Here is a 72,089-nt window from a genome sequence, read left to right as displayed (position 1 = left end):
TAGTTACAGCTGAGATGGAATTACTTCCTTCAGAGTGAGTGCTAAGATTCGGTGTTTTTGATTCTAGGAGAAAAACAATGTTGATAACACACCAATGTTTATAGTTGCTGCTATGCAGTGTTATAAGAGCCATGTGCAGCAAAGGGCCCAAGGAGCTGGGAGGGAGCAAATTAGGGCAGCTGTCTTAAACTGACCAAAGGGATATTCCATACCATATGACATCATGTGGAAGGAGTTCTGAAGGAGGTGGGAGTTCGTCTGTTCCACTGCTCAGGGGTCTAGCTGGGCATCAGCTGGGGGATGGTGAGCAATTATTGCTTGTCCATCACATGTTACATACATTCACACACACACACACATATATAGCCGTAACTATTACCCTTTTCCTTTTCACCACCTTAGTAAATAGTTTTATCTCAACCTACAAGTTCTGCTCTTTTTTTTTCCTGATTCCTTCCCCCATTCTGCTGGGAAGAGGGGCAGGAACAAATGATTGTGTGGTGATGAGCCACCTGCCAGGTTAAACCACAACAAATACCTTTGAATATTTTACAAACTTTCTGGACTGGGGTACTGAGAAATCAAGGAAACAGTCAATGGAGATCAGCAATCAGCTGGTGCTTGACAACAAATGTGAGCAGGAATTCCTGAGAGCAGTGGAAAGAAAAAGTGCAAATATTTTTTTCTGAATTTTTTGGAGGGCACAAATTCAGGTTGTGCCATGTTAATTTGACAGCTGGTTTGCTTTGTCTGAAGACAAAACAAACAAACAAACAAAACACAAAAAACATGTTTTTTCTTGTGTCATTTTTAACTTCTGGGAAGTAGCATCAGACAGTTTTTGGTAGACAGCTCTATCATTGTGTGGCATACATTCCTGCAGAGTGCCAGTTTTAAAATCAAACTCATTTGGGAATACAATTCGAACTTGGAAGGAGGAAGAATCTGTGACGTTTGGTTTAACTAAGTAACAATGAATGGTCTGAGACATTTTACCAAAGGTCTCTTTTAAGCGTGTAAGCAGTAAGCAAGAAATTATTACTTAGGATGGAATGAGGGATAAAATTAGGAAGGGTAAGACAATAAAATGGTTTCTCAAAGGAGATGTGGGAGGCGTTTTAGAAATGAGCAGCAGAATGTTGCTGTACTTTCAACACGGTGCTTTTGAATGATGGTTTTGCCCCAGCAGTAGCAGCTCCTTAGTGTTGGGGAGACTGAGGTATCTGAGTGGTTGTCCAGTTGAATGGTTTCAGCACAGGTGCATACTGTTTACTAAAAGCTGGACAACAGGTGGTTTTCTCAGGTGGAGAAGATAACCTAGAAGATGCTCTGGAGCAGAGGAATGGCTAAGATATTATGAAGGGAGCATGGCTGCCCAGGGTTCTGAGAGACAGGCTGCAGGAAGACAAGTGCGAGTTGTACTAAAAGGAATGGGAATGGGGAGAGGTGGTATGGCAGTGCGAAAAGGCAGTGCCTGGAGGAATGCAGGGAAGCTGCAGTTGAGGCAATCTCTGGGAGAGATCATGCAGATGTCTCCTTTAAATGAAGCAAACAGGCTTTTGGGGAGACTTGAGTCCATTGGTTGGGGAATGGGAGGGAGAAAATGAGAGATTGTTTCTTAAGGCAGTGGAGAGGATGGTACATCTGCAAGATCTAGTGCCACAACCGTGCCTGGACTGAGAGCTGAGAAACTCTGTGCGTCAGTTCTTTTTCATGTCCTGAAATTATTAAATTCATAAGCTTGGGGAGATCGAAAATTTCCTTTAAACTGCAGTTTGCAGTTTATCATTGGCTGTTCAACATATGTCTCTTTTCGGAAAAAGAAAAAAAAGAGGTGACATTTCCACTGAAGTGAGATGGGAGGAGTTGTGTGAATTTGCATGAGCTGCTTTTTATTTATCAAATGTTTAAAGATGCTCCTGTGTTTTGAAACCTCCTAAGCTACTTGCTGAGGTGCCATATGTAAAATTCTGACTTAGGGGAAATGTGTTGGTGAGCGTAACCCAAGGGGCTGAATCTCTTTATATTTCACCTCTGTGTCATGTCAGGGAAACTCCACAGATTTATCTGAGTGGGAGCAGATTCAGGCCCCAAACCTCCCCAGTTTGTGGTGGGGACTGTGTAACAAATTAATAAATCATGCTCCTACAAACAGAAAACTCCGGCACTCCCTAATGAAACTTTTAGTAATGAAGTAATCAGAGCTGGATCACACAAGGGCACAAACTGCCTCTCAAACTCATATGCTTTTCTCTTCTGCCTGACCGTTCCTTTGTGGCATTCCTGTGCTGCAGAAGCACAGCACAGTGCCCCTGCTGACTGGACAGAGGGTCAGATCAATACAGGGTAAATTCCTGTTAATGAGGTTTTGATTCTTTGACATTTCCAATCAATGTTTACTTGAAACGCATGGCGGGAGTCTGATGTTTGCCATCCAGCTCTCAATTGTTTCTCAAGTACGCAGTCACACATATTTGTGTCTTGTACTTTTTTCTTTTTAATGGAGGTCATAAATTCGTGTTGCTCAGTGTGAATTAGCTCCTTAATATGCCACTGGTCTGCATAAAAGGGAAAGCTTACTTTTGTCTAGTTACAACCTGTTAGAAAGAAAGAAGCTGTTTATTTTACTGTATAACCTATGTCACTTAATAATTAACTTTTCCAAATTTAATTCTGTGGCAGTGACTATGTGACAAACAAACTTGTCTTGTGTGTGCATGTGATGCAAATGGGATCTTACAAAGATCAGAGGTGCAAGCCCAAAAGAATCTGCCAGCCATGCTGCTGTTTGCTGTGCTTTGCCAACATGTAATTACTGGGCATCGTGCTTTCCGGGGAGCAGGTAGTGGTGGCTGATGAACGCCCAGTTAGATAGTGACAGCTGCTGGCAAACTCCAGCTGTGGGAACTGGGGCTGCTGCAGCTTCCTCCCTGTTAGGTGGCTCATTTTGAGCTGTTCATTACAGCTCACCATTTTCTGTAAATACAAAGATTTTTTTTCAAGTATCAAGCATTGTATACTCTGCAGAAGTACTGCAGTCATTCATTTGAGAAGGGCTTGTCACATCAGGGAAAGGCCACTGCTTAAAAGTTTTATTTTAAAGTGTAGCTCAAGGCCTGGCACAATAATTTCCAGTTAGCTAAAAAGGAACTTGCTGGAGGCCAGCTTGTTGGGAACCAGCATTTGAAAATTTGGCCAGCCAGAGCTCTGCTGCAGAAGGTCACTCAGGGATGCAAGGGGAGAGTTGTGACATGTGCCCCCTCTGTGCTCAGACTGAATGTTCTTGACACTGGGGACCCTTTGCAGCAAAGAACAAAAAGAGCTGTGCTCTAGACGAGCTGACCCTGCAGCCAACATGGATTGTTCAAGCTGAGGTCAGAACGCAGCCACCTTAATTGTGATGAATCACAGCTTATGTTTCTGAAGAGGAGAAAAACCGAATGTGCTGAAATTGAAACATAATAAAATAAAATGCCTCTAAGATGGGGTAATCATGTGCATTTGCCTTACACATAATGATTTATAGGGCCTTAAATGTACTTCCAATTTCTGTCCCTTTAATTCCGTGCAGTCTGGGAAAGCTGATCTGTTGAACTTGGATTTGAGAATAACACAATGCAGCCAGCCTAGCTCTGCTCCCAAACAGAGCCGTGCTTTTTCTTTGGATCAAAATATTTATTAAACTCATCTTCTGCTGTTTTTTTTTAATCCTTCAGGATGAATGAAAGTTTCCACTCCAATTAATAGCTAACAAAAAATGAAGAATATTTGTTTGAGGTCTTGGTGGATGAAATCAGACTTGGCAAATGCTGCAAACTGCTCCCTAGTATCTTTTCAGAAATATAAGATGGAACTGCAATTGCAGTCAGTTATCAGCTTTTCTCTACAACGCTTTGATCCTTAGAGCTCTTTTTTTCCCTTTTGCTCGTTATGCGCACCCCTCAAAAAGAAATGTAACAAGATACTGAAATTGCTGACTGCCTTGTGTTTGATATCGATTGGGCTCATTGATGCTGCATTATCTAAGACGAAATTGGCATCAACTTTTTTTCCCCCTGAAGCCTGAAGATTTTGAGTTCTTTTTAATTGTTGGAGGAAGGTCAGCACAGAATGTACCCTCTGGCTTTTAATCTTAGACAGAAACGTCGTAAATGAAGAGAAAACTGCACGTCAGCAAAGTGAACTCGTGCTGAAAGCAATGTGTAGGCTTCTCATGTTTTGGGTTTGTGATGACATAAGCTTTGACCTTAGCATGTTTCTTTTAGAAAGAAGAGTAACATTTGTTCCCTTCAGCCTAATAGCAGTGCTGATGGCAGGAACTGTGCACTTGCATGAACTTGCATGATCCTGAACTGCTGCAAGTTGTAGCCCTGGTTGGAGGAAGACCTTAATACTGAAGCACTGTTCTGTTCTCATTTCCTGATGTAGGGCTCTTAGCTTCTCTCTTTCTACAGTCAGAATGTAAGTGGCAAGAGACATGGATGGTCAGGGATTGATGTGGTAAACTAATCAATTCGGCTGCTCTTCAGTCTGTCTGGCAGATGGGGAGCTGAACTGGTAGGTGGGATTGTTGCTGTGGCTTAGGGGAATTTCCAAGCTTATCATTTTTTCCCCACATATGGCAGGGAGGGGACAGGTCCCCTCTGCAGCATCTCTGCTTTTGGCCCCAAAAAGAGGCAGTGGATGGGGGTGGGTGTGTGGGAACTGATGCTGTGGCGAGAGAAGCCCTGTTCATTTCTCCCTGAGCATCCACTGAGCCCTTTGCTGTGTCCTGTGACATGGGATAAAATGAGGAAAATTTGGGATGAAAGTTGTATCTCACAAGGCAGGGCAGAGGTGCCAGCACTGACTACAGTGGCCCTCCTGCAGGAAGGGGTCTGGGCAGCGAGTGGTCTCGTGCTGCAGCACTGTGGGAGGAGATGAATTTTAGCATCTCCTTTTGAGGACGTTTGATTCAAAGGCTGTGGCTGACTGCAATCAGATTGAATGCAGAAGGGCAAGTTCATTTTCATCCACCTGGGCTCATCCAAAATTATGAAAACAACCTCAGTCCCAATTCCCTCAAGGCTTTGGCTCGTATTCCCTTGTTGAAACAGGAGATCCATAAGTAGGAGAATAGCTGCCCATCTGTTAGGGATGCAAAAGAGGAGAAATACATTTGGTCCCCTGATCCCCATGCCCAAGTTCCGCACATCCTGAGGGTGAGCAAATTCAGTTTTCCTCCTGAAGCCTAGTGAAAGAAAGAAGGAAATGGAATGACTGTAAAATTTCTCAACATTTGAAAGAATTTGCAGAGGATAAAATAGGCCTGGGGGCCTCACAGTGACTTTGAACAAAGCTGGAAGCATCACTGGCCTTTTTGCAGAGGTCTATGTAAACAATTTCCACTTGGGTGAATTTAGAGGCTTCCCTGGTCTGATGTGAAATTTCATTTCAATTGTCCCCAGTGTGTCAGGGACACTCTCAGGCAATGGCAGTTGGGAGATTTTTCATGTCACCAATTTGACCATCTGCCTTTGACAATAAAACGTGTGCAGCACTTGATGAGATGTTGCAAGAACATACAGAATGCAGTGGGGAAAATGCTGCAAGCTTTTTGAGTCTCATTTCTGCCCAAGCCTGCAGCCAGGGAAAACTGTGGAGCAGATGTAAGCCTTCAAGGGGGGAATTTTGTACACTGAATAACTGGAAGTGGAATGCCAGCCTGCAGATGTGAACCAGCTATGAGAAACATGAAAGTGCTTGTGAGAATTTGCACCAAATCTGTGTGTGAAATCTCTTTTAGTTAAGCTGCAATATTGTGCTTCTCTGTATAGTTCTACAGAGTGCTGAACATCTCAAGGGGATGGGAGAAGGGTCTGTGGTTTGTGCACGTGATTTGGTTTAGAATGTCCAGGTGGAGTTTGGGATACCTCACCTATGGGCTCCTGGAGAAAAGTGGACAGTGAGAAATGCTCTGTGACCAACAGACCTGAGAGCTGTGTGGTTGTGCAGACAGAAGGCTGGGGATGCTGGGCGCCCACAGGCTCTGTCCCACCATCGTGGGTCAGCTCTCTTTTCAGCTCCCTTTCTCTCCCATTTCTGTGGTTTCCATCCAGAAGTGCACTGTGGCCTGACAACATGTGGTCATGTTTCCAGCAGGAGGTGTTGGAGAAAGGATTGGAGAAACAAGTTGGTTCCAATTTCCATTCAAAGATCCCTCATACAGACCCAAGCTCTCTGCTGTCTAATGAAGTGTAAAAGCTGCAAGTCCCTGTGCCAAGCTGCATAAGTGCATTGCTGTGTGTGTATCAGAGCCTCTTGGCTGCTAAAGAGATGGACTAACATGCAAACAGAATGTGCAGTTATCAATCAAATGCCTTGAAGGTTTCTAAGTGGCAAGAACTGGTCTGTCTTTAGAAAAACAACTTCTAGGAGTGCAACCAGGAAAGATCAACTGATTTATTATTATTTTTTAAAAGAACAGAGCTGTGAAGTGTTCGAATGAGTCAACACTGCAGTTAGCAACTTACATTTCTGACTCAGATCACCTCACCCCTCTTCCCTCATGCCACCTCCCATCTCTGTCTTTGGCTGTGGAGGTGCTGGTCCTGCTGTGCTGGGGGCTTTGCAAGCCTGCGGAGGAAAACAGCACCAAGTGGAGGTGAAATCGATAAAGAGAAGCAGACGGTGTGTTTATGCAATAAATCCTTTTCTCTTCATCTGCGCGGCACAGCTGTGTCCAGAGGGAGCCATAACTGTGAGAAGGATACCTGCCTGCTCTGCAGCCGTGCTGCAGCACTCTGCAGCCGTGTGGGAGGAGGAGCAGCCCTGCTCTGTGCAGCAGCTCTCGGCTAGCTGCGTGTCTGCATTCACAGGGAAAGGGGCACTCTGGAAAAGTGGAAAGCCAAAATATTTTCCATTACTGAAGAAACAGGGAAAGGAATTTTTATTTTTTTTCCTTTTAAGGATCAGAAGTTTGTTCGGAACTGGGCCTCATTCATGCATTGCAAGGAGTTCCTTTGATTTTGCTGAGCTGATTTTGGAGGACACTTTTCTCTGGTGATTAGTAGCATTTGGTTAGTGTTATATTGTGAGGTGTTAAGCACAGTTATTTTCTGCTTGGTAAATACCCAGGTCAGTATGCAAAGGGAAAAGCCACAGCACCTCCCATGAAAAGGAACCTCTTAGTAATGCTGCATGCTGGGGACTCTGCTTCTCCTCTGCTCTCCCTTCCTGCCATTTTTCTGTGTCTGGGCCAACTTCTTTCAGGGCGCTCGCATCCCCCCCTTGCTCTCTGTCACTGAGATGCTGTGCCCATTTCCCTGCAGAAGCAGTGAAGCTGGGTTCCCCATGCCAGCTCCTGCTCGCCCTGCTGGGGCTGTGCTCTCCTTCTAGCACACCTGAGACCAGACAGCTGAATTCACAGCTTTGCTGCACTGGGGTTTGACGTGAGGCATGACCCTCTCCTTTCCTCTTTTTCAAGCTGTGTTTAGGAGAGCTGGATTTAGTTTTTCCTTTCTGCAGAGCTTTAAATGTTGAGGGGCTCTCCGTAGTTATAAGTGCTCTCCTATCCTGTAGGCTTCAGGAAGTGTGATTTTTTAGCATAGAAATATCAGATGTTCAGAGAGACTATTGTGAGGTGTGATGTGAAACACTCAAATTTCTTTTCTTGCAGAGCACGTTATGGGTCATATTGCCCCAAACTGTTCTCATTACACCTACGTGGTAACTTGAACTATTTTCCTCACTTTGAGAAGGGACCTGGGAAAGAATTGACTCTGAAAGTAGTTCGTGGTGATGCAGTCCTTTAAGAGTTTAGAAAAGTAGGCAAAAGAGATGTCTTAAATAGAATGGTTTGTCATTTTGCAGACTCCCCGCCTGTTTTCTCCATGGTAGGGAAGATCTGCCCTTCCACGCTTCTGTGCTTTGTCTGTTCTGAGCTCTGCAAGGAAACTTGGATGTTGGTGTGAGGATGTAGTGACTTATTATGTGAAGTAACAGAGAGACAGCAAAGGCTGTTTACAAACTGTCTTTCTAAGCACTGTTGGACTGTTGTAGTATCTGTGGTGTGTATTTCTGAGCGTCCCATCTGCATGTTCAGCATTCTGTATTCAAGACTACTTTTCAGTTCTTCATTGTCAGTTCGCAGCCTGCAAGAAGAGCCAGTCACACTTCCATCCGAATGTCTGCTTATGCAGACACTGAAGAGGCCTTTAAAATCACCTTTCTGCTATATGTTGAAAATGTGGTGTTTACTGCAGGGCAGCATCTTATTTTAATACCGTGTACATCTCAAATTGCAGAACAAATCCCATATGTAGCTCTGCTCCCTTCAGTAGAACCCTCTAATAACAGACTTCTGGTCTTTTCCTGTATGCATCAATATTGCCTCAAAAGCCAATAAATGTTTGATGCATGCTTAATAATCTAATGAAAAAGTGATTTTCTGCTGTGTTGTATTTCTTTTCATCAGATATTTTAAAGAGGATGTAATGTTGGTACTGTTCCCAGATGCTTCACGAAAACAAATACTAATACCTAATTACTGCCTTACAAACACTTCATTCTTTGTGGTGGTAATTGAGAACAGAATATTATTAATTAGACCAGAGGCTTGGTCCCAGTTGGTGAGGTATCTGCCTTTCTGATCTCATTTTTTTTCCTTTAGCACGTACATCATTGTCATTGTTTAATTGAGACAAAATAATGCTAAAATGCATTCTTAACTGTAATTTTACCTGAGTTTCTAGGAGATGAAAGGCAGTGAATGAAGTCATCTGGTGCCTTTCTCTATGTTGTCCTGAGTCATCAGAGTAGTCTGAGGGGTTAATGTCCTAACTAATACCAATTATTTCAAAGAGTGGCATCTGCTTTCAAACCAGAAACCATTCATGGGAAAGAAACCATTCAAAGAAGCTATTCAAAGAGCTCAGACATAGGAAAGACTGCATAGCAGCACAAATCCAATAACAGTAAGATCAAAACTGCGACATTTTTGCAGTGCCAGAGAGCAGTGGAAAACCCAGCAATGAGCCTGCTTGTCTGAGAACCCATGGTGGCTGGGCACCTCTAGGTATGACACGTGATACATGACGTGCAAGCATGATGCTTTCCATCCTTTTTGACATTGCTGACTGAAGCCAAAATGTTGTACTATTTGATTTAAGAATAATGTACAATTACACATTCTGGTGGATGCGTTTATATCCTGTAGTGTGATTTTTTTCCCCCATGAAATTCAGACAGTTAAAAAAAAAAAAAATTATGAAATGTAGGACTCATTAAAACCAAGCCGTTGTCAATAGAGAAATTATTGTGCTTGCACAAAATAGTAAAATGGTTCTCTGGTGCAAATGAATTCATATAGAAGCTTGGTTGCCACAAACTGAGCCTTATATATGCAAATTATCAACGATTTCTTACAAATGCTCACTGTTGTGCCATCCAGATCTGTTTGGACTCCAGATCTATTCAACATTTAGCATTCTATGATCCTTTGATTTTGCATTCTACAATTCTATATTTAGCTATTCTATTGTGAATCTGTTTCTTGACAATCTGGTAAAGTACAGGATAATAAAGAGACACAAAATGTAGCTTCTGTTCATTGGCAACGTATTTCTACATTATTATTGTCTCCACTGAATTAAAATATGTAAAAAAAACCACCATAACACCCAAAAAATAACAAAAGGCCAAACTTGCAAGCAGATTTAAATTATCAGTTAAATAATAAATTGTTAACTAGTCTCATCTGACTTTGCATAAAATCTGAATTCTTCCATTTTCAGGTGTACTCAGGTGCCTGCAGTGGTAATCAAGAGAAGAAAGCCGTGGTATTGCCCGCTTGAGAGTAGGGGGAAAAAAGGTAGGCTTTGAATTCATTAGTTGCAACTTTGGTTCTTTCTTTGGAAGACTATCTCATTATCAGTGGATGGATTCTCTCAAAATGTTAATTCCTACTTATTGTCTTCTAAACCCACAAGTAATGAAAATTATTTCTTTAATCAAAAAGAAAAAATGAGATGGTATAATACATCATGAAATAAGCCTGTAAGTGCTACACAGGAGTTATAAACTACTTTTTATGATGCATAATGATGACTTTTATTCTTGAGAGACAAGACTGACATTCTTGCAGCTGAAATGTGTGTTAGGATTATGTGGTAGAAAGCTATTTTGGTATTACAACGTAACTTACAGTGAGAAATATGATTGGTGAATTGGGATGGTAGATTTTGTTCCTGGTGATTTCTGGTTTTTGGCCTTTCCAGGTGAGTCTGCCCCAAGCACGCAGGGAGCAGATAAGGGCTAGGTGAAGATAAAGATGGGAATCCTGGACCTTCTGGGCTCCTCTAAGGGTTGTGATAGGTTTCAGGATCAGTTTGTGTGTTATCTTTTTGGTTACTTGTTCATGATGTGGCAGCTGTTGGACAAGACTCCTAGCTGGTAAATGCACTTGTAGCCCAGGTAACTATGGAGCTGCACTACCCTATACTTTCTGCCATAGATTGCACTTGTGTTTTGCTCCTACATCTGCAAATGAGCAAATGGCCCAGAAGTTTCAGTGGAAATTACAACAACTCTGTAATAGTTCTTAGAGCAGTTTGAGGCTTCTCCACAGAGCAGATAAAACTGTATTTCCCTGCCCTAACCAGAGGGCTGGGAGCAGAAGTGGGACAGGGAATGGTGCAGGGGAGGGCTGCAGAACTGGGCTGCTGACTCACGCTCCCTGGAGAGGCTGGCAGGAGCCGGGTCGATGACTGCCCTGCAGCCTGCAGAACAGCCCGTGCTTGACCCCTGCATGTAGGGCGAGGAGAGTCTGTCCACCGTTAAAGTTTCATCCCAATTGTCTGGAGAGTGACTCAAAGCAGACAGCTCCTGTAGAGAGATGCTCATCTGTCCCTGTTTTTTAGCACCCAGCCGTAGGGCTGTTAATCTGGGTGGTTTTGTTGTGTGTGCCCAGCCTCTGACTTTTTTGCCTGTTTTCTGTTTGTCTTCAGCCCTTTCCAATTGAAGCATCTTTACTTAGTAGTATTTATCATCTTGCTGGCAGTGGCCATTTGTTAGGTGTAGGGTGCCAGATGCATGTGATGGTAGATCCTCCTGCTGCTGCAGAACGGCTTTGTAACGTAATAAATGAAAATGATTCTCTCTGTACCTCCCATCTCTGAGCACGTGAATACTGTAGCCTTGTTAAGAATGTTTCAGATATTTTCCTTTTTCTGAATGGTGTTGGTAATGCACTTCAAAGAGTGAAGTATCCCTGTGTTGGCTGTGCAGGATTTTATGCAATATTTAAGATTTTTTCTGGATCCTCTTGTTGTTCCCATGACTTGATATAGAATGGCTCACAAGGGAGACCAGGTGCAAAGTGTCCATAGAGAGCACATTGAGTTTAGGCTCTCAAACCCACAGGGAAATGTTCTGTTATCACCTGTTAGCATAAGCAGTTTCACAGCTGACGTGAAGTAACACAGGTTTGGAAGGCAGTCAGGTTCACAGATGCTACTTCTAGAAAAATGAATTGAGAAGGACCACTGAAAATGCTAAACTTGCAATGTATTTGCCTGTAACATGATTTTGAAACACAAGCAAAGAGAGTAGCAGGGTGAGCTATTAAAATTCAGCTTTACAACTGACAGAAAAGGTAGTGTGAGCTCATTTTCACAGGCATTGGTTTCTGCTCTTTTGTTCTTGTTCTTAATATTTTGCTTAGTTAATTAAAGAGAACAGATCTAACTTGGAAATATTTGCATCACTGCATCATACTTCTATTTCCAGGGTTTATCTGCAGTAAAGTTAAGATATAAGATTTTTCTTTCTTTGTTATAATCTTTTGAAGGTGACTGTTCTAGCAAATAAATGTAATGAAGGCAGCAAGGCAGCTGTGTGTTTCAGTTTTCAGATGGTGCTGGGCATGATTAGCATAGGCTGCAAGGGAGCAGACAGCATGGATTAAACAACATGCTCAAATCACTCTCAGGCTTTTCCTCAGGGCACTGTTCATTAATTCAAACAACAACAAAAAAGCCCTCGCAAGGCAACACAAAATGAAGCATCTTTCCTCAACCAGCACAGCTGCTGGCTGCCTTGCTTGCTTGCCTGGGGCTGGTTCCAGGAGTCACCTTCCCCTTCAAATCCTGCAAATGAGTCCCTTACAAAGGAGGAAAGACCTGGGAAGAAGATGACCTCAAAACCTGGGACGAACTGGAGGAAGGGGTGCTGGGTTTGTGAAAGGCAGGCCGTGTTACATACACTGTTTATACAATTGTATTGATATGTAAATAATCTCTAATTCTGAGGCCCTGAGCTGTTTGAAAGGAGTTTGGGGATTTTGTGTCCTGGAAGAAGAGCTGAGTTTCCAGCTGCTTCCATACAAGTTCCTTCCTGCTCTGTGGTTGAGGTGGGCAGACAGAGGCACATTGCCCTCAGATGCTGGAAGATGTAGGATTTGAATTCAATTTGTAAACAAACACCTTGAGTTGCTACAAATGGGACTTCTGAAATGCCTTTTACCTTGTATGCTTGAATGCTAGATGACTTTTCTTTGGCTCTGGGTTTGGTGGATTCAAGGCCTGATGCTCAAGAAGACCCCCTGCATTGCTATTGGGAGCAGTTATCTTTCCACTGACCCTTGGAGCAGTGTAGGGCTATTCTCCTGTCTTAGGCAATAATCTCTGTCCCATAAGCAAGGCCTTGTTGTTGTCCTCTTGGTTTTCCTTTCACGTGTAAGGTTGGTTCTCTTGCAAATCTACCTCATTCTGAATTTGATCAGTGAACATTATCATGACCGTGTCCCTTTAACAAATGTAATGATGTATAACAAGGCCTGCAGTAAGTAATTACTTGGACTCTCTTACTAATTAATTACCTGAGGATATTTATGGTCTGTTCAGCACAGAAGAACTGGCACTGAAAAAAAAAAAAGGAATGTATTCGCAGAAATGTTCCCAGTGTAAAGGGTGTTACATTAATGCTTCATTTCAAGAACTAAAGTTAATACAATTTTTTTTTTGTTGTTATTGAAATAATTGAATTCCAACCCTTCTGGTTCATAGAAGAATCATGCATTTTCTCTAAGTAAATATTCCAAAGTATTCTGTAATGAAATTGTAGAAGTTAGAAGCAAAATTGACATGTTTATTCTTGCATCCCCAATTTTTTTTCCATTCCTTGGTTCCTGTAGAATATGTGCTGGTTTTTGGTACTGCAGAACAGCCTACCCCTGGGCTTTGTGCACCACACTTTTTGTACAACCCTTGTTTTAAATTCTGGCCTTCTTGAAATCACTCTAACATTATCAGAAGCAAGCAGAGAACTGGAAATTCTCACTGCTTTGACATGATGCAGTGGAGTGGATGATCAGACCTTCCCAGTGGGAACTTTGACAAGTTGAAATGTAGAAGTACAATTTTATGTCTGTATGTCCTGCTATTGTAACATCCCTAGCAATTAGTTGATTGGCTGAGCAGTAGGATCTGCTCTCCTTGGCAGTGATTAGGAAAAACTATGCTTACCATTAACCAGTCTTATTTTCTAGTTTATTTACTAGGTTATATACTATATTATTATTTCTGATCGCTGTTGTCTTGACTTTGCTGAAGCCTGAAATGATGAAGTTCTGAGCATTACCCAAGAGGTGGCTTCATGAATTGCAGTGACACAAGCTAGCAGGAAAGCAGGATGGAGGGTACGGCGACAGGAGAAGGGAAGAGATGAATGATGGGGTATAACAGTCAGTGTATGTGTCCTTGCACTGAACAAGGGGCAAGGTACTGAAAAGGCTGGGGCAAGTGCTTTCTAGGGAGCTGAATCCTGGGAGCTCTTGTAGGGTGCCTGGGGAGGACTGGAGCAGGGTAGCAGGGATGCTGATTAGCATGAACAGTGAAGTCTGTAGCTGCTTTGGAAGTTAGTTAACAAAGCTTGTGAGGATTTTCTTGTTTCATTCCTTCCTCAGTTGCTTTATAATCCTCAAAGTGTTTTGTTTCAGTGTTTTGTTTTGCTGTGTGCATAGTGCCATAGATCATGACTGTAATGGGTGAACTGCTGCCAGCTACCACTCTGTTAGCTCCCATATGCAGATAGCTGCTCTGAACGTGGCTGCGTGGTTAGTGGGTCGTTACGTGAGGTCATCTACGTATTCCAGAGGTTAAAGGGAAGTATTTCTGGGCCATTCAAGCTTTTGTTTGTTTGTATGCTACTTGATAAAATAGCAGCAATTAGTATCATCTTTCTGAGAAACGGGAGTGATCTTATCAAATTTTGGGAGAAGGTTAGTGCTAATGCATGTTATTTATATGGCTTTGCATTGAAGAATTTCAATTTACAGCATGAATAGTTCAATTTCTATTTAGGGTGCGGTTCCAAAGGAAGTATAATTACAATCAAGGGGTGCCACAGAGCTGGTGAAGCATTAGGTTAAGACAACATAAGAGATATTTTGTGAAAACATTTTAGGGTTATGCCTTCCTAAATACAGAGGAAGCATAACTAAGCGAGAAAAAAATATCTACTACTCAGTTTGGGCATTTAGAATCATGGAATCATTTGAGTTAGAAAGGGGCCTTGTCCTTCCTGAGGCTATCCATACACAGCTTCATAGCATCCCTATACTCCTCCCAGGGTACCTGGACCCTGCTTCCAAAGCCAGTACATCATCTTCTTGCTCTCCAGCTTGACCAGCATGTCTTGGTTCAACTATGCTGATCTCTTGCCTTCCTTTCCCGACTTCCTACACCTCAGGTAGGAGAGCCCGACTGCTTTGCAGAAAGTTTCCTTAAAGATCAGCCAGCTCCACTCTGTTGTCTGGTCCTTTGAGGTCTGTGTCCCAAGAGGAGTTGTTGACTAACTCCCTATAGAGCTGGAATTTGGCTTTTCTAAAACTTAGCATCCTGATTTCATTCTTTGTCTGATATCCCTCAGGAGCATGAACTCCATCACTGCACAGTTACTGCAGCCCAGGCAGCATCCAATTCTGATTTCACTAATTGGTTCACTTGCATTTATGAGGTCAAGTATTGCAAGTATCGCACCCCCCTGGTGGAGCTTTCCATTACTTGGCTCAAGGAGTTATCCTTGATGAGTTCCAGGAGCCTCCTGGGTTGCCTGCAGCTTGCTGTGCTACTTTTCTAGTGGATGTCAGAGTGGTGGAAGTTCCCCAGCAGGATGAGAGCCTGCAATCGTGACACCTCCTGTAACTGGAAGAAGCTGGCATCATCTAGAGGCTCTGCTTGAATCAGGTGGCCAGTAATAGACACCAACTGCAAGGCTCCCTTTGTTGCCTGTCTCTAGCTCTCACTCATAAGCTTTTGACTTGCTTATGACAATTCTTCTTGGATAGCTCTTCACACTCCATTCCTTCTGCAGCATGGAGGGCAACGCCTCTACCCCTCCTTTCTTGCCTCTCTTCTGAACAGCTTGTAGCCATTGTTAGGGCTATCAATGCAGTCATGGGAATCACCCCACCAAGTTTTGCTGACAGCAGAAAACATCATGGCTTTCTATTAGCACAGTGGCTTCCAACTCCTCATGTTTGTTTCCCAAACGTTGTGCACTGGTGTAGAGAAACTTCAGCTGGGCAGCCAGCCTTGTTGCCTTCTTGGAGGATGATTCCTTGGTAACAACTTGAGTTCTCTGTGACCTTCTCCTGTAGTATCAGTGTGCCCTGGCTCATTTTAAGATTTCAAGTGCTCCAGTGTGGCCAGCACATCTCAGGGCAGCACGCCCTACAAGTGGGCTCCTACAAGTGCTGTCCCTCTAACCTAGTTATGCTGTCTCTCACACGGTCATGGGCGGTCTCACTATCACCTTGCTCCCCCTTCAAACCTAGATGAAGCCTGCTAATGAGCCCCATTCACTCTTATAAAAGATACTTAACTTTGCTCACTTCATTTTTGAAGTAACCACCTCTGCTATATCCAGCTCATACATGAGACTATATCCATTTTTCCAAAAAGAGGTGTAATTAGTTGCACCTTTATCAGAATTTTTTTCAATCTGTCATGTTTGAGCTCTTTTTGTTAATGAGAAGATGATTCAGTACCATGTCGAAGCATACATAAATCTACTCAGTGGCAGTACATATAATTCATTTCAAGTGGATACAATTGATACTTATTTAATATGGACAAAATTTGAAGATGCCCATTTTTCTTCACCTTTCCAGTTGGTTTTCCCTCACACAGTATGAATGCTTCAAGTGACCATGGTTGTCTCCCAGAAGCACCTGTCCAACCATACTTTTTAATCCACTCATTTACAGCAATCTTTGCTTGTAGGAAAATATTGAGATGCAATCAGGCAAAGCTGTCAGATTGTTCTGTGTCTGAATGCAAGATGCTGATTACTGTTGCCATTGCTAGCTGAATTACACTATTAAAGGCTTTTATGAAGTATTTGCATTGCTTGTTCATACAAATATAAAATCTTGGCAACGCCGTGGTGAAAAAGGAAACAATGCTCATCTTGTGACACTTTTCTTCTAAGACAAGACAGCAACAATAATCTGTGGAAAACATCTATATACACAGCACATTTAATAACGTCTTTTTGTTGTTAATTGCTAAATTATTTAAATTGCATCTCTCTCTGTTGCGCACAGATTGTTGTGCGCTCTCTGCACATGTTCTTTAGAATGCAGAGGTGATACGGATGGGGCAGACCTGTGCCTCTGTGGGATGTCCATGTTGTGTGCTGCTGCTGTTCTGGAGGATAGGGAGGGAAATCAGAAAACAGACTGACAAACGTGGGATAGGAAACTGCTAGAATAATAGTTGTGTTATTGCAGAAAGTTTATCCATGGGGCAGTAAGCCTTCTGTTGTGCAATGTTTTTTAGCACTGGATAAACCCACTGTACAGAGAGGTGGAAGCCTCTGTCATAGGGATTAGTGCAAATGGTGTCTGAGACAAGATGAACCAAGCAGTGGTTCAGCTTTCCTGGTGTTCTCCAGGAAACTTTCTGGCTAAGAAAATCCAGGTGTTGAAGATGTTGAGTGAGGAAGCAGTTTCAGAGATCTCTCACCACACTACGTTATGCATCAGGCAAGGAAGAAGGGTCTTGGTTTATATTCTGAAGCAAGAGCACCTCAAGCTCTCCTTGCTGTCAGCTGCAGCTGAAAACACAAATGTAAATATAAATTCTTATGAATGCCCAGGAAGCCTTTGTGGTGGTGCTGAGACACATCTGCTTTCTTCCGCTGTTGCTTTGGTATTGCATTGTTTCTTGTGTTCCTTTGTATCAATTATGCTACTAAAACAAAAGAAAATATTCCATTGTTTTTAGTAAGAGCCATTCACAACAAGCTTGGTTACGAAGCCATTTAGCAGCCAGAACTCAGCACAGCACAGAAACACTTTGCTACAGCTTCATCCTTGGCAGCAGGGAATGCCACAGCAGTACGGCCAAGGTCACGGCAACACTTGTGAAAAGGAGCTGCTTGAATTGGAGCTGCTGGGAAATGGCACAAAACCATAATCCTGGGAGTAACCTGCTGTTCTCCCTTGGCACCTTTCTAAAAAGCGTCTGTGTTACAGTAATACGCTTGAGAAAAAAAATTGCCTGCCTTGTCTTCTTGCTTTATTGCTTGCAAATGTCATTCTGCAAATTGCCGATGCACTTCTATTATTCAACAGCTATTTAATAAGATGGGATAAAGATTTTGCATTTCGGCTGTTGCTTTCAATGTAGCAGGCATTATTTGGTGCAGGTTGAAAGTTCCAGGGGACGTTTGCTCTTGTCCAGCCATAATCTGAAGTTATAAGCACTTCTTCTGCACTCCAAGACAATGCCTTTGTGCTTCTCACTTTAATTTGTGCCTGTTATCAATGCAGGACTGTCAAGAAACTGTGTTGTTGGAGAGGACAAACAGTTGTCAAGAGTAATTTAATACTTGATTATTTCTGCAAGCTGTATGACATAATGATTTATCCTATTTTTTAATACTACCTGTTTTCATTCTTACTACTTTGTATCTTTTAGCTGACATAGAAATAATTTCAACCTAGAGCCAACTTCTATACTCTAATAAGAGTTGAAAATATGACAAAATAAATTCTACTGACCTGAAAGCAAATATAATGAGAATATAGAATGTAGCAGTTTCATTGTCAATGCAGGATAATCCTTGGTGGATGTGCATTTCCCTGTTTAATGTGTTAGAGCCATTGAACTTGCATTACGAAGGATCTGCTGCCTTCTGAAGGTCCCAGCCTAGAGCAAGAGATGCAGAGTTGGGGGTCCTGAATTCTTCTTTGGAATCTGCTATGAAAACACGATGCCTGTGCTGTGTATGTACTTTTATCACTTGGCCTCTGTTTCCCACCCATTCTCTATTTGGTGGTAAGTAAAGCCGCATGAAATATTCTTGCAAAAAAATCTATAAAAATCACACCTATTCAAATTAGCTTAATATTCAGTAATTTCACTCTCATTAGGTCATATCAGCCATTTTCTTCTGCCAGTTTCAATTAATCCATTGTTGAAATGGTTGACAGCCTTTGCAGCCTCCTGTCTCTTCATTTAGCACATGAGAAGCTGATGGGCTGAAGACTCTTGTCAGCCTCTTCTGATGTGGTTTGCCAACAGATGGCAAACAGGTCTTTGAGGAGAAACCAGTTGTTGCTACTTTCAGCATCAACACAGTATTTCAGCACTGTCTGGGAGAGGGACATAACACGATCCTGAGCCTGTTTCCAGCCTCAGACACTCTTTTATCAATTAGCAAAACTGCTGATGGATTTGACACAGCCTTGGGAATGCCTGTGTCCCACAGGATATAATCTGCTGTGCATACTGACGGTGATCCACTCTGCAGAAAGTTGAGAGATAAGAAGTCGAATGTAAGGTATAATTTTTTCTTATCAGTAAGGCAGTCTTTCTTTTTTTGCTGGAAAAGGTAGAGTGCAAAGCCTAATGTTTACAGGAGGCATTACTGTGCATAGCATATAGGTAGACATTACAAATAGAAGCACACCTTGTCAAGTCTTCATCCAGGCAACATTGCCTGAGTAGTATCTTGAGTTCAATGCCATACAAGTGCTGGATGGTTACCATGTGACATGTGAGCGCTGGTATAATTAGTATGCTCAGCATATCACAGTATCACACAGCACTCAAGCTGCTAAATGGAGCAAGTGCCAGCAGTGGGGCTGGTCAGGGTTTAACTTCCCAAGCGTGTTGGTCACTCGTTTTCCTGCCACTGGCTCCAGCACATTTGCCATTCTCACAGCTCCTGTCATGAGCCCCAAAATGAACACTTATGATTTGTTGAGGGAGAGACTGTTGCAGTGTGCAGTGCAGAACTGAAGGTAATCAGCTGGGATCATGCTCTTGTAGGCAGTAAGAAAGTGAGAAGAAAGCAAGGAGTTGCCCTTTTAAAATAAAAGGCTTGCAGAACGCGGAGATGAGAAGCATAGTGAAGCTTGGGTCCATGCAGTATTCACTGCAAGATGGATATGTCCACATCTGCTTTGCACAATTCTGGTTTATAGCTCTCAACCCAGTCCAAATAGTAAGAACACCACAGCACATCAGGAATGATCATCCTGGTTGCAAAGGCACTGGAAGCGATCCCGTTAGTGCTTAGGCTCATGTTTTAAAATGGATTTAGAGCATCAGTTTGTTTGCTTTTTCTCTCTTGCTCTTAAAAACTGCATGTGGCTGACAGCAACAGTTCTGGTCTTTATCATCCTCATCTTCAGTGCATATGTGTTCACCAGTCATTCATTTCTGGTCACATTCTTATAGCTCTTCTGCAGCCTCTGGTAGGAAGCATGCTTTGGTATTTTGGCCATTTTCATTCTCCTGTTCACCATATGCTGTGGCAGATTTATGAAGGATTACATCTGCATAATCACCAACCTGCTTTATTTCATCAGCTGTTCCAGTTGGCAGCACCAGGTGCTTTCCTCAGTCTTTCTGCTTTCTCCCTTTTAGTTTTGTTCACTGCCCACAAAACAAATGGTCCTCCTATGGCCACCTAAATGGCTGCCATTTTCTTATTACCATATGGCTCAGCCCTCAGCGGCTCATGCGACGTGCAGAAATTGCCTCGCCAACAAGCCTTGCTGCTGGTCGTTTCTCACAGACCAGGGCTATTGGTGCTGCTTGGGGATATCGTTTGTGCAACTTCTGATGTGATCAAGGGATCTCGCCATCATGTCCTTCTCTGAGACTTCTGCATGTGTTTTGTCTCTGCATAAATAGTCATTTTATCAATTCATAAATATGTCTTCCCCTTAGTGAAATGAGGTGGGACTTGCTCAGGAGTGAGGAAAAACTGAGTTTATTTCTGAAATTGACATTGGTCAACAAAATAAAATGTGCTCACTTGACAGCCTGTCAAGTCCCTTACTAGAAGGAACGCGCAGGCAGTGCCTCTATTAGTAACTTAGTTCCACCTGAGTTTATTTCACAGACCTTGTTGTGTTTCAGGACTGTTTTTGTGTTTTTCCTTTGTTTGGAACAGGAGGTCTCTGGGAGCCATCTGGGGCCTACTGTGTTATTTACCATAGAGATAATAATACAGTGATACATTTTAAACTGCTTTTTAATGTGTTTTCTGGCAAATTGTCTGTTGCTGTGCTAGGTGTGAAATCATCTTAAGGGGGACAAGCGGTATTGGCATTTGTGCAGGCTTGTTGATTCTAACTAACATTTGCATTAGATTAGAACGGTAAATGCTGTCTTCAGTGCAGAAACATTTTGCATGTTCTCAATGGTATTTTAAAATGGGGTATTGCTAGTTTGAATATGAGTCAGCTGAAATTACAGAAAACGTTTCCTTTAAAATACCATCTGAATAGAAACAGCTGTCATATCACACAGAACCTGAAACAAAGCATAGCACGAAACTTGTGTGGCATGTAATAACCCTAGTATTAGAATCTATAATGTTTTAATTTCTTCCTTGGGATATCTTTTGTGCTCTTGGAATAATACATTTGCATGTGAATGGAAAAAGCTAAATTATATTCCTAGGTTCAAGGAAAGAAGCTAATTCTAACACTATTGATAGAGGAACTTCTTCATTTTATTTCTAGCATCATCGTATCAGGCTAAAACTCTTCTTATTGCCATCAGCGTGTTTGTCAGGTGAAGTTCTGAGATCATCTAAATATTTTATGAGGTTCAATGAACAGTGAAAATAATCTTGCTAAGACCTGTCTCGCTAGTAGATTAATCAGTACTACAGTTTTTCTTTTTATTGGAAGTCATTAGTATTCAACTTAGCTTATACTCATCTTTCTGTTTACCTGTGAAAGCAGTGAACAAAGCAGTTCCATGTAGTTCCATGTCCAGGGATGGGCAGTGGAGCTGTGAGGGCTCTGGGGCACAAGTGTGATGGGGAGCGGCTGAGGGAGCTGGGATGGGTCAGTCTGGAAAGGAGGAAGCTCAGGGGAGATCTTAAAGCACAGCTCCCCGAATGGAGGCTGTGGTGAGGTGGGGGTCGGCCTCTGCTCTCTGTACTAGTGATAGGATGAGAGGTAGTGGCCTCCAGGTTCTCCAGAGGAGGTTCACGTTGGATATTAGGAAAAATTTCTTCTCCGAAAGAGTGGTCAGATGGAATCAGATGGAATGGGTGCCTGAGGGAGGTGGGTGAGTCACCAATCCTGCAGGAGGAGTTTAGGTGTTGTACTAAGGGACAAGGCTCAGTGGGGAGGTATTGGTGATAGGTGGACCGTGGGATTGGATGGTCTTGGAGGTCTTTTCCAACCTTGGTGATTCTATGAATATCAGTTCATTTTAATTCAGGGAAAATGCCATGGTCATTTTCACAAGACATTTATTTGTGTATGTGTGTCTATATGTGTGTAGGTATCCATCCTCTGATACAAACCTAAATACACATATATGTGTACATTTATATGCCTGTGTGCATGTATTGAGTTCTGTGAAGGAAACAAATGGGTGGAAAAGCCAGAAATGATATCCTGTATTGGTCCATTTTGATGCTATAGAATAATATGAAATATCATTTTTGGAAGGGCCATCAAAATGAAATCTTGAGTGTGTTTGAAATCAAAATGATCTGGAGGCATAGCAAACACAAGGCGTTTTATTTATTGCAAAGAAGTTTCACAAAGAGGGAAGATAAGAGTGACTGGGTAAACAAGTAGCTTTTAGATAGCAGATAAACCTGTAAAATGAAATCAGTTGACTGATGGACAGAAAATATTATAAGTCTGTTCCCTGAGCTGTATTATCCATTTCACGGATGCTGAAGCAGCAGGCTGACTTCTTCACCTCTCCTGCTGGCAGTGTAAAATGGCAGCTACTGTATTTAGTTAAATTGTCACTTCAATGATTAATGATTTCTAGAGACAGCACAGAAATACAATCAGCATGCCGAAACCTAATGGTTAAAAAGAAAAGAGTGGAATGTTCAGAGCACTCTTTCTTCATAATATGTAGGGTTGGCATGAGATGTAGATGAAGAGGATCGTAATCTTCTCCTACCACTGCTGGAGGCTTCATTTTGTTCAAAATGTGGCTGAGTCTGGGTCTTAAAAATATGCAAATAATATTTTAGGTGGAACTTATTATTATATATATTTTAAACTTCTGTGTAGCAAGGATTTCCAAATTCAAAACTGAGAGTAAGGCAAAACACTAAGAAAGGTGGAGAGCAGATTGGCTCTTGCTCATTACTGTATGCTCACTGTCATTAAATACACTCAGAAAAATACGCTTTGAAGCCTGTATAGATCTTTCAGCATAAAAGCAATTGGGCTTTACTGAGGTTTATTAAGCAGTCGGGGTGAACCACATGCTTCTGAGCTTGGCATGCAAATTAAAGACCTCAGTTTGGGATTAAAGAGTTCTGGGAAATAATATGGAAATGTATTAAGAATTTTCCTTGTTCTTCAATTACTGCATTGTACCTGCATAGCAGAGGGGATTATTATCATCTGGTAACCTGGTGCAATGCTTTAATTAAGAGCTACAGTCAATACAAAGAAAAAAGGATGTATCGGAGACGAAGGGGAGCCTTTCAGACTGACTGTTACGTTTCTGATGGCCTAAGTGCCAGAGTTGGTTCTGGAAGAAGTTTAATTCCCCTTTCCCTCTAGGTATTCTTTTAAATAAAGAAAATATTGTAGCAGGAGTTGCGTTAAGACCAATGAAAGCTCCCCAGGTAATTTTTATTGCAAGTCTCAGATTTTGCACAAGATTTTGTGCTGTATAACACATATATAATGTGCTATGGAGCCTTTGCAGTAGCTTTAAGGTGCCTTGTTCATCAGCAGCTATCTGAAATAGAGGAAGAAAGATACCCATGTGGAGACGCATAATATGCATAACACAGGGACTGAGAGTGCTCTCAGCATGGAATAGGATTCAATTAATGTCGTGTTAAAAATCTGGGAATGTTTCCAGATACAGGGATCCTCATTCATTCAACAACGAGGTAGAAAGGAGTGCAAAAAGCCACCAGACAGGTGTAGGGTAATTTAACTCCATGGAGGCAGGGCAATGGTAGTGCAAGCACCAGTTCATCTTTACTCAGTGACTGATAGCACAGCTGGTCCTGAAAGACATGGGAATCAGTTCTGCTGTGCCTAATAAAAGTAGGGCACAAAAATGTTGGAGCTCCGTTGCAGTATCTTTGAGTTCCTATCAAATTGCTAGCATTGCTTGAATGCCCATTTCCATGACTGCACCTTACCGCTTGCCTTTCATCATGTGAAGATCTCAGCCCTAAAATCAAGTGATGTCTGCCTTGTTTTTTTTTCCTTGGTCAAGGATCTCAGTAATTTTCATACTGAGTATTTCTGGCAACTTCTTAACCAGTTAAAACTCCCCTTCTGCATCTATTGATGTCCTCTTGTGTCCTAGCACTCCACTGCACAAACACTAGAGATCTAGGAGTTTTCACAGGTTTTATATTACTTCTAATGTTCTAGAACTGCCTAGAGGTTTGATTTTTATTTTAAATATTCTTCCTAGGTCACGGCCTCTCTCCTGATAGTACCAGCCCAAGGACGTTACTTGCTTTTGAGTTATAACAACTTGGATTTCAAAGTGCTTCTCACGCTGTTGCTGCTCTTGCTGTCATTACAGAAAGGATAGTTTGTGTCTAAAATGAAATCTGGAATTTTGCAATATCCAGGGAAATGTGAATCTCCTTTTGTTTTAATATTTATTTTAAATTAATTTCAAAACTACAGAATGATTACTGGGCCAGATCTACAGGGAAGTAACCATGTTTGTTGATTAAAGAGTTGCTGCTTGATCAAAAATATTCATAACAATTATGATCAAGATAGCAGCTTTAATTCCTCAAATACCTCGTAGGCAGCAGGATCTTTGAGCCTGTGGCAAAAATATACACTGTACAAAGAATTGTTTTATCTTCTCTGACTTCCTGTTGCCTCAGGGATATGATGCAGCAGTTGTTTTAACTGAGTATGAGTTACACATTGCTATGCTGTAGAGAGTTTTATTTGGAATGTTCCCAGGATGTGTGTTGATGGTATTTTTTCATTCGTATGAAAAGCTTCAGTACTATGAGAAACACATTGATCTTGCCTCAGTTGTCACTGGGGAAGAGAGCATCCCGTTCCCTCTTTTTGTGGCATCTCTCTTAGCTGACAAGATATCTGCATCTATTGTACTCTTTTCTTGTTCTCCTTTCACTCTGACTGGCATGTCAATATGTGCAGGTGCTAATCTATACACTTAGGGACAATACATTAATGAAAGAAGACTCGTCTATATACCCTAACAAAAATATCTTCAGTTCACAGTGCCCCTTTTCACTGATGTAACAGTTTACTTAATCTAAAAAAATTTCAAACTGCGGAGAAAGCTTCTCAAGAGTGGGGAGATTAGTCACAGAAATCTGCTTTGTCCTTCATTTAAACAATATTTTAAATAGCCAAAAGTAGTATTAAATGTCTCACACTGAGATTTTAGCAAAAAGATATTAAATAGTATGTAGAACTGAGCAGGAATCTATACTGAAGTGGCATTCTCTAAGGGGATGCTATTTTATCCTGCCACATCCTATTGTTACACAAAGATATTGTATACTTGATGAAGGATGTTCTTTCCGTGGATGCCGTGATTCAGGCTTATATTAAAGGAGAGAATAGGAAAAAATGTATCAACAAAGAGGTATTTTCTCATGTTCAGACAGAATTAGACTAGAGAATTTATAATTCTCTAGTGTAATAATGGCTGTTGTTCAGATTTGTGCTGAACAGCCATGAGATGGACATGTGGAGTGTGTCTAGTGCCATCAGAAACACACTGAAAAACAGGACTAAATGCTTAGTGGATCACCACTTCATGTATCTGGAAGGAGTAGCTTCAGAATTTATGGATGATGTATGGAGAAGGATGATGGATGGAGAAGTAAAAAGCAAGTACAGCCACTTGCAGGTGATGAGAATTTCATAGTTTAGAAACATGCACTTGAACAAATGATGACTAACAAATGTTAGCCATGGGTATTCATGCATCCAAAAATCATTATGATGTTCATAGTGAATAATCTAGCCTAAAATAATTCTGTACTTTATCAAAAGCATCTGTGTTTTCATTTCTGAAAATCTGAGAGCACCTTACCTTGATTCTTATATTTCAGGTTCTCATTTTTATTTCCATGTGATTCAGACACTTCTGCTCAAGGGGCTAAAGCAGCCAAACTAGGAACCTTTCAGTGCAGACTGATATTTTATAGTCACTGCTAGTGTCCCTTCACTGACCTCAGCAGCAGTCATGCAGGCACGCATTCTGTTCAGGTGACAAGTGCTGTAAGTCACCCACTGTGTGAATTAATTCAGCTTCAATAAGCAGAAACTGCTAAATGGTGTCCAATTATGGGCAGAAGTTATATGAAGATTTTCCCCTAAAGATGAATCTAACAAGTAAGCTGGTCAATTTTAAGGAATGATACCTGGTGGACCACATAAGGTTTTGTATTTGCAAAATCAACTGTCATGATCTGATTTTCACATCAGACAAAGGCAAAATATAGTGAACATGTTTCAAAAACTGTTGCCATGCAGTAGATTTACGAAATATATTGTTAGCTTTATACTTGGTGCTGTATTGATTTGTTACTTGCACACCCAATAAATCAGTCTTTTTCTATAGAAAAGACTTCAAAGAACAGTTCTTAGTATAATATTACGATGCGATAGAAATGGCTGATGTAAGTCTATCATTTTGTATGGATTAGAAACATGTAACTTCTCATCTCGTCTCCAGTTCCACTGCAATGGGTTTTGTAGCTCTAGGAAGTTCCAGTTGTGTGCGTTACTGATTTTAGTTACTAAAATCCTTGTTACCACCTTTTCCTGTGAGACATAGTTAGATGCATGCATGTTTATAATGGATGCCATTAGAGAGTACTGTTTAGCACAGTGCACATTCTAAAGGTTGGATCAGTGCTCTCCATTGGTGTCAACACACACCAGAACAGTTTCTTAGAAATGAGGAATAGGACAGGGTGATCCTGGCTCTTGTTTGAAATGAAATGGGCTGCTGCCTTTGTTGACCTACCTGAAGTTTTCTTTCTTTCCTTTCTTAGCTCATTGACTCATTTCCTTTTTATTTACTTGCTCCTGAACTCTGATTTTTTTTCCCCAGTGCTTCACATATTAACCACTTCCCTCCTGTTTCCCTTTTGTCTATACAGGGAACTGTACAGAGAGATGGGGGTTTAGAGCACCTTAGAGATGGGTATTTATCAGCTGACTGTGATTTCACTACATATCAAACCTGAAAAAACTTGCACAGCAAGCTGTCCCAAAGAATACTCTGGATGATATTTCTTAATAGAAGAACATAGAAAGCGAGGTGGAGAAATTTATGGTTCAAGCCAATAAGTGTTTTCTTTTGTGCTTGTTATTGTACTCTAGGATTAGTAACTCTATAGGTCTTCAGTAAAATATTGGAAAGGAATATGCTGTGCAGATTAAGGCAGTTCTGTAAAAAACCACCATTACAAACTTTGAGTCACAGAACTCTTTGTTTAAATGGATAGTTAGCTAAGAAGACATGAGCCCTAAGTAAATAGTGTTGTTTCTTCAGCTTACCACAGATTCATGCTAGTCCTAACACGGTAGATGTAAAACTCTGTAATATGACTATGGCTTGGGACAGAGGCTGTTTCCCAAGAGGTTGCTGCACCACCTTTGCCACAATGCAGAATTTCCCCTCAAGGGCGTTTTCACTTCATTTCTGTTGATTGAAAGTTTGAGACCCACTAAATTCATCCAAGGACAGAGCTTATTCAGTTGTCCAGCTACCAAATGTATTTGTCATCTCTTTTGTTTTCTTTTCTTTTAACTTGTCTAAGACTTTTTGAATGATAAATGTCTGCTCTAATTAGCTATTCAACGTAGGTAAGAATGAGCAGCTTCTGAAATTCTTTAATGCCTATACTTTTAGGATGAATGTGATTTATGTACCATAGAATGGTTACTAAAATGACTCCTATTTCACGAGAAAGGAAATGTTCTTTTTACTTCAATTGAAAAACATTTTTTTCTGTGTTTTGCAAAATGTAACTAATTTCTTTTACACTTTCATTGATTGGATTTTGCAATTCAAAACATCTTTTACCCGTACACTTGTACATATTAAAGAGAAACAATTCATCTGAAATGAGATGCTTCACACTCAATTATATCTAAATTTCTCATCTACAACTCTTGATTTCAATCTTGGGTGTCTGTGCAGCTATTGAGGCTGAAACAATGCAGAAAGGAAATGCTGTTATTTTCAATTTGTAGCAATTATACTCCGAGCAAAGCAGATGTGGTGTTTTTCAGTTTCTGCACATGGAAAATGGCAGGCAACATGTGGAAAGGTTGGCTGATTTCTATTAGAGAGAATCCCAGAATCATAAAGGTTAGAAGGGGCCACTGGAGATCATTTACTTCAATGCCCCCCCTGCTAAAGCAAGTCCCCCCTAGAGTAGGCTGCATAGCAAAGTGTGAGCAAACAACCTGCTGTGAGCACTTGGTAAAAAAGCAAGACTAACATATAGATTGCCACCAATTTGTATTGCATCTAAACCACAGCAGGCAAAAAAATGTTCCTCTAAGTTTCAGAAAGTGCAAACAATTCACAGATGGATTATTGGGGAGATAGTAATCAGGTCCTCCTGACTGCACATAAAGTCTGAAGACAAACAGTGCTCTAAGATGCAGTAAAGTCCTTCATGCCTGGGATATGGATATGACTGAAGCATCACCAAAACTAGGGCATGAATCTGTGCTCATGGCGAGACTAAGTGGAAAAGAGCTTTCTTGAATCAGGGCTGTAAGTAGGTGCCTACATTTTGCCCAAGCATGCTGAACTTGTGGCAATATGTATATGGATCTCTTGAGGTAGATTAGCAAGATACTGGGAATGTTAATGCAGATTGAATGCACCTACTCCCAGCATATGCCTGGCATGCCAAGGAAGCATAAAACATCATGCTGTGATTGAGTTAATAAAGATCCTGGAATTGTGTGTCCACTCAAATCCTCCCTAGCATTGAATAGTTGTATTTTGGAGCTGAAACACTCAGAATAATGTGGGGGAAGTGTACGTTTGGCTGAATTGGACGTTGTGTAGCCAAAACCCAAACCACTGTTGCAATAAGAAATGTAGATTTTCATCCTATTAGAACTTCTCGTGGAATGCACCCATCCTGCGCATCTCCTAGAATCCCTCTTTTCTATTCCCAGCTCTTCTTGGGATGGCTAATGGAGGCTTGCAGCAGTTTGTGAACAACACTGCTAGCCTGAACTTCCGAGATGAGTGCTTTTCTTCAGATCTCAGATTTGTTCTATTTGGCTGGTAAGCATGAGGAAATTGTACAAGCACAGATCTGTTAACAGAATACCTTGTTATGGTTTAGAACAGCAGTGCCCCTGAAGGAGGGTGTTTAAAAGTGTCCAAAAACTTAATTTGTGTTTACCTTGATGGGAACTTAAAAGATGAAAGTATGCTAGACATGACCTAAAAACTGAATGGGCCTGATTTTACACCAATTGTAATGCAACTGTTCCACTTTCAGTGTTATTATTATAACTGTTTTTCTAGTAATAACTTGGAGGACTCAGTAAAGTTCTGGATCCTGTGTTTTTTTTTCTTTTTTTTTTTTTTCCCCAAGATGTAACAAGAACATTATCTTGTCAAAATACGTTTTTTTTAATGTGGTATGTGTAAGTGAGCTTGGAGCAGGGTATAGGAACTGTGACCTTCTGCACTTAGTGCTGTCACCCTGCAGAGCTCTGCTCCATGCGGATCTCTCTGAGAAAATTTCTGGACTATGAAATAGAACAGCTTTAAGAGAAGAAATAGAAGGCAAATGTCATCATTATATGTTTTGGCCTCACAATGGGAAAGTGTGCTTGCAAAATAAAACTGATGGGGAGGTTATTCAGAGCAAAAGAGAAAGGCAAAAAGACAAGACTACCTGCATGTTTCAGGACTTCTTTAGGGTTCCACCTTACAATTAGGGTTCTTCCTGGAAGGAATGTGTATCTGAGTCAGCATCAGGAGAGGATGAAACTGGACCCAATTCACCATCTCCTGGATGAATGCTCTGACTTTTTTGCTCCTGGGGAGGGAAGAGGAGGCTCTGACCTTCCCTGCCTCCTTTTGGGAGGCTGCATTCAGTCTCTCAGAGAGTTGATAAAAGCTCAGGCTGTACCTTTAGCAGAATACAATCCTGCATTTGATAGTCTGGTCAAACCTCCAGGAATAATCTCTTGCCTGCTTCAAAGCAAAACAAGTCAAAAAAGAGATTCTGCAGCAAATTATCTCTTGCCCTGGGGGCTGTTGAGAGGGATAGTGCTAGAGATAGGGTGAGGCACTGAGTGACCTCCACAGTGCTCCTAAGTACCTTTCATAAGAAAGGTCAAGGATAGACTTTTTCCTCTCTGTGAAGTTTCTTCAGACAGCTGGAGCCTTGTCTGGCTCTTTTTGCTGCTGGTTAGCCTGGCTTTCTACCAAGAGATTCCTTGATTCACAAGGCTGTATTTCTTTTCTCCTCTGACATTTTCTATCTCTCCTTCCTTCCCACTGGTTGTTTGACCTGGTGGTTTTTGGTTTATAGTTGCTACCTGCACAGAACGCAAATTTGAGAGAAGCAAACAAAGACCCACCAGCAAACAGATTTGTGTATGATGAGAAGCATCCAAGTGTGCATCCTTTAAGAAAGAAAGTTACCTAACTGTCCTCCCTGTGCTGATGACCCTCATCCATCACACTTTTGAACTGTGGTTCAGGAGGAGGGATGAACTGTGATGATCTGTGCTGTCAAAATAGAATTTGCAGACTGACACAGATTTACAGGGAGTTCATAAAATATGCACTGACTTCCAGGATATGGAAACTGCAGAGTCATTTTTGCTAGTTCTCATTACAAGAACAACTGTGACCATTTAAAAATAATTTTGAGAGTGCTTTTGAGTATAAACATATTGTAACGTAGGCTATTAAATTAAGCATTGCAAGTAGTAAAGGCAGCTGTGTTTAGATTAATATATTTAGTGATTAAAAATCAAAGTTTCACAGAAGTTAAGGCCTGCTGAGCATAATTAAACTGGATTCTGTTAAAAGGTACTGTCATCAAAATAAAATGCAGGCTAAGGTAAAGTATACAGAACCTGCCATAAATTGAAAACCTGCCAGTTTACCTGCAGCTTGTTTGTTCCTCAGTCATGCTGAAGATAGATGAGTTTAAGAATTAGGATTGGAAAGAAGTAGTTATTACCTTTCGCTTTGAGATGCTCAAGCTTTATATCTATTTGAAAAGCTACTGCTTCAACTCCATGCAGTGTGAAAGGCAATTGTGCTATCAAATACCAGCAAAAAAGAAGAGAGGGCTTGTGTTTTCACTTGCATTACAGAAATACAATTAGAGATTTTTTGGTTTCTTTAACTGTAGTATTCAGAGAAAGCTGAATGCTGAGAAAGTACAAATCAAGGCTTTTTGGAGAGACTTTCTGCAGTTTCCGGTTTAGATGCTGCAGTTTCTTTAGTAGTCAACATGACTTCTGTCTAGTTTTCTTACATAATAATAATAAAAATACTAAAAAGAAGTCAGCACGGTTGCATCATGTCTAAGATTCTCCAATTTAAAAGAAAATTAAAAATCTGGCTTTTATTTCTGTTTTTCAAGATTTTGGATTTCCAGGGGCTTTTTTTTTTTTTTTTTTTTTTTTTGCACTATAGGTGTGTGCCTATAGTCTCAGTACTGGGAGCACAGGATTTTGCACACTGTGAATAGGGTTCTGTTGTGCTGCTGTAGATTTCTGCAGGGGATGTGGAGATGTTTGCTTCCAATAGTATTTCATTGTTCATGAATGTCATGGGTGACTCAGTACTGCACAAAGCAGGCATGTAAGATCTTATAGATATGATTTGCAAATTCTTCTAGTTTCAAACAGCAAACAAACCTGAACACAGTCAATCGCTTGGGTTTATAATTTACTCTGAGTTTTCCTGGTAAAGGCTGAAATAGAAGAATAGTTTGCTCCAGAGCTGCATCTCATTCTTGGGTATATTTATATGTACCCCTGTGCTTGATCTTACTGAGAGGCAGGCTGCAGTCTAGCAGCAGGCTATGAGAAGATGTTCTGTTTAGGTACCTCACATTTCCAGCAGCACTCACAAAAATAATGTTTGTGAGGGAACTAAGTATTTCATGAGCTTGCTTCAAATTCCTTCATTTTGGATGAGCAAATTTTTCTTATAACTTGCTTTGCTGTCACAGATGGAATGCAGAATTCAGTATTATTTTATACATCCTGGAAGTGAAAATTGTGCTGGAACATTAAGTCCCACTGATTCACCTATAGGAAAACAGGGAAATGCTAACATCCTCCTCACTGTATTAGTCAGAGGAATAAGGCATGAAGGCTAAAGTACTAATTTGGCAAAATACAGAAATATGTTAAATGCATATAGGTGTATGATTGTTATCCACACTTACTAAAGCTGGTGCTCTGACCGCTGTGTCTCACGCCAGTTGTGATGCAGTGGGTGCACTGCACAGACACTGCTGTCGTGTGCCATGTCACAAAAACCTCAGTGGTGAATCTTCACACATTTATTACTTTTACTAGCATCTTTGCGTTGTTCTTTTTTGAAACAGAAATAAGGTTTCCCCCTCAAACCTCCAGCAGCCTGTACTGCACCAAGCATAGTCAACAGAGAGCTCTGGAATAAGCAAGGTGATGCATGAGTCCTGACAGTAAGGTGTTATGGGGGGAAGCAGACATTCACTTCCTTTGGCTGAATGAGGCGTGGGGTCTTCCTTGACTCTTCTGTGCCCAGAGCTCTCAGCCAGGCATGGCGACCTGTCTGAGGGACAGGAGAGGTGCGAGGACAAAGGGGACGTTCCAGGAGTGGGAGAACCCAGTTTGGTGCAGGGATGGAGGCCAAGTATTGTCTTGGGCACACGCTGAGATGTAATAGTTGCTAAATTAGTACTCAATCAGCTGTGGAGATGTGTGATGAAAGAAAGCAAGCATGCCGGAGGTAAATGTGTTTCCCTCAGCATCGACGTGAGTTTTATTGAAAAGGCTTTTCCAGGCAGGGCCGAAGATGAATCTCATATGTGTGTCCTATACGTTATGTATTTGAATTGTTAGAGACTGATATGTGCTTAAGTTTGCATGTTGTGAGAAATAGAAGCCAAGCAGACGCATAGCACAGGGCCGTGCAGGAGGCTGTGCCTGGTGGTGGCAGCCATTTGGGGTCTGAGGACAGCTCCCTTACCTTGCCTTGTCTTGTGGCAGAGGCACGCTGTGTGTGATTTGCAGCGTTCAATTAAGAAAGCGAAACTTCCCTGCTGCATAAAAATTGAAAGCTGCTGATCCTGACGGGTAATCTGCGAAGGTGTCTGTCAGACTGCTTCAAAAACAGCGTACTGCAAATTGAAATTTACTAAACAGGCAAAACGCCGTCAGGGGAATTACGATGAGCCTGTAGAAGGAAGGCCAGATAATTTAAACAACCTTGAGCGAAGGCGCTGCCAGTGCACTTGTTTTTTATGCCCCTCAGAGGGCAAGAGGACGGGTGCCATTTTCCTGCCTCTGAGGTGGGTGCTCTGCAGGAGACGGTGGCTGTCCTACATAGCCAACCTGAGGCGTTTTCTCTGTTTAATCCATTCTGCCCCATTTTCCGTTGGATATCTGGCCTCCAAGCTGATCTGTCAGCACTGGGGCATGCCTCATCTCCCCTTCCAGCTTCACCTTGCCAGACTCTGGCAGAAGCTCTCTTCTACTGATTTTTAAGCCAGCGCCCATGTGGCAGCACAGGAATGAAAGCTGGTAAGTGTTGTTCCTCAGGCAGTGCTGTTTGTTGCTATCTGCCAACGTGACCACCATGAGTTTCTTCTCTGCGGTCAGACCAGCGCAGGGTTTTAGCTGCAGAGATGGTGGTGGATGTAATTTTTTACTGTGCCTACTGGGAACGCAATTTGACTAGAAATACAACTGATACTTTGGAGTATTTAGTGTTGGCTTTAACAAAGAGTTATATGTAAGCTGAAATGCAAGCCATAGTTTATATATCGCTCTTTAAAAGGAAATATGTACAAGCTGGCTTTTATATTTGGACATATTCTTTTTGCTGGCAACACACCTTAGCTAACAAAGCAGGATTTCTTACATTTTTACAAACTAAGGATTACTGCTACTATCAGGAGGAACTGCAGTCTAAAACAGTGAAATCTTTTTGTTGTTATCATAAAATCCAAGGTGTCTGAAGAAATCTGCTGCGCGTTTGGTTTCAATAGACCCTGAATGCAAACAAACAACAACAAAAAAGCACAAGTTGTTTTAGGGACTAACATTAGATTTTCTAGGCACTAATATCTTATTCCAGGTTCTCATTTTCCTTTTTTTCCCTCCTGATGAGTGCCATACTTTATTTCTTCAGTTTTCTAGAGTTTCAGAAAAGATCCCTGAGCAGTTTGGCACTTCCAGACTATTTCTCTATTACCTTATTGCTGAGTATCACTGCTATTTGATGATCTGTATATAGCCATATTGAATAGTATATTCCCATGAATTTCATTAGTACTTTTATAGGCAATATATCCACAAATTCTTAATATTTTCCTAAATTTGTCTTCAGACGTACCAACATTTACAATGAAATAAACACTACTGCATCATTAAAATTTCTTTTTTTCTTTGTATGTACCTATCTTTGCCGGTAGACCTAGAAAGATTTTCTTATTCCTCTTAAGACTAAGCATTGTCTTGTTCTGCCTTCTTGTGTCCTTTATTTTTTTGTTGTGAGCCTATAACTGATGCCTAAGGTGCAGACTGCCCTCATATAACCCACTTGACTGCTCCGCATAAATGAGATTTTTAATGGTCTGGTTACTTGTCATTAATTGGCTCAGACAGGCTTGAATTTTGTCACACATCTTGACCTTTATTGAATCAACAGCTTTCACAAATAAAGGTCAACAAATTCTGGCCTTGGCACCTCTTTACAGAATTGCTTTGATCACATATGCCAAAATCCAAATCTCTGGTCCCTAAAAGTGCTTCTATAAATACACACATTCTAGCATATGACTGGACCTGAAACATTAAAATATACTTTACATTAGCAGCAATTTCAATAATTGACGCTCCTTTGACTCCAGTCTGCTTCAGTCTTTGAGGGGTAAAACCAAAACACCACACTTGAAAACCAGCCACCTTGCTTAGCAGAGACACAACACCATTCATCTTCATGTCTTTTTGTCTGTTTGCGACCTGAGCGAGATGTGATCTGAGTAATGCCTCGATAACCTGTGCATTTGTTCTTTAAAGCATGGAATAAAGACCTAGCAGCATTAGTGGGTCTTTTGTGTAGTAAAAAACGCCATATGGACAGGTATAGTCTTAGGTGCATACAGAAAAACAAATGCTTACTGGACCATGAGCTTATTTGAAATAAAAAATGATCTGTTCGCATGAGGTTTCCATGTCTGCAGAGTTTAAGACATGAATGAAATGTTATCCACTGTCTGTAAGTTAGTGCCTTATTTATATACTGAATTTTTTACATTCTATATGAAAGTAGTCAGGTTGGTCTTGTTCTTCTGTGTGCCTGTGTTTCTCTCGGAGACAAGATGTAGCACACTTAGGCTCAATAGAGGAAGAGCAAAACAACATTTTTATCACAAGGAGGTTAAGACAGCTTATTTGTGGAGCAGTCCTTGTGTTTGTGTGTGTGATTCATGGCCTGCTGGTGCTCTCTGTAACCTATCTGTGAATATAGGGCACTGCTGTCTACCCATGTGTGCTGCTCTCCTAGTCCCATGGGTCCACAGCTATTAATAGTCCTTATTTCCAGGCTTTCTTGAACTGTGCTTTTCTTTCCCCGTGGTTCATTTGTTGTAGGTGTTTATGAGTCTTGTAGCTTTGACTTTTGTGAGCTGTAATTGGGGCTGGATGTGCTCCTGTGTCAATATTCTCTGAAATCTGCCAGGGTAGGAAGAGTGCAATTTACAGTTGTTCTTGTAAGTGGTAGAAGCAAATATACTAATGAACATGACATACGGCATTACGTGACAAAACTCGCAGTGGCGATGCCCCTGATTTTAATGGCAGTTCTTTAAATCTGCTCAACCTGTGTGAATCTTTGGGCATGGTTCATGCTTGTAATGTTTTAGATTTTCAGATTTTCAGATGTCTGCCTTTAATTTTATGAGATAATCCACCCGAGATATTGAAAGATAAACAAACTTTTTAAAGTGAAAAGCTAGAGAATGGCAGTACTTCAGAACTCCTAACCTTAATTAGCAGGGCTTCCCTTGTGCCTGGGGCCTGGTGAGGCAAGCAAAAGCTGAAGTAAGGTTACTGCAATGCCTGTAAAGGATTTTTTCGTGACAATCTGTTTCATTTTTGTTACACAAATACGTAGCACATATCTTAAAGGAAAATAATGAAAAGCCACAACTTTCTGGTTTGGATCAGCCTTATTTGCTTCAGGGTTTGGAAACTCTGTGATGCCAAATATAGTTGGCCCAGCAATCATATTTTGAGATAAAGTGAATAAGATGTTTTTAAGTACTGATGTACTATATACTCAGCTTAACAAGGCTATTTATATTCTTTCATCAGTATGAGACATCTTATACTTTTTTATGATGAGGAAAAAGATGTAAGAAATAAAGATTTGGTGTGAGATGAGGAACTTAGAAGGACTTCTCAACTTTATGTACTTTTAGCCATTTAAGGGCAGTACTGAAGTGTTCAGAGAAACTGTGATACAAGCTTGAACTGTTTACTGTTCAATTTTAATCACAGAGATGCTGATTGCCCTGCTTTGCTACTTAGTGCTCTAAACAAGCCATCCAAGTTGGTATATTTTTGTCATTGATGGAATCCTGCTGAAAGTCTTTCATTTTAGAGTAAAGTCAGAATACTTGGAGGCAGCTGCCCTTCTGGTGATGCTGTAATCCTTGGTGTTGTTTCAGTAATTGATATTTCACCTCTGGTTTTGCCCTCAATCTCTATTAATTTGACATCAGAAAGCTCAAGAAATTATGAAGTGTGTATATTTCTACTTCTTCTTCTTACAGGATCATTACATAACCATGAGCTTTACTGATTTCAGTCATAATTTCAGTGCTTCTTTTCCCCTTCAGGTAATCTTTGCTAGTGAAACAGCTCTGCATGGTATCTTAACACACCTAAAATGCAACTGAACTAAAGCCTGATACAAGGCCTCTTGATCTTGAAAGTCAGTGGCCGACTCAAAGAAAGGACAGGAAGAGTCAGTAGCTTGGGCAGATAAACAATGAATATAGGTATTTACTGCTTCATTTGAAACTATCCCTCCAGATGATAAAGAGCTATCAAAAGGCACTTTAAATTAATTTGCCTGCTGTCCACCTCTTCTTTTCCTTGTTCACTCTGGCAGGTTGTTGCCCCATGCAGTATATTTAATCGCAGTTTGGAAATACATATTGGGCACAGTTAATTCTGCATCAGCACAGCAGGTGAGTGTGGTGTAGATGAGTACTATTTTAGAGCCTTTGACTGTAATTTCTCCAGGCCACAGGCCATAACTTCTTTTGTTTATATTTATGATGCTAAAGATAATGAGACCTTGATCCTAAGTTGTGAAGAACTAACTGAACACACATGGTACATTATCATTAATCTTAGAAGGTAGTTGGAGAATAGCACTTCATGCCCTCGTCTTGGTATGATTTAAAAGCTGATCTCTGAATGAAAGTGGCTTGAAAATGAAAAAAAAAAAAAAAAGAAAGGAAAAAAAAGAAAAATACTGTTGTGTTAAATTTTGGCTTTTGTTAGTGCCCGCATTGAGATCAGCAATGTTTCACTTCTTTTAAAGTAATTCCTACTAAGCAGGGTAAAAGGGTATATTAACATTTTCTCACAATTTAGGCATAGTCAACCTATCATCATTTTTATCATTTTAACATCCTTCCAGATATTTTAAAAGATTTTAATGAAGTAAATGCTTTCCTTTCACTTCTTCTAAACAATATAAAGTTTACTGTGACATCTTATTTCAAGATTAACATTCCTGTATTGCATCAGGTTATAACGAAATATCCCAAATAACCCTTAGTTTCTCAGAAACGCTTAGAAATTTGATAATTATCTTGTCCTACAGCAATTAATTTCAGTGCCATTGTATTGAAAAATACATTATTACTTTCTTTTCCAATTCCTGTTAAGATGGATATTTTTCAACATATTAGAAGATCATTACTAACTCAAAATAGACTTATGAAACTGGTAATTTGCCTGTCAAAAACAGACCACAGATGTAGCTGAGAGAGGTATACTAATGGAATGGCACTAATGCAATTTCACAAATAACTTAATGAAGCATGTAAAGCATATTTCTTCCATTAAGTACACATAGCATGAAGTTGCATTTTGCTTACTGGGTGTGAAAAATATTTTTAATCAGCTTAAAGATGAAGAGACTCTTCAAGGTTATGCTACTGAAAGCCATAAAAAGGAACAATTTAAACAGAAGACTAGGGAGAAAAAAAGCCAACACAATAAAGCAGCAGTATCTCTTTGCATATGTGCCTTTGTGGGGCCCTTAATCCCCAGGTGTATGGGAACTGCTGAGTCACGGCCTGAACCTCTGATTGATCACCTGAGGTGAGCCTTGAGTCAGCCAGAGGAGCACAGGTGAAGGCAATTCACCTGTGCTGCCGGAAGGGGTGGAGCCAGGCTGCAGCCCTCCTGGACCTATTTAAGAGCTGGCTACCAGAGGGGAAGGGTCTCTTCTGGAGATTCTCCTCTTTTGGTATCTTCTAGTGAGCTCAACCCAAGGGTAAGCTCTTCTACTTATTCTCTTTTGTGATCCTTGTTTGCTTTTGCCTTCCTCTTTTGATTATATTGCAATTATAACATCTTGGTTATGCACCAGGAAGGAACAGCCTGGGGAAGGGTGGCTGTTCTTCAGTGTGCAAGCTGGTGCTCTCAGATCTTCTGCTGCCTTATCCCAAAGTGTGGAATGAGGGGAAAGACAAATGAGAGGTAACGTTTCGGGCAATGTTAAGCACAAAAGCACTAAGACAAGAGGCTGTGCTTAATGCACAGATTTTTATACCCCTTTATAACCCTGTTGGGTGCAGTCCCAGCAACTGAAACCTGTGTGAAGTTTGCCCAGATCTTTGATGGTACGTTCTCCTTCAGGGTGCTTGTCTATAAAGTTCACCATGAATGTAACACCTCTTGAATAGAGCTAGGGGGTGCGTGTAGGAAATTCTTTTCTACAGCATTCTTTATTGCTGCTGCTGTCACTGCCTGAGCGTGGCTCAGAGGAGAGCTCTATCATTCCTTAGATGAGTGCTGCACTGAACGATAACAGAGAGGAGACTAAGACAAAATAAATGAAAAAGTAGTACCATAAACTAGGGAGTCCCACTATGAATTTATTGAAGGTGTTGTTGTGGCTTAACGACAACGTTTTTAGAGTAGTTAAATAGCAGACCCGAGGCTATTCCCAAATGCCTTCCCAGTCTTTCCTTTTCTAAAGGTCGGTGTGATGGAGCATACAGTTGGCTTCTCACGCTGAGGTCATGTATTGCTGACAGTCTGTACTCCCAATTACCATTTTTCCAGTCTCCAGAGTGAGCTTGGCCCGCCATGCCTGGTTACGTTAATGTCACTCTGTAATGCCATTAACAATAAATGCACTGAATGCCAATACATTCCTAATCTGTACCATTCAGAGTGGTGCAGTTCTTACAAGTTTTTATATGTTTTTTAAAAAAAAAAAAAAAAAAAAAAGATAAATCCCCTGAACCTCTTATTTCTTCATAGAATATTGTTGCTAAGGTGTAGAAATAGTTGACACATTTTCTTATTGTAGGTACTGGTAAATTAATCTGTGTGGGCTCTTGCTATATTGCCAAGTACCAAGGAAATAATTCCTGTAGTGAATTACTGTCCAGTGCGGTGTAGGCAGGAGAAAAAATTCTGTTTTTCTTTTATTTATGCTTTTACTACTGAAGCTTTGAATCAGTAAAGAAGAAAATTTATTCAAGCAGTTTAGTATGTACTCATATTCTTGACAAATGACATCAGATAGTATTACATTGAGTTTTAAGCTTGAATACTTGCATTAAAGGTCTTTGCTGATGGCTACTCAAGTTCTTCATCTCACCAGTAATTCATCAAAATAGTGAAAATGCAACCTCAGGTTGAACAAAGCCCAAAATTATTCAATGCTTTTGATGAATTCAAAAGTAAAATGTGTCTTTTTTTTTTTTTTTTTTTCATTCAAAAGACAATGGTTCATTTAATTTTGAACGTTTCAGAGAAAATATGTTTTATATTTACGTCCTGGATTCCTGTTAGGAAATGTTCAAATTTATACATAGTTGTAAATTTTTTTTTTTGCTGAATTTTACTGAAAAAATTAAATTTGTCACATTTTGTTGACGAATGTGCATTAAATACTTTGCTCAAAGAATTGCACTCTACTGGAGATTAAGAACAACATTAGAACACCTTTTGAATTAAAGGATCTGCAGTCTTCATTAGAAATATTACGGGTTGCGCTTTGAATAACTCACATTTTTGTCTGCATATGGGATGGAATTTGTACAGGCTGCAAAAGCATTCTTCTGGTGCTCAGAAGTGGGCTTGGAAGTTAGCCAGCATATGTCTTCAATCTATGGAGGTCGCTCCAAAAGTAATGCCTCCTATTTGTTTCTGTAGAAACTACAACGGATACAAACAGCATAATGACACAGTTTGAGAGAGCAAGTTCTCAGCTACAAAACACTCTTTTGCAGTGTAGTTATCATCAGGAGCTATGTATTTTCACTGAGCCTGTATGCTGCACTTGTGAAACTCTGCAAGGTAGTCCAGAAAGTGGCTTGTCTTTCATGTCACCGTCAGCTCTGCAGTAACACACCACCCACTGCCTTGCTATGCTAAAACTCACTATTTGGTCTCCATTAAGTCAGTGGTCATCCAGCAAGTGCCACTGAATGTCAATGGGTGCAATTACTTCTGCATGGAGGAATTCGGTTCAACATCTTTGCTTCACGTGTACTTCAGTGTCAGAAGCCATTCAGACTGCCCCTTTGCTGCCTTCTGTTACATGGCAACAAAACGTAACAGGATAGTGGTGGGAAGGTTCAACCTCTACTGCCATACAACCAACATTTGCTTCTGAGGTTGTGGGCCAACAGAATAAAAAAGGAGGCCTTGCTCTTGGAGCAGCCCTCATACTTGTAACTGAGTAAAATGGTTCACTGTGGTGAGCCTCTTTCACTAGCGATGCACTATCTGTCCTTCCAGAAGCTGTTCATTTCAAAAAATGTTAGGTTAAAGTACTTACAGTATTCTAGAACATCTGAAATTCTCCAAATCCCTTTTTTTTCCCTTTAGCTGTGAATGAAAAGGTTTTATTCCTTCTTTCATAAAAGAGCATTCCTTTTATGTGAAGAGCCTGCCATGCACATCTATAAATGCGAGAATGAGTAAAAGAGAAGAATTGCAGCAGCTCCTTTCATTAAATGACCACAAAACAGGATGAAGGCTTCACTAATCTTGTTGATTTCTTACACTGTAGTTCTCTTTAGTCACCTCTGCCAACACAAGCAGTCTAAAATATGTAAGATGGAAAAAAGTTCTTGGAGTTAGCCAAACATTTTACTGAAAAAAAAAAAAAGTTGTCCTGTTCTGAACAACTAACTTTTGCGTTATTGGAGTATTTGGCATGTCATTGAAAGGCTTTTGGAATATATACCCCTAATTACAGCTTTATTGAAGAGCACAGGGAAAATCATTCACTAGTTTGTCTAATAAAATCTCTTAGGGAGATTAATTTACAGCACCTGTTTTGTGATTAATTTCTATGCATGTGTTTTGTGTGTGGTACTGCTAAAGTCAGTGGGAATTTGCAGTGGAATCACTGTGGATTTATCCACCTAATTTTTGCCCCCAAGGCAGACCATCAAGGTCTAAGTTTTGGGAATCACATTTATGCTCTTGTTCTGAGCTACGAGGCTGATTTCCCTCTGGCCGCTACCTGATAGAAATCAGGAATTAATCTCATTGATTTCAGCTGTTATGCTCATAGTAAGTCTGCTTAATGGAAGTTCACTTATTTAACACGTGGCAGTGATATGGAATGAACAGGGCAGTCAGTTGTAGAAGTGGCTTTGCTATTTCTACTTTTCTTTCCGATAGGAGACTTATTATTATTATTTTCTTTTAGAAATTAATGCTTTGTCAGAGTTAAAAGCTTGCATTTAAGAATTGTCCAGTATGTAGTCTGTCAGTGTAGGCTTATTAGTAGAGATCCTTTTCTTAAAGATAATAAAAAGATGAGCTTAGAGAATACATAGCACATATTGGTCTTTTGTTAAATATCAGAAAACGACAAAGTAATAAGGAGATGGCATTTCTTAAAAGCCTGTCATGTTCTGGAGGCTGCAGAAGGGAGATAAAAATGGTTTGCTATTTACCAAAGTTAGGGAAAAAAAAGATAAAATGATAGAGAGCAAACAGAGGCAGTTAACTTGCTTGAATAATTATCCATTAACAGTTTTGATAATTATAGATGAAGTCCTGAACTTCTTAATCTTGCAAAATGCTACTGAAACCAGAAGCAGGAAGATCACTGTGCATGTTAATTATTTTTTCATGAATGCTTTCTTTCATCTTTAGTTTTCTAGCTCTTTGCTCCCATTTCCCCTAACGTTTCATAGGTGTAAGATAAATTTGATAAGGTCTGGAGTAAATTTGATAAGGTCTGAATTCCCTGTAAGCATGATGTAGGTAGAAAATTAGCTGATACGTTTTCATGCATCCGTAATGGTTATTAACCTGTGTCTGTCTTAAGAGGGTTTTCACAACTGCCCATGGTCCTTGTGATGAATTCATAAGCCCTATTCAAAAGGGGAAGAAAATCGAATTAGAATATAAATGATATGAAATAAAAACTACCGATCAGTAAACAGAAACTACTTCACATAAATTGGAGTCAAAGTGTCTTCAGAAATTGACCATTTCTCATGCTGAATTAGAGATCAAGAATGAAATTACCAGTCATTCATCAGCTCTAACGCAGAAATGTTAATAAAGAAAGCATTGCCAGGAGTTTTCAAAAATAGGAAGTCTCCTTTCTTTGTATATTGCTATTGATGTTAGTAAGAAGGTAAATTATGATGCAAAACCAAGTGAACATGAGTTACTGATTTTTTTTTTCATTATTTTGTTTACTTTTTCAGACTTCATCATAGGCTAGAGATGTTGCATTATACTATCTAGTACATTCTAATCAATATTATAAAAGTTACAGAATATCCTAAGCTGGAAAAGACCCACCTGGATTATGGAGTCCAACTCCTGGTCACACGTAGCATCACATGCAGTTCAAACCCTAAGTCTGAGAGTGATGTCTGAATACCTCTGGCAGCTCAGGGCTGTGATTCCTGCCCTGGGCAACCTGTTCCAGTGCCTGATTGCTGTGTTTAAATATATACATATGTATATAAACACCCTTAATTTGTATTATGAAGAATTGATTTACTTTGAAAACAGGTAGTTTTCATGCTGAACATTTTCAATAGATACTAAGAAAAAGCTCAGTGCATTTTCTACTGAGTAACTATTTGTAGTAGGCACTGTTCGTGGTCTGGAAGAGTTCCACATAAACCCATTTCTATTGGGATTTTGCAGGGTTGAGTGGAAATAGCATGTTGATCAAGTAAATACTGCAAGCAAAGCCTGGCTTCCTGTAGTTCATTTAGTTCTCTTCATCTATAGGGAATTCTTTTGGTCTATAGCGTAAATGCACCAGAAATGCCTTCTTTCTTAATGAACTTGTTGCTTTCTAAGTGGCACTGCTGGCACTGTTTGAGCAGGCTGGCACTGAAAACACAGCTGAACTTTATCTGTGTTGAATTTTGTCTGTAATTCATCCATTGGTGCTCAGTTAAGTTAATGAAGTTGCAATGATGTAAATGAGGGCCCAGGAATTCTGGAGTTTATTGCTAATTGCCATTGATGCTGCAAGGACATGTGAAAGGTAGCAGGATCACTGGGGCTCCTAATTGCAGTGTCAGTGTCCATTAGCTGGCAATCACAGCCCTTTGTGTGAGGTTACTAGCTGAGCAATATGCAAGACCAGGAAGTTATGTTTTCTCATCTGTAGATATTGGTGGTCTCTGATTTTTGAAAGCATATCCTAAAATATATACTTTCAGAATAGGGAAGATTGCTTCAGCTGAAGGATTTTAAGGACCTGAGGCTGAACTTGAGAAATTATGTTTTACAAAAGTATAATGATGTCAGCTAGCTGTTAGAACCGCACTGCGCAAGAAGATCTATAGGAAAAAAATAAATATAATGAGACTTTGCTGATACAACTGTAGAAACTTGTAGAACTTGAAAGCTACACTCAATTTGTTGTGCTTGTAAGGATTACCATTCCTTATCAAATGTTTTTGATTTCAGAGCAATGAGGTTTCCAGCTAAATGTTCTTTAGCACCAGGTTTAGCAGCTGCAGAGCTTTGCGCTGTAGCTTTGATAGGAGAAAGATAGAAGAGAATGTCAGAAACAGGGATAAAAAATACTAGGAAATTCTTGATCTATATTAAATATATTGACTATAAAACTTGAGTGCAGAGACGTGCACAAATTGGTTATACTATTTATCATTGATTGTATTGATCCACATAATGCAGAAAGCTTCGTCTGTGATCAAAACTCATCTCTGCATTGTGCTCTGTTGGACTGTTGCAAATGTAGAGTTTTGAGTTTTGCAAATGGGAGATTGAGCTGGGGGGCTCAGCAGGGCCTTCCTGAAGGAAGGGAGAAACTGAAGGAAGCAGCACAGACCCCGTCCTGCTGAGAGCCACGTGAACCCCACTGCCCTCAAGTCCTCGCCTGTGTCTCCAGATATCCCTGCTGTGGAAATAGAAGTAGTACAACTTGGACAGACTTCTCTCCAATGGCTGCAGATCCTTCTCTAGGCTCTCATGGCTTCTCATGGCTCAGTAGCTTGTTGTTGGCCCTAGTCCCACCACTACACAAAGTTCTCTAAAACGAAGTTCAACAACAGCCTGTAGAGCACCCACAAAGCAGGCATCAGGTAGGGAGTTGGTGTTTGGGGAAGGCGTGTGAAAAAGAGGGCATCAGGGATAAGCTTTTGTTTTGTACCTCTATTTGAGATTTGGAAGTCTTCTGGGTAATTTTTTTTAGTGGGAGCTGAATGTAGGATGTACACGGCAGCATTGCTTAGGGGTCCACAGGCAGTCCTAGCCTTGATTTACTCAACAATCAAGGGAAATAGGCCAGTGGGGTCAGTTGCATTAGGAAGTTCTTGATGTGCAACAGAGCCAAATCCGTGACAGTGGTGTTCCTCCGCTCTGTGCCGTCCATCCATAGTTCATGCAGAGTCTTTCTGGCTTTTGTGTCACACAAAGCAGAGTGCAGCAGTCTGTGCTCAGATGTGTGCTGTCCTGCTCACACTGCTGGTCTGCTGCAACTAGTTAATTTACAGACTCCTTGGTTATCTCTATGTTGCAATGAAGGTCATATCTCCCTCTGTGTTAATCCTTTATTTACCTAGCTTTTCCTGTGCCCTACCATAACTTCCTTACATCTGTATAAAAGCTTTCTGAGCTTGCCTTAGAAGTGCAGGTCTTGGCTCTTCCTATTGATATTGGTTAGGCTGTTGCTAAGTGATGTATTTTTTTTTTTTTAGCAAAGCTGGGCACAATAGCTGTCAACTTTCTTTTAACTGGTTTTTAATCCAAGGCATGGGTATTTGGCAATTTGTGGTTAGTGGATTTCCTGAAAGGCTTCAAGAAGCTGCTGTTGCTTTCCCTGTGCTGTTCTCCATTTCTTTGAAAAAGTCAAGTGCTTCATGGATTAAAGAAAACACAGTAAAATTTTTTTGTGCATCTGCTTCCTGATTACATCCTGAGCGCTCAGGTTTAACTTGCATGACCTTGGTATTGCTCTGGTTGATATTCAAGCTGTAATTTCACACTTAATCTTTCAAAACATTCAGAAGAGGGAACCAATTTTGTTCAATTTCAGCAACAAGTGTTGCATCTCGTGTAGTCAAGGTCAGTCAGAATAGGGCAGCCAACCTGAATGCTAGGATTAAATACGTGTGGCAAATTGAACATAATCAATTACAATTAAAGAGCTTAGCAATACAATCTCAAAATTACTTTTGAGATAAGTGCAAAATCTCATTATTTGTTTATGACTTTTAAGGGGCATTTTTCTCTTAAACGTTTATGATAGTTCTTGAAATGAAAAAGTAGCAAATTTAATAGCAATAATAGGTTGTAGGCTTCTCAAAATGTAGTCCACCTGTGGTGCTTGTGATTGCAGGTTTTTTTTGTTGTACTTAAAAATAGATTGTTGAATTAAGAAGCAAAATGAATCATAGACGGCGAATGGATATAATAATCTTTGGAACTGCACAAAAAGCATCAGAATTATTATTATTGACTGATTACATGTAAATTAGTAAATTTGAAGGCCACCTGAAACCCTGGTATTCACTGAATCCAATCTCACAACTGCCATGGCCATTAGGTTCCAGCAGTTTGTGGTCACTTGAACAGTGGTGTGCTGAGTCCTGCATGGCTTTCTGCTGGGCTGTGGTTGAATGGAGAAGGTTTGGCAAGACTTCTGGGAATTGTATCATGAAACCAACAGTTTTCTTACACCACAGGAGCACGCATGCCAGGTATATGTAGGCTTACCAAAGTAACTTTCATGGAGGTGTCACAGTTTTCCAGAGCAGGAAAAACCATCCTTTGGTAAGAACCACACAAAACCTGTCAGGGATACTGGCAGTGAAGTCCCTGAATGGCTCAGTGCTTTCCTCACTAGCACTGCTACCTGAGCTGACCTGTGTTGCATTGATACCATAATCACAACTGCAAAATGGGCAGATGTGTAAATGCATCTTCAGGCCTTTGGTGGTGTGATAAAGGCATCTCTGCAAAGTGCATTTCCTGTCGTTTCTGTAGTAGCCTTCTCAAGAGATCTCTGTAACACAAACAGCTGGGCTCTGTGGTTCATCTCCTTGCAAGGAGCAATTGGTTGCTCTCTGGAAGTCATCTGCTTGATGCTGTGGTAGGGTTTAATCATGGGAGAATCTATCAGGGCACTGAGTCCCTCCATTTCCTTGTGTGGATTAATTTCTCAGTTAGCTCTCTTCAGTGCTGAGCTAAAGGATGATTAATTCTCACATTAATGAATGCACAACCATCGGGTTGTGTTAGACTTTGTAATGACACAGGCAGCCACGTGTATTGGTTATGGTTCTGTAAATAAACATTACCTCCTAGGTTCGAGTAGGACTGGATGTAACCTGAGCTATATAAGCAAGTGTTATTTAGGCTTGCAAAGTGATTGAAATATAGAAAAATATAGAAATATAGAAAAAATTCTTAATAAACAAACCGACAATAATATGTAGATGTAATGTAGATGTAGATGTAATTTTGACACAAATGATATTTTGAAACCATTAAAAAAATTCTTGTTAGAAAAACATAGAAAACTTTAGTTTTTGGACTGAAACAATTCAATTTATTCAGCCTGACTTTTCAGATAGTTTTCTTAGATACAAATTGTAAATAAAGATTTCTTTATTGAGTTCCAGAGATTTTGAATTAGAGCCTTAATGGAATATATTGTTTTCTTTAGAGGTGAAAACATGGAAAAGAAATATTGGTGTCTCTTTGGTCTTAGAAACCACACATCATATACTTCTGGAGACAAGGCTAAATAGATTATAAAAGACTTAAAATGAGAAATACTGATACTGTAAATGAAAATCAGATATCTTAAACTTGAGTTGACATATATGTGATTTTGAAGTGCAGAATGTTTTAGGTACTGTGCTCTGAAATGAGTATTAAGTACAGAAGTTGATATTCTTCCTCTTTGTGCCTCAGAAGGAGATGGCTCGTAACAGTAAAATAATAATATAAAAAAGTGCTGAGATGCATCCTTTCTCTCAAAAGTGTTGCTGAGTTCCTTGGCACTGAACTAGTCTTCAAATTACTGAAAACAGTAGGTAAAAAAGGTCTTCTATTGCAGAGTAATAGGGCAGATTCACCTAGTTGTTGGGCTTTTTTCAGTGCTCTTTATGTGCTTCGTTATTACTTGCCCTATGCAAGATTCAAAGCAGCTTTAAAAGCATTTAAGCCCCTGAAAGCAAAAATATTTTGTACATAGGCCAAAACGTTCCCCTTATTTCACTCTCTGTGGCACTGAGTCTCAGGAAATATGGCCATCTACCAAAGCTGACTCAAACACAATGAGGTGGAAAAACATGACCTTCAGAAGGATGATTTAGCATGTAGATTGTAGAATACATTTCTATTAGATTGCTTGCAGCTTGGAACCATTGAGGATATTTGTAAAAGAGCTTTGCAAATACGGCATGTTGCCATGTAAACAAGCTGCTACTATTAGGAATAAATTTTGCTTAATAAGGAGAGTAGTTTCTTGGTATTTACACTGTGGAATTCTCACATCACAGACGTTGTTTAATCCTCATGTTGGGAGAGCTTTGCTACCCAAAAGTGGAAATCATCTTCCTTTTCACCATCTTCGAATGATTGCTTTTTATAAAGAAGGCGGTTGCTCATAACCAAAATTTTACCTTTGAAACAAGCAGAGCTAAAATGAGCACTTGCTATATAACACAATAGACCCTAATCCAAAGCCTTTTTCCTTCATTTGTTGCATGGCTCAAATCTGAGGGAATGCCTTCTCTTAATCCTGGCAGTGTTCCTGCCCCTCTGTGTGCTTCCTGGTTAATTTTCGCTCATTCCACATGGTGTTTAAACTCCAAACATCTCTGCCCAGACTCGGTAGCTGCTTGTAGGCTAGGCCTAGCACCATGTGGTCCTAAAAACAACTTTTATGCCAGAAAGATATTACTCAGATCTGCTATTAATAGTAGTATTGACTGCGATAATAAGGTTGCATTCTACCATAATTCTGAAAAGTCAGGAATGCATGGGCAGATTGGATAAGGGGTAAGAAATACTAGAAGAAAAACTAAGTAAGGAATGGATGTGCAAATTTTTCTATGGCGTTTGCATTAGTGCTCTCATGTAATGTTAGAACGAAGCTCAGTGCAATAGAACTTGCTTATCTCAAGTGCATAAACAGGCCTATAAAAATGATTGGATCTGATGTCAAGATGAGACTGTACTTGTCCCCCTTTTTTCCTACCATTACATCTGCCTGCACCTCTAATAATGACTGCCCTTCTCCCCAAAGCTGTGTCTAAAGCTCTGTGACTGCCCAGCTGGGGGGCTGCACAGTGCAGGGCAGAGCCTGGAGAACACAGCAATGTGCTGTGCCTTGGCCTCTGCTGGAAAAAGGAATTGTTATGCACATGGCATGGCTAAATGCATTCAAACATGTATGTTTAGCCCTCAGGTCAGCTCTTGGACCTTTTGGCATACACTGAGTTTGGTGACATGACCTGTGGAAAGATGAGATTGTCCCCATACTCCTCTTTAGATGACATCTTTGGGTGAGAGGCAGATGTCTGTGGGTTTTAACCTGGGTCAGGGGTATGTTTTGGAGTTAGTCTTTTGGTGATCTGCCCACATGAACTTTGGTCAGCATCAAGGCAGAGTCTTGAAGTTCATGAACTGGATTGCTTCTGGATGAAAAAAAAACTAGAAGACATGCTCTGGGAGCACAGATACAGTGCTCCAAGTGCAAATGAGCTTTCAGTGGATAGGACCAGACTAAAACTAGTCTGAAGTGGGTGAAACACCCTGGTACATGCAGTACATGGATATCAGGACCTCGGCATCTTTTTAGTCTACAGACCTGATCTTAGTGCATTCTGTTTTATAATTAACATATGCATAGCATAATAGCTATTCAAAATAGCTTTCAAAATCACAGTATTTGAGGAAGAGTCTGAGATTTACAGCTCCTTTTTCTCCCCTGAGCATGGTGTGGCCATGTGACGTAGGCACAGCTCTGTGACTGTGCCATCATCCCACCCACACCATGATTCAGTTCTGCTGATGTAACACCATAACGACAGATGTGGTCTTTCAGGTTGATTTCCTCTAGAGCACTGGCCACAGATCTGTGAATGAAACCTTCATCTGGAGTAAAGGACTTGAATGAACACTGGTGTTAATTTTCTGAGAGATAATGCAACCAGTTCATAATCTTTCATAGAGGAATCAGACTTGGAAAAGAGTTGCTAGGGCTTGCAATAAAGGAGTTAGTGACAGATGCTTGAGCAACCTTTAAGAGTGGTTATATGGAAGTTATATGGAGTAAGAGAGTTACTGGGGTGGAACAAATTGGGTCAGGCAGAGCAGCTAAGACAGGAGAAGAGTCAATATTTAGAGAGGAGTTGCAGACTGTTGTTGTCCAGGATAAGCAGGATGAGAATGCTATTGATCTTAGATATTTATAGAGCACCCATCACTGTAGTATATTATGTAATCGATACTCCAATTTTCAGGGGCATTCATGAGAAGCATGACATTTTAGAGAATCTGCTGATGGAAGTGGAATGGGTCCTGGTCCCTGCATGTTTCTGCTCACACAGGTAACTAAGGAGCCTATGAGAACCAGTGCCAAATTCTCCAGCCACTTTCTGAAGACAGAAATTTCTGTCTGCATGTTTCAAGTTTGACATTGACTTCACTCCTGTAGCTTCTCTGCAAATTGCATCATTTTGAGGCAAAATCCCCATATAAAATGCAAAGTCCAGGATGCAAATTAAAGATTTATGACTTTCTGTCTGTCAGTTTTGATTCCATCATGTGTTCATTAGTCATGCCCTACTGTGCCGCCCTGTAACAGTGCTGACTGATGTTGACCGCAGACATTATAAATGATCCCTTTTGATACATTAGTTAATTACAAAGGAAATCAGCCTGTTCCTGGCAAATTCAAATCCATTTTAAAATTTCATGGAGAGACAATTAATTATGAGGAAAGTTATTTATGAATTTACTAAGAAAGTGGATCTGTTCTCATTAAAATAAGCTTGAAGGTACAAAATGATGATAAAATCAGTTACCTGCTTAACTCTTTTGGTGCATGTTACTCTAATGAGCTGAGAGACTCTGAGACTTCTCATTTAGCACTTACAATTAAATTCGGCTAATGTAAGGCAAAAAGAGACTTGGAAGGGACTTGCTTTACACATGCTGGGAAGTATGAAGGAACAGAAATTATGTATATGCACAGACTTTCTTACTTTAAAGAATGTTCAAATGCTGGTCAACTTTTGTCTTTGCTTTGTTTGTTTAAATATAGAAAAATTTTGCACATAGTCCTGATTTACCCCAAGTAGAAAGTAGGATTTAAATTCAGGGATTGCACAGAAATTGTCATTTAATCCAGGGAGCCATGACAGAATTAGCCACAGCCTTTGAAATTTTATTTTCCTTATTTTATTATTTTTCACATCTTCCATTTTGGTAGGATTATGCCATCATGATGCAGAGTTTTCAATCCCAAGAAACCTTCTTCTTTCTCATGATCTTTACTCTAGAGATGCCAAGAAGTCACTAAAGAGCATGGATGAGGACCAGTTGGTCACTTATACCTACATGTCTGAATCACTGGCAAAGACTGAGAGATGTGAACCGTCCCCTCCCTATCACCAATACATTATGTGTACAAGGTGATTTGAAAAGATGAATAGTACACAGATCTGTAAATCTACACACAAAAAGATGTGAAGATGGACTAAAGATATATTTTCAAGCCATTTGAAGTCATGAAAAGCATCAAAGTTTCCAAATGATATGGTAGATTTGTAAGATGTGGTTACATCTGAGCTGAGAGACTTATGATATCTTGGTCCTTTGACAGAGATGGATGCTGTACTGATCACACAACAACAAGTATTACGCCCTGGTGACCTGGTTCAGTGTTTCATTACAGTTGATTTTGTAGGATAGCAACATGTAACTTCTCTATGATTGAATGTGCAATCACTCTTACATTTGTTTTTCCACAGATGTTTCTTTTACTACACTGTAAGATCAGTAAAAGGAAGAGGAAAGAGATGATGATAAGTGTTCCTGAGAATGTGTTGACTGAATGATTGGATAGAAGTCATCATGACATCCATGTAGTAGGTGGTGTTCTGCCTTCTTCCTGACTTCCAAAAATGTATATTTTTTCACATCAAAATTACAGCTTGCAAATGAAATTTCAGTTGAAAAGGTGATTGCTTGTTTCCTTTCAGTTATTTCTGTGACATTGAAAGGTCACTGACAGGTGGCACTCTGTGTACATAGTGCTCAGGCCAAGGGACAAGGTCACTAACGGCACTGGTGAGGGCAAATCTGTTACTCTGTGTGTGAGTATGCTGAGAACTAGGGCTGTGTGATAGAAAAATCTAGTAATCAACTTAACAGCCACAAAGAGATAACTTTATTCATTTATTTAGTCATCAAATCTTAGCTCAGAATCCTTCTAAGCTTGCAGTACTTCTCAGTCAAAATTCAGATGTCCACTTGAATTCTATGATTATGTTTTTGAATAATGCTTATTCTCTGATAAAACCTAAACATTATAAAAGGATCTGATGCTCTGACCCACAAGTCAGTGGTTGTTTGTGGATATATCCAAACAACTCTCTAATTTTTAAGCTTCTTCAAGCCAGAGAAACATTTCAGTTTGGTCTCAAGAGCAGATTTCTGAAGGTGACATGGATGTGACCATCTTCCCTCACCTTGCCAGCATTCCTGGCTGTGTACCTGCTGTGTGTCATATGATAGGAGGAAGGCAACCAGGCACCACACCTGCATTGCCAGGTTGCCCTGGTGTGCTGCTGCCTCTGCTTTGACTCACTCAGGGAGAAACTCCAGCTTGGTGGAACTGTGCTTCATCTGATGGATGCGGGAGTGTTTGAATAATAGCACTGGATGAACTCTTAGTTCTTTTTTTTCTTCCCTCGGAGGATCTGAATGTCATCTTTTGCTCTGGTCTAGGTTAACAGCTTAAAAAAATGAGGAAAGAAAGTGAAAATGCTCTCTGTCTTCTGGCACTTTTCTTTCATGATTACTTTCAGAAGTGGTGATAAGTGAAATTTCTTTTGCTATTTACATTTCCTATCCCTAATTTGTACTGCAGTGCTCATGGATCTCCTTGAAATGTAAAGTTAGGCCACTTCTAGCAATGTACTTCAATTTGCATCAGGAATTGCATGTCAGTCCTTTGTAGACATCTGGGATAGTGTTGAATCAGCTTGTAGTTCCTGTGAAACCTGGGTCAGTTTCTCCTCAAGTATGAAAGGAAGAAGGACAGTGTGATTCATTCAGAAGTATTGGCTAAATCAGTTTTAAGTGCCAAAATTGAGCGCATGATGACACAATGTTTTATTTTTAATTTTGTTTTGTTAAATTTAGCCATTTTACTCAGCGGCAGGTTCAGCAAAGATCCCAGATATATCACAAGTAGTCTGCTATGTTTTTTGAGAAATACTTTTTTCTCTTGTTATATTGTTTGCAAGCTGATACATTCTCCCCCAGGCAGTGTTTTTGCATCTGTGTGGCAGTGACAATAAACAATCACCTTCAGACCCAGATACAATAAATCAGCATGTTTTTCAGTTCATATCAATGTCAAACCAACTAGTCAGACTGGCTACACATTGCACTGAAGTTTAATAAACCTAGGCCAGCTGTATTGTACAGTTCTGTCATTCTGCACTAAAGGGGATGTTTAAATTAAAGAGAAGGATGCGTGGTTTAAAATTAAAGCTGATGTAGCTGTGGTCACAGCAGCAACTGCATTGTCTGTGAAAAATCTCTATGATTTGTCAGCTTTTCAAGTGTACTGTGCAGGCTAGATCAGCAGTTAGAAACTGCACAGGGCCTTAACATTTGTCATGTGGGAATGTTCTGTGTCGGGTTTGGAGAAGTTACATTCAAAATACAGGTGATCCCATTTCCTGTCTTGTGGTGCTTGTATGAAAAACGAAGTGATGTCTGATGGTCAGCAAAATTGCATGGACTTTTGTTGTTCCTTAGCAGTCAGGAAGAGAAAGAGATTAGTGGGGAAGGGATGTTAACGGTTATGATTTCCCTCTTGTAGAAGGCTCTATCAAAAAATAGTGAATCTTTCACTTTCCATACTCCTAATTTACTTCTACTGATTTTTCCTTTTATTTTTAGCATATTTAGATGTTCCATTGCCTCTGAGAAGTTGCTTCCTTTTCTAAGGTGAGTTCTATGCATTGCCTGTCTATCAGTGTTGACACATTCCTGTGGGCTCTTCAGACACATTTGGTCATGGTGGAAGGATATTTCCTCACCAGTGGTGCAGGCTTGTCTCCAGCTCCCCAGGCCTGGGTCCAACTGTTGAAGGGAGAGCAGCATGACAACATGATTTCTTGTGAGGGAGAGGAAACAAAATTAGTTACTTAGGAGATTATTTCCATTCCTGCATACTTCTGCTCCATGATTCAAGGTAGAGCTGGCCTCTGGGTACATCTGGAAGAGCTTTGGAAGTGCTAAGATCTCAAGTTGCTTTCACTTTCCCAAGGGTAGATGGAGAAGAGAAGGAAGTCTCAGGGTTAGGAAGCTTCTGTTTTCTGCCTTGGCAACAGTGGCAACTGCTTTGGCTTTTCTGATTTGGTTTTCACTGTGATAGTTAAGAATCAATTCCAGAAACTGCACTGGATTTATTTGATGAGGTGCATATCTGAAAATGAGGCATAGCCTCCTGGACACACAGCTGTGCAGTGTCTGGAAGTGACAGAAGTTGAGGTCTGCCTCAAGTACTTCACTTTCTACCCCAACAAAGAATCTAAGAAGTCTGCAATACCAAAGCCTGTTCCATCTAAACTATTTAGACTTAATTGGTAGTCTGCTTTATCCCAGTTCATTTTCAGCTGCAGAAAATATGAGAACAAAATGAAATATGGTTTCTTGAAGCAGGCATTTGCTGCTGCTTCGGCAGGGCTTTGTGGAGGAAGCTGTTGTAAAGTCTTTTCCCCTGGAGCTATGGCTCTGCATACAGGGCCACACTTGCGGCCAAGTGATGAACTTCTGTCCTTCTGTTCACGTTGATGGCATGCCCTTCATTTAGGCCCCCTGATAACCTGAGGTTGTGTATAATCTAAATCCAGCTGAGAAAATTTCCTTCTCAGCCTGGCAAAGAATCAGTGTGAATTTCAACTATAAAATGCACTCACAGTGAAAGCCTGTTTCCCCATAGTTCTTGTGGCGCTTCTGAAGCTCTTTCTGTGTGTGAATGGTCTGTGAAAGCACTTTAAATACTCATGAACACATTCATTAATTTGAAATTATTCAGTGAATGACATATGTAATTACGACTCAGTGTGTGGGTTGCCTATAAAGGATCAGCTCTGAAGCAGCAGTGGGGATTCACTCGATGATGTTTGCTATTTGTATGATACAGTCAGCCCCCATCAGTGTTGGGACAGCACAGCAGCGCTTCCTCAGTGGCTCTTGAGTTTCCAAATCACTTTCTCACTGTGGCCTGGGCTGGCTAGGGGACTGGCCTGTGGCAGACCTGGCCTGTAATCAGCGAGCTGTGGCACCATCATTACCCTGAAGCACATCTGAAGTCCTGCATTTCCTTCCTTCTTCCGATAGTGCTTTGCTATAGGTCCTACTGGGGCCATTTGGAAGAGTTCCTGGGCCCTGAATCAGAGCCTCCCACGTGCTGTGCTCACCAACGTACTGTGCTGCTCCTGAGCATCTTACTCCTCTTCAGCAATTGCTGACGAAACTCTGCATGTAACACATTCATAATCACAGTATGGAGAACTGTTCTCAAGATGCAGGCTGCCACTTACATGATTCATCGAATTCATTTTCCCTCTCTCTCTTCCAAGACATCTTCCTGCTCTCTTTGATGAATCTAGCTCGGAGCCTATTATTTATACAGGGCACACTGTCGCTGAGCAGTTGACACCCATGTGTATCTACATTGTTAAAGTAATGCTTCCCTAATAGTTAATGGTTGCTGTTAAGATTAAATCAATCATTGTAGATCAGATGGGACAGGAACACTGAATCTCTGGTTAATGTATGAACCAGACAGATGCCTTAACTCCTTTCATTTATGTAGAGCATTAATTAATAGAAACATAGAGAATTTCAGAGATTCTCTGTTTCTTCTGATATTTAGCAACAGCATGAAACTAAATTTGCAGTGCCCATTACTAAAAATTTATTGGACATCTAATTAATTAATATTATGTCTTTGTATATTATTTTTATTATCATTTTACTTCCTAGCCAGTGAGTTTATTGAAAGTAAAAGAAAGGCAAAATCCTCAGCTTGGAAAGTGCTGTTGTGGAATGTGGTTTGAATACAGCAAGATTGGCGGTATGAGTGAAGCTGAAGGAGATGGTATTTATGCTGGTAGTGTTACGTGGTGTGCTAGGCATGGCATATTTTGGCAATTAGAGCAGCTATTTCAGAGCTCTGTTGTTTAACAGTTGTAATTGAAGTTGCAGTGTGTGGTACATTTATGTTTACGTTCTGTTTTTAGACAGAGGTGCACTTGTTTAGAAGCTATAAAATGCAAAATTTGTTTCTTGCTCCTCTATACTTTGCTTATTGAGGGAAATATAAACAAAATCATTTTGCAGTTTGAAATTATCTAGTCCTGAGAGGACAGTATTTGCATCTTAAATGTGACTTGAATATCAGCTTTATTTTTTACCTCTAAATAAAATTTTATTATTTGTATACTTGTTTAATTTGCATATTATGTGTGCCCCTAGAAAATAAACCTGTCAAAAACCGGAGGTTTCCAGCTATGGAAATAGCTTTTGGTATGGGATTTTTAGGAGTAACATTAATAATGCTCTTCATTTAGACCAGTATCTGAGTTTCTTTCATGGAAACATTTTCATAGCTAGCAAATATTTTTTGCTATTCAAGCTTTCAAAAGAGAAAGGAAATTGGAAAAAACTGGGTCTTTGTGTACTGCTTGCTAGAAGAAGTGATGGATGAGTTTTGCCTTCCTCAGCAAGGTCTCCTTTGTAACTTTGCTGATAGGAGCAAGCTTTGGGTTTTCTCACATATTGCTGGTTCTAGCTGCACCTGTGAGACTTGTTCTCGAGGCACATCTGTTATTTTTGTGCTGCAGATTCTGTAGTGCTGCAGGGGCAGCATTCAAAACCTGAATTAGTCATAGCTATTGTTCTCTGGTGACCGGGAGAAGCAGAGTGCAAGCAGAGGTCTATTGAAAAGACTGTCAGGGTTGCATATTCAGAGATGCTTGCTGGTGAGGCTGCATGTCTGCACTTTGCTAATGACTAATTGCTGTGGAACTGTTTCTCTTCAATTTTGAACAGGCATTCTTTATTAATGCTGTGCAAATGCTCTGTTCTTCCCAACACGGGGAATGGGAAGTCATGTGGAGACCATCACATGCTAAGAGTTGTTAAACGTTCTCTCTCAAAGAATAAAAACTGGATGATCTATAATACAAATAAGTAAATTCTGCAGGAGGATCAATTGTCCTTGGAAAAGCAAAGCATTTTCTCTTACTGTTTCTATGAATATTTATAGTCATGGGCAAGGATGTTGCCACAAAGATACTGCAAATTTATATTGAGTCTTTCTGAAAGTTGAAAAATCAACATTGGAATCTTAAAATGGAGACAATATTGGACACATTCCCTTGTTCATTGCTCATTTGTACTGACATTGATTTTAGCTGGCAAACGATGCTAACATAAAAAGAAGCAAAAGGCCGTTCATATTTGCACAATCTAAATGAGGATTAGGCCCTGATGGTTCATTAAGTGCTGCTACAAATATGCTTTATAGGTGTTACTGTTCTTGCCTTCATCTGAGATGTTTCAGTTTCTTGGGAGCTGTTTAGGATTTCTTTCAGGTTTGTAGAGTGTAGGAAAATTATTTTTACAGTGAAAATACTGAAAGTGATAGCTGGTATTCTTTGGAAATAGCTGGTGTTAGAACTGATCCCCAGACACAGAGAATCTTTTCATGGCAATAGTGAGTGAATGCTTGTTTTTAGCATATCACATTGAGTGCTTTCTCATGAGATACTTTGCCACCATCAGTGCCACCCAAGCATTTTGGACCCAGTTTTGTCCTGCTGGATTCATCCTGCCCCCAGGTTTGCTGAATGAGCCTGGAGCACAGCCATTGCCTGGGGGAGCTGCCAGGTTCTCTCTGGCATGGCAAGCATCCCTGGGCTGGAGGGATGGGGCCAGAGCACATTGTGCTTCCTTCACACCTGCCTGCTGATCAGCTGCAGTTTGACACTGGGACTGGTCTGTTTTCCCTAAACTGGAGAAACATATAGATTGTGCCTTGGGGAGGAGAAGGCCTCTTTAGCTACAGAACCCCTTAAAACTAGCCAGAAGTCGCTGCCCTAAGGAAGTGGAGGAATTAAATAGTCACAGACATGTCAAATAACACACACACAAAAGTAAGAACTTGGATTCTGCCCTCAAATATGAACACTGCCAATCCAAATGGAAGCTTCCATATAGGTTGCCCTGCTTTTATCCCAGATCCCTTGCCTGTTATTTCTTAATTCTACAACAAAATATAAGGGGGAAAGAGTTCAAATGGCACCCAGAGAATAGCTTGCCTCACAGTCCCACTTTCCAAATTTGGGAAGCCTAATTGGTAGAAAGTGTTATTAGCAAATTCTGATCCCAAACTGTATTATTTATACATTTCTGTAACACTCAGAGGCCTTGATATGGAGTCATGTTAAAGTCCACGATAATTCCTTGCAGTTCTGATCCCAGATCCAAAAGCAGACCACACTGTACATTTTAAATGGTACTTCCATACTCTTCTTCTAGAAAATTGCATACTAAAAGTGCAACTGCACAGTGAGAGAATGAGGGAAGCAAAAAGGGAAAAAGTGGGCTCCTTCCTTTCTGAAAAGTGAGAGCAGGTCTGAACACAGAAATGTTTGGCAGTGTATACCCACAGAATGAAACTGCTGGTGGCAGCTCAGGGCTTCTTGGCAATTCAGCTGCCTGAATAGGCAACAAAGTGACTTTTAATTCTCTTTTCCAAGTTGTAAGTACACTAAGATTTCTGTCAATCCCTCCGTCTTGTTTGAAACAGGCAGAGTGGAGACGTGGCACTGCACTTCTGCATGGCACCGTTCTTTTGGCACAGCTTTTGAAGTGTGCCTAAAGTAGAAATAAAGCTGCAGAAGCAGAAAACAAAGGGTGGAGGCTGCGGAGTACCATCCTATAAAATCACAGGAGCAGAAAAGCTGGAGGGAGAAAAAGGAGAAGCTTCTTGATAGACTCTGAATGTGTTCTTTGGTTTAGTTAGGAACCTGTGAAGAGGCAAAGGATTGTGAGGAGCCCTTTCAGCAGGGGGAAGGCTGCTGGTCATGTAGAGGAAGAATCTTCCAGACTAGCCAACTCAGCCCACAGCGGGAGCGTTGGAACTGGGTGAACATCAAGGTCTCCTTCCAAGCCATTCTATGATTCTTTGGTTCTGTGATATAAGAAGACCTTGAGATATTACGTCTGGGTTTTAAGAAACTAATAAATTATCAGATTGTAATAAATAATGATGACGATAAAATGAACTGAGCATTCTTGCTGGCTCTTGTGACCTCTAAAGTATGTCTGAAATTTTAAATATATATTTTTTCACAATAATACTTAAACTTTAATGCAAATTTATTCCCCTAGACTGTTTCACTGTAATGTCTCAGCTGATTGATCATCAGTTCAAATTTATGCATTATACAGGTCTTTTTTTTTTTTTTCCTGGTGAAACTGAAGCTGGAAGTCACATCACAACTTGCTGTTCTCCATGAAGGTACTTTAAAAGATGGTCTGTGAGCAGAGACTGTACATAAATCTCACAATTTATTACATTCATTAGTATCTAGATAAAGGTTATTAGACAATCAATCAGGGCCATGTCTCATTACCCTTTAGTACTTGGGATGTTTTTGAGGTTTTCATTATGGAGTCAGGTTATTTTCTTTCCTGCTGCTGAGCAAAGAACTCCTCCAAGTGGATATTGTCTAAACTGGAGTATTGGAACATTAAGACGAGACCACATGAAAAATCCTAATGACTCAGGCAGTGTATTTGTCTTCCTGAACGAACACAAAGGAGATGTGCTTTCCAAATGGAGAATTGGATGACTCAGTTAAAGGGCAGATAATATGCAAGGTCTGTGGGAGAGACTATGATATGGCATATAGAGGTAGTAGCTACCAGCACAGTTTTGGCTGTGAAGACAGATCAGGACATGAGTGTGTCTGCTGTGATCTTTTGTCTCACTTTTAGCTTTTGCAAGAGCACCGGGTCGGTACTGCCAGGCTGTTTCTGCAGTAAACCATACGAGAATGATTCTGTTCAGATCAGCAGTCACAGGACTGGTGGGAACGTTCTTTGCCCAGTGGAGCTGCATTCATGTATGCTGACAGAGAATTAACTTCTGGATGCTTAGCTGCTGCTCCAGCCCTTTTAATTTTTCAACCTGGGGCTAGTAAACTTATGTCAACTGCTTTTCTCAAAGCATTTCAGCATTTAGGTTCTGTTTATCTGGATTCCTCAAGTACAAAGGCAATGAAAATCACCAAGATCTAAAAATAATAATTGAATTTATATAAATGCCAGTGGTATTTCATAGCTGAGCTATGGGGAAATAGTTTTGGGAGGTTCCTGTATGTATTGGGCCCAGTTTACTCTGCTATCCCCTATTACTGATGATATTTGTATCCATGCTGATGTTCAAGATAGGTGTTCATAAGATCTCTTTTCTATCCTGTGTGTGTATGTAGTGTGCACAGGGATGACTAATGACTGCATGAGCTTTGTGACATTTACAGCCTAGTGTGGAACTAGATTGCTAATAGGTTTATGTCCTAGCTCCAATTTACTGATCTTTTGCCAAAAGTCTCACTGAAACTCAGACTGTTTTGCATTGATCCTCGTTTTTCAAACTGTGATTTTAAACTGCAGGTAACACATTCCTGTCCTGCTGAAAGTGCTTTTAGTTTTAGAACAGAATAGAATAATAGAGTTGGAAGGGAATTTTTCTGATAATCTAGTCCAACTGCCTGTTTCAGGACTAACCAAAAATTAAAACACATTTATGAGGGCATTATCAAAATGCCTCTTGAACACTGGCAGCTTGGGGCAATCATCTTCGCTTTGCAAAGAAGCCTGTGCCAGTGCTTGAAGACCCTCCTGGGAGAAAATTTTCTATTGTTCAGTCTAAACCTCCTCTGGTGCAGTTTTGTGCCATTTCCATGCATCCTGCTTTTAATTCCCAGGAGCAGAGCTCAGCAGCTCCCTTTCCATTTTCCACCTTGGGAAGCTGCAGAGCAATGAGGTCACCTCGGAGCCTCCTTTTCTCCAGACCAGACAACCCAAATGTCCTAGCTTCTCCTCACAGGACATGCCTTCCAGCCCTTGTACCAGTTTTGGTGCTTCTTCTGGAAGCTTTTAGGGACCTTATCATCCATTTTATATAACGGAGATCACACTCTTGTGGGAGAATCTTGCTGGCTATGCTGGGTTTAATGCACCCCAAAATGTGATTTGCTGCCAGGCATGCTGCTGGCTCACACTGAGCCGACTGTCAGCAGCACTCCCAGCTCCCTTGCTGCTGAGCTGCTCCTCAGCCACTCCTCTCCCATCTGTACCTGGGTCTGGCATTGCTCCATCCCAGGCACAGCACCTGACATTTGCTTTTGTTGAATTTCATGCTGTTGCTTAGTGTCCAATTTTAAATTGGGATTTTGTAAGTGTAAATCTTGTTGTGAAGCTCGTCTGTTTTCATTGTGCATCTCAGTCTCTCTTCCCTCAGGGTTGATGAGATGGGAAGAGGAAAAGAAGCTCTTTACTCTTGCTACTGCACCATGTGCTGTGCCATGGCAAGTGCTGTTGTCTGCTGCGCTGTGGGAGCTGGGGAGAGCAGCTCTACTTCTGAATGGAGCAATTCAAGCTGCATGGCAGTTTGTCAGGAGTTGTGAATCTTGTCCAAGCAATGATGCTCTGTCATTCTTTTTTTCCCCCATGTGAAAGCTGTGGTTTGCTGTCAGACAAAGCAAGTGTGATAGGAGGGTAATTGCCTAACACTCTTCAGGAGAGATTGGGAGAGCAGAAAAGTGTGTGACTGATTATTATTGTATGATCCATTTTATATAACAGATGCACAAAGTTATAATCAGACAGATCTCCGCTGTGGAGCTGGTCAATGTGATTTTGAACAAAGCAAGGATTGACTAAAATTGCTGACTTTTGTGTTTTACAATGACTTTAGTGAATTATGATATAAATGCCACTTGAAGACAAAGTCATTCAAATTTGCACAGCTGATGGGATTATTCAAGAAAAGAACATAAAGTTACCAAGATACGCTGTGTTCTAAAGGCTGATGAGTTAGGACTTACGTTTGTAAGTAATCCTACAGTGGATCATAAATGTGTGATTTTTAGTTGCTTTCCAAAAGCTGTTTCTGTTGAAACACATTGATACATCTATTCCAGAGCTGAATCAGGAAACTTGCTCTTTGGTATTGCTCTATGTCACCAGAAATGTAACTGGGAAATGAACTTCCATATGCTCTTTAGCTGGGATATGCTCAGTTTGCCATTGTGTCAAAGGATTTGCTGTAAATTAAATTAGAAGTTGCTTGACTGCTTATCAAGTTCTTTGCCTCATCACTAGTAGAACAGCATGCCAAAATGACTGAAAGTTAATATCATGCTCTCTGACATCAGTCCTAGTGTTGTATCACTCACAAAATGAATTTTCATTGTCAGTAAAACTTAGAAAACATTTACATATATCAAACTCACAGTTCTGGAACCCTGTAATGTCCTCTCAGTATATGACATGGATCCCAGAAGCAAAGTGACAGCTATATATCTATCTACTAGATTGTTCATTATCAGCTGAAGACAGGGGCATAATATCATTGCACATTTTCTGCTGTGAATGCCTGTACAGAGAGAAATAAAGATGGAAAATGGGAAACTATTGCTCAAGGTTTTGCTTTGGTGGCAGTATCCAATGCAAGTTTCAAATGTTTTCAGAGATGCACGGTTTTCCATTTTCCTAGGTTCCTTCCCTCCACTTCTTCCTGCAAGGCCAGTCCTTTGCATGAATCACAGAAATTGATGAGATCCTGGCAGGGTGCTCCTTAGGAACCCCATCGATGCGTCTGCACAGTGTGGTGGGCCTTCCTGAAGGTTTTGGTTACCTTCACTGCTGCCTCAGAGCAGCACCTCATGTCAGCGGTCTGGAAAAGCAGACTGCTTTGAAAAGCAGTGGATAACAGGAGCAGTGAAAGAAAAAAACAGCCAGCGTGAGTGTCTGAGGGCTGTGTGGGAAGAAGGGTGAAATCTCCAGTCCTACGCACAATGCATGCCTGCACGTGTTGGTCACAGCATCACTACTGACCAACAAATAGCATCTGTTTCATCTTCATTGAAGCAAAATAAACAAAGTAGCATGCTGAGCAGTCCTAAGAAAGCACAGTGCTCTCCTTATCTGCAATCCCCATACCCTGTAGGGAAAAGAAATCATGTCCCTAGTGCTTTGTACCAATACTGCTGTGTTATCCTTCGGGGCATCCTCAGTGATTTGTGAAGGGTTTCTTAGACGTGATCTGACCAGCTTCCACTGCATCATCAGTACCAGGAGCAGATGGATACTGGGGATGGGCTCTAGTGTGGTGAATCCACACATTCACAAAGGGGAGAACAGACAGGGCAGATGCTAATCCATTCCAGCGTTAGGTAGATACAGTCCCATAAGCCTGCTTGTAGGCTTTGCCGTCATTCTTATCATTACTTTCAGTGCTGGAAAGCCAAGAGCTATTCCTTCGTCTTACAGAGGTTGTCATACCTTGTGTGATCTACCTACAGAGAATTTCAAATGGAGCAAATGAGAGGAGCCCAGGTTTTACTGAGATAGTATGCTATCAAGGATTTTAAAGGGAAAGAGTAGCAAACCATGCTTCTTAATGACATGTTTCTGTTAGTGTTGCAGTGCATCCATCTCATTGTTTTGGGGATAAGTTTTTGCTGCTGTGGGTGAGTGCCTGGGATCTGCATGAATCTCAAAGTTCATCTGGAGCTGGAGCTGCAGCGTTGGCACCACAGTGCTGGCACACTGCTCTGGCATCCCAGGCTCTGGAATGCTCCCAGTCTTCTGGCTGTATTCCTCATACTGGCTATGCAGAACAATGATGTCCAAAGGATGCTACTGCACTTCACCACCACCCTCCTTGTATAGCTGTTGCAATTGACGCTTACATTTGCTCCCAGCACAGGCATAGCCAAGGTGGAGGCGTCTTACTCCTCTTCAGACTGGCTGCCTTGCAATTTTGTTTCAAGCTAACTTTCATTTTTCTTAGCGCTGTTCTGTGTTGTTACCTGGTGATGAAGTCATTGTGTGCCATGCCATCAGGTACTGTCACATCTGGCACATTCCTTGGAGCCTAACAGTAAAAGAACAGAATGAGGAACATGGAGATTTGCACGGCCTGGCACAGGATGGGACAGGACACCTAGAGGAGGGTTTTGTTTTATTTTGTTTTTTGTGTGTGTGTGAAAGTAAGCAGTTTGGCATTTCCTAGAATCATAGAAAACCTTGGGTTGAAAAGGACCACAAAGATCATCTAGTTTCAATCCCCCTGCTATGTGCAGGGTTGCCAACCACCGGGCACGGCTGCCCAGAGCCACATCCAGCCTGATGTTAAAGCCTCATGACTGAATTCAGGCCTTTGTACTCATGACACCTATACCCATTAGCAGCAGGTAAATGCAGATTCATTTGGTCTTGGGGCACTAGCAATGGTGGAGAGGAGATGGGAAAAAGAGAGGAAAGCTCTCTTTGGAGAACAGCTGCATTTTCTGCATTTTCCAGTGTATATTTTCACATTTCAGCTTTTGATTACATTTCAGCATTCAGCAATAATTCTATAAATCCACGTGTTTGCCATTTGCAGCAGCAGTGGTGGCTGGCATCAATGAACTTTAGTGAAGTAGGTTTTCATGTATTGCTTAATTGGGTCATACCAATTAAATGCTTGGCACTTTGTCATTACAAGAAGTCGTCATAAAAAGAGAAATATAAAGCAACTGGGTTTTGACACATTACATTTTTTAGTCTCTTAAAAGCATTTGCAAGTAAAAATTAAAAATAAAACTATTTACATTCACAGAAGTAAAATTTATGCATAAAGATCTGGTGTACGGGCAGCAGAGTGCATCCCACAGCACTGCAGATGGAGGCTGCTGCTGCAGGCTGAGTCATGATGTGCTCAGGATTTGTCTCAGGCTGATGTCAATTAATTGATAAATTCCACAGACTCATTTTTTACGGCTGATGCTCTATGAAACCAATAAAATACATCCACAAGGATGTCTTCAGCTGGAAGTCTGTTTCCATTGTGAGTGCACTGTTGGAATCAGAATGTATTTCCCTCTTTATTTAAGATAGATCTCTTATTATAAAATGCTGTCAGAAAAATAGAATTGCCACCCACTGAAACCAACATAAGTCATGGACAAGTGGGAATATAAGTGGATTTAAAGCCATAGCTAAGAGATTTACTCTATTTGCTACATTCAGGCATCATTGTGGGTCTTCAGGCTGGGATATGGCTCTATCTTGGCAGAACAGGTTACCTGGTTAATACCACCCTTCAGCTTTGGGCAGTAGGCGAATGTATACATGCTTGCTGATATGGTGAACCCTGAGGTTTACTGTGTCCCTTTCAGGAATGAACTGATTTAAAGGCCTGATCCCTCCCCGAAGAGAGAAAGTAGAGACCTGAGGGTGGCAGCTGCCTTGCTGCCTTCAGAGCTCTCATGAGCATTGTATTCTTTTATCCCATTTTACAGAGATGTTGACTCCTTAGAGGAAAAGTCTTTTGCTGCAGTACACATATGCAAACTTCATCTTAGATTTCCTTCTTAGCTGCTAGCTGCAGTTCTGGCAGGTATGTTTTATTGCCTCCATTGTGAAGGATGCTGCCTGCAGCTGTGGGGGCAAAGGGCCAAACAAAAAGAGTATGTGAATGGCAAACCTCCAGCAAGTGATCTGTGCCACAGATTCATTTTGCAGGCTGCCTCCTGATCCTGGGTTGGGTCCCAAAGCATAGCTAAAAATTCTCCTGGAAGACATTGGTCTCCTAGCCCTAGGTACAGCATGGCCAGATCATTCCATTTCCACTGGCACCCAGTGCACTGCTTGCTGCAAGGCATGGCCGAACTTGGTTGTCTTGAGTTCGTGTAGTTTTCAGACACAGTGGTTGGTACGGATTATATTTGCTTTCTCAAAATACCATCATAAAGCAGGAAGAAAAATTGTCTTTCTTAGTCGAAAAATGAGGGAAGTAGAAGCGTGTGATTTATTTGCTCTCTGAAATTTTTTTTGTGGGGGACCATCAGTTTCCATTGTGATGAGTGCTCTGTGTTAGGATGGGATGGCCTGGCATGCAGACATCCTTGCTCCCAGCAAGGGCTGGGCAGAACTGTATGAGACAGTGTGGGCAAGAGTCTTAATAGGTGGTCATGCACAGGGATTTAAAATTCACTTTAATCAAGGCATTTGTCATTCCTTTAACTCGTTCAATGAGAGGATTCTAGTTTCCAATGAAAGGATTTCTTTAATTTGGCAAGTATCATAATTTAAGCTGTCGAAATGCACTGCAGACTCTGCTCTATCACTGCCAGTATTCTGCATGCTTCACGTGTGAAGGATTGTTTGCATTTATTCTTCCACGTATTTCTTCTTTAAGAAGAATTCTATATTCCTTTTTGTTTTCTTTTTTTCTTGCACTCCTTTTTCCCCTATCTCTATAGTATTAGTGCTGCTGAAAATGTGAATCATTGTTTGAATCACTGTTCTTTGAGACCATTGGAAATATATGCTTTTGGGTGACAAATTTGTTTTTCACACATGTGGCAAATATCGTGTGGAAGAAATTATTCTAAGGAACAGAAGACAGAGATATGTAAGATTCAAAGTGATTTTCCAAACCCAGCAGGGATTGGGAACTGACAGGAGTGGATTAGGATGGGGGTTTAAATCTTCACCTGTCAGTATTTCAGGGTGAAATTTGGACTTAAATGTCTGAGTCAGACACCACAACCACTGTTGGTTCCAGATGGGAAACACTGGAGGAGCAGTTCCAAGTTACCGGTTCGAATATTTTGTGATAAAAAATGTGCAAAAATTTCTGGGGTCATTAATTCGGACAGAGATTTCCCTTCTTTAGGAGCAATTATAATATGCTTTCTTGTAAGTGCGTTAGAGATTTGTGAACGCTCCCAGGGAGTTTGGAACAGCTGCTGGAATCGAGTCCTCCTGCAGAGCCAGCATCCCGCTTGTCACTGCAGCAGGCCTCTCGCTGGGGTGAAGGGTCAGTTAGAGAACTGAAGTACTCGGCTCTGATTTGCAACTTCCTTGCCTTACAGTTTTTCTCTAGCTCAGAACACAATAAGAAAAGCCCTCAGATCCTGGTTTGGGAACCAGGAAGCGGTGGAAGACATCTCAGTGGATGCTCTTACAGATGTTGTGCTGCACTGCACGCTTCTGTTTATGCGGAATGCCAGGTAACGCAGAGCCTGCAGTCCTTCACTCAGCCGTAGCCTTAGAGGCTGGCTGGAGAAAATGAAAGCCTTGCTTATATTTATAGTGATTTTATTAACAGTTCTGCACTACGAAACTGCTGAACATCCTACCACAGGGAGCTGTGGTTCTTTCTATTCAGTAAAGAATAATCTTACGTAGGGAGGCTGAAACCTCTGCTGCCTCTAATAAATATTACATGCCTGACATTTGAGCCTTGTGTCTCACAGTCACCGGGATCCTTCCGATAGCAGAGCCTGAGGCCCTATTAGGTGAAAAACCAACTGTGCTGGCATCTAACTTGTGAAACCTGTTCTCCATGAGGTGTCTTAAAAATGACCCCGGCATCCTGGCTGGGAGCAATTCCAGCAGCTCAGCTGATCCTGCGAAAGCTCCACTTGGTTGACAGCACATAATCTTGCCTACAGAATAACACTGCCTGGTTTCATATTAACACCCCAGGGTCAAGATGAACTCTTTGGGATGCAGGAAGAATCAAACTCAAGGTATCACTCCAGACGTATGTTGTACTTCTGGCAAATGAGCAGAATGAACACAATCCAAAAGTTCTAGTATATTTTTTAATGGTCATTGATCATTTTTTTTTCTTGCTGTTATATTTGTATTGTTTTTTCTTTGTGTTCTACTTACACGTTTGTAGAAAAAGGAGGAAGAATAAAAATTGCGCTTGGAATTTACTCAGAACTGTCAGGCTCTGAGGTCAGGCTAAAACGCATCCTGTGCTCAAAACAACACCAATAGTTCTCATATCATTAAATCTGAATAACTATTTCCCTCCTGGATTTACTCTATTTTGGTCTCACAGGAAAACAAAACAAACAAAAAAAAGCTGGCTTTTTCCACATCCATGTGAGTTTTTTGTTCATAATTCATGTCAGGAGGCTTTTTTTACATGTGGACACTAATATGTCTTGCAGGTTCAAACAGGTACCAAACAGGTACAGGGTCTGTTAGATACATGTCGTGTCAGAAGCCTCAAGAAAGTGGTCTTAATCTGTGCAGACTTTAGACATAGTAAGAAGATAGGGCAAAAAAAAAAAAAAAAAAAGGTAAAAGATCATGTGAAAGAATGACTTGCTGCAGGGGTCCTAAGCTGCTTGAGTCTACAGAGGAGGTGGAGACCCAGAGAGGAGAAGAGCAAAGAGCTGGGAAATGAAACAAGCAGTTGACTGGGAGCTGAAAAAAAGGGGAGAGAAGAGAGAGAAGATGCCAGACTTGAAGGAACAAGGATGCTATTCCAGGTTCAGTGGGTGGGATGAGAGAAGCCCCATGACAAGGAGCTGAGAAGAACACGCGAAACTTTTCTGCAGTACACATCACTGCCTGCTTCATCGACAGACACACATGTATTATAAAACTCTGCGTGGGGGAACCACATGGTGGTTTCCTCTGTCTTCTAAAAAACCCAAATGGAAACATTTCATGATTTACCACCTGTCAGCTTCTTTAGATTGTTTCACCTTTGCTTTCTCAGTTGTTGGAGGCAAATGTTTTCTATCCTTTGCTGCTAGCTCTCCCTGCCCACCTCCCCACAGCAGCCACTGAGCTGACGTGGCTCTGGGCAATGCTTGACGCCTCTCAGTGACAGAAATCCCCCTGCTTGCCCACGGAGCAGGCTTGCTCTTATGGCTCTCAGCAGTGGAGCAGGGCCAGGAGTGACAGGAAGGGTGGCTTTTCTGTGCCTGGGAGAACAATCTGTGAAGGATTATGTGGGCAGGAAAAGAGGGAAGGTGGGAAGTGTGTCTGCTATGTCCCAGGCTTGAGAGACTTGAGGAATGGTTCAGTCTGCACAGAGAAAAGTTTCCATGACACCTAGGTGCACAGCCTGTAGAGATCTCTCCCGAGCAGGATTCGTAACCTTTGCTTTAACTGTTTTTTTCATCCCCTCTCATTTTCATTTGTTAAGCATGGAAAATTGTTGAACACAACAGCAACAGAAATGAGTGGCTCTCCCTAGAGGTGTAAGAAGAGGGTGGGTGTTGGAGACCAGGATTTCAGGGTGATGAGGATACCCTGAGAGTCTGCAGAGATTCAGATGGCCTCTAACACATCACTAAGGGTTGCTGCTTGCACATTATTTTCTTTGTTTCATGCAGTGGTCCCCCCCCTTACAAGCAAAAAGAGAACGTTTAAATCTGTCAGAGTAGAAGATACCCTAATCAATCTAACACATGCATAGCATATTTACGGCTTTATATGTGCCTTTGTTGATGGATCTGGACAAGCAGCATGCTAATTGCTGTTCTCCAGAGAGGTTAGGGGCAGAATCATTAAAGGAGAAGTCCTTGGTATAATGAAAAATTGTGATGGTCTTTTCCAGCTTTCTTCAGTGTGCTTGTGAACAACAGGGTGGCTCACTTGATTTTAAAAAATATTCTATATTTTGTAGTACGTGTCTGTAATATCATTATGTAAGAGCTGTTTTTGGGAATTAGAAGGATGAGTAAGGCAGGCATCATTCCTCACAAGGACAAGCAACATTGGGATTAAAAAGCAAAATGGATTATATTTATTTGGAATTTTCTCTGTCATTTAGTACAGGTTCTTTAATTTGTTTCTCTCTCCTTAAAATTGTGTATTGAATTTAATTAAATACAGCATAGATTTATGAGTCAGGGCAATATGATTTTTTTCTTTTTTTTTTTTAAAGCAAGCCTATTTGTTCCTCAGATGAGTTTTCTCAAAGGTGTTGTCATTATATGCCTGGATTACTGCTGGCACTGCAGAAAGTTTACTCACATGCAGTAACTGCAGATAGGAAAGACACTTGTAGGCTCAATGAAATCTGCCAGTCTCCATGGCCACACAGCTACAGTCATCTGCATCAATTACTTAAGAAATCTTCATTGATGATGCATCTTTAATTACTCACCATAGAACTAATACTCTTAGATACGTGCATGGTTTATCTCAAATATCCTTTAATCCTAGCATATTGACTTTGTATGCTTGTCTAGACTCTTTCACAATTCTCTTTATTTATTTTTTCCTTCAAGAAATATAAAAATCTGTCTAATTTAATGTTGATGCAAATGGTTAGCATATCTGAGGGCTCTGTGACATCATGCCCATCAGCAAGAACAGAAAAATTAAGTCATTAAGTTAATGACAATAGTAAGGAGGAAAAAAAATACCATTGGTAAAAATTAGTTTGTGATCCTTTCTGGCTACAGATTTCCAGATAGGTGGTGCCATAAAGTTAACGAGGTAGCTAATCACAGTTTGTCAGTGATGGATGTGTAATTGTTAATCCATGCAAGTTTTGATTATTTCTGTAAATCTAAAGATAATAAGGGATCTGATTCGGTCTATTTCATGTGTCTGGCTCACCCAAGAGAAGAGCTGTTGTTCCTTTGAGTAAGGGCACATTATTTATGTTCTGTATGCCTGCATGTATTGTTCTCAAATACACCTATGTACAACTACAATTGTGTGAGAACAGTCTGACCCAGCCACACCAAATTCAATGGAAAGAGCCTGGCTGAATCAAATTAAGTGTGAGGAAGCACAGCCTTGTTTAAGGGGCTTCTTTGTTCCTCCAGTGATCGTAACACACTGAAAAAATACTAATTGTTGGGTTCAGAACCTTAGAGTGATGTAGCTGCAAACTATGCTCATGGTAGTTATTTTGTTGGGTTTGCCTTTATCAATGCTTAATAGAATGGTTTTAATTCATATTTTAAAAAAATCAATAATGATTTTTTTGTTTTCTTTTGACAAAATAAGAAATAGGTAAAATTCTAGTTCAAACTGTGCCTGTGGCAACCTTCACATTGCTTTCAAATAGAAGTTCACTGACCCAAAGTTATTTACCAAACAGAACTATTCTATTTCCAAACCGATGCTGCACCATATCATGGGATAGCATTAAATCTAAGGAGGTCCTGTGTCAGCCTCACCTTCATTTTTGGCACTGTTTCTATTAAAGCTGTGTGAAAATTTCATAAACTGTATAAACTTTGAGGCCAATTAATTTCAGTTCCTTAAAAAGGGCAGAAGTAGTAGAGGAATTTCAGAGAGTTTGAGGAAGCTGAGGTGGTTTGGGATTTTAATCAGATATTACAAGAGAAGCCTTTGATCAGAATCAAGTTTTTGATCAAACTTGATGGTTTCAGCTAAATTTCATGTTCCAATCTGAGATCCATTCAAACTCCTGAGAGAGAAAGGATAGTTGTCAACTGATATTGAATGAAATTTTCCTAAAGGTTTTCATGCTGAAATATCTCATTTGCTAAGTTGTATGCTATTGCTGCTATGGCCACTTTTTAATAACCATTTGTACTGTTGTTTCTTTTTAGTAAGAAAATTGGTGAGAAGATGAGGAATATTTTCCATTTCTCCCATGAAAAAGTGGAAATACTTCTAAATTTTCACCTTTAATTTAAATAAAAGGATTAGGAGGAGTGAAGTAGGCATTTGTAAGAAAGAGGAGAGAATTCATGATTACCACGTATCAAGTCTCATCTTTTTAAGATGAAGATTATAATTTTCTTTATCTTTGTGGTCTTGCCTATGAAGTTACTGGTTGCTGTCATGAGTTTGATGTATTTTAAAAAACATAAAAGCAATCATGCATAGGCTATAAGCCTTCTGAGTTACGTTCTGGCGCATTAGCCATGGGAATTCATGTCTTCCACAGAAGTTTTTTTCAGTGAACTAGTTTAAAAAATATGAGATGCTTCCAGCAACTTATGTTTTCAGCTTCACAGATTATAAAGGCAGAAAGAAGGACTCTTGCTTCTCCAGTCTGATCTGTACACTATAGGTCACAGTATTCATTTTTCTTTGTGGTAGAGGATGTCTTCTGGGAAATGGGAGTATAAAGATAATAAGTAACTTTTGGTGCTAAGCTCACCATAAAATTATTTCTGGTCAGATTTTGTGTAGTCTTCATCTCTAGCATTGTGTCTTTACCTGCCAGACTGTGGTGTCTCCATAATTGCATTCCAACAGTAAACTTCACCAAAGGACGGGATAGTTTCCTTTCTCTGTGAGTTTAGGAGACTAAAACTTT

At 40.6% G+C, this 72,089-nt stretch overlaps 1 long non-coding RNA gene across 1 annotated transcript; it reads left to right on the top strand.

Annotated features, from left to right (window-relative positions):
- The first annotated feature begins 38,250 nt into the window (after window positions 1–38,250).
- Window positions 38,251–58,969, top strand: LOC122183103. The gene is made up of 3 exons (XR_006180094.1): window positions 38,251–38,273; window positions 53,630–53,677; window positions 58,766–58,969. It is a non-coding gene; the product is annotated as an uncharacterized LOC122183103 (long non-coding RNA).
- Window positions 58,970–72,089: the final 13,120 nt, after the last annotated feature.

Source organism: Lagopus leucura, unplaced genomic scaffold (assembly GCF_019238085.1).
Source record: "Lagopus leucura isolate 7727_CA_CO unplaced genomic scaffold, USGS_WTPT01 Super-Scaffold_100016, whole genome shotgun sequence".
Taxonomy (NCBI): domain Eukaryota; kingdom Metazoa; phylum Chordata; class Aves; order Galliformes; family Phasianidae; genus Lagopus; species Lagopus leucura.
Note: the sequence above shows the minus strand (reverse complement) of the source record. Positions and strands in the feature narration are given on the sequence as shown.